Source organism: Aphelocoma coerulescens, chromosome 2 (genome assembly GCF_041296385.1).
Source record: "Aphelocoma coerulescens isolate FSJ_1873_10779 chromosome 2, UR_Acoe_1.0, whole genome shotgun sequence".
In the NCBI taxonomy this organism is placed as follows: domain Eukaryota; kingdom Metazoa; phylum Chordata; class Aves; order Passeriformes; family Corvidae; genus Aphelocoma; species Aphelocoma coerulescens.
In genome coordinates, this window is record NC_091015.1 from 3,110,001 (window position 1) to 3,177,500 (window position 67,500).

The window sequence follows — 67,500 nt, forward strand, 5'->3', positions numbered from 1 at the left end:
CTATTACCTGAAAAATTAATGATTAGCAAAGTTTCTGAATTTAGAGTACCGTGACAGCCACAGAGTGGGGTTCATCTAAGAGGTGCAGAGCAGAAAAAGGAAATGGCAGGAAATAGAGGTAAGTGGCCAACAAGAACAGCTGAAGGAGGTGTTTTCCAGCAGGAAAAGCTGATGGAAACTAGTAACAGCAAGAGAGCTCCACAACTGAAGTTCTGAACATTCAACACGTTGCTGCAAATAGAAAACAATTTTCTGAGTTCAAAATGTGGGGGTTAGAAGCTGTATTTCAAATTGGAATCCAATCCCTAACAAAAAGGACCCATCTGGGACCACTGGACAAGGGCAGCATCTACATCTCCCTCAGAGCCTGCCTTTGCATCTGCAGAAGGAAGGGAAACTGAAAACCCAACCTGGCTGTGGTTTCCCAGCTCAGTGGGAAGCCCTGGCAGCAGCCCAAGATTAAATAAAATCCCTCCAGGTCCTTGCTGGAGTGACAAGCCCATAATGCAGGCTCTAGCCAGCAGTGAAAGGGATAATAATGTGTAGGCTGATAAAATCAGAGCTCTGCAAGGATTAAATTGGCCCCACAGCTTCATTCCCACACGCCATAGGAGAGAAGGATTCATTGTTGAGGAAGTGATGCTGTCTGTTCCCTGACATCCCCCACTCTGGCAATCTGGATTTAATGCCAAGCAATTTCCAAGTTTGTTTCCATCATGGGGGAGGTGGGAGAAATCAGGACGTGGCTTATCCCTATCGGGTGTTTTTCCTCTGCAGGTTGATTGTGCAGAAGAATGGAAAAGGCTCACTGGACACACTGCAGGCACAGGGCCCAAGGAGCCCAGAGCCCTGACATCCTCTCAGAGGGGTTCTTAAACCACTTTTCCCTCCAGTGGGCAGGTGAGTGGAGTGGCCACAGAACAAAACTTCATTCAGAGAGGAAAATAACCCCTGACTGGGATTCGCAGGGATGAGGTGTTTTGTTGCCTCAGGCTCTGGGAGGATTTCTGGGAGCTGGAGTTCATTACAGCTCACAGCCATTCGGCCACGCTGGCTTAGGCAGAGGGCTGGATTCCCTGGACTGTTTGGTGACATCTGATTTCCTTTTTCATCGGGGCCCTGGAGTGACAACCACTAAACCTAGCTGCCTGTCAGGGTTAGAGCACACATATGCCTTATAAGCAGCTGTGTTAAGTTTTTCAGATTTCCAGAACCCCTGTTCTATTCTTGATGCCATCAGCGAGGCACAAAACCTACCAGATTTTCTTTCTGCACATTTTCTTTCTGCTGTTATCACAACTTCTGTGGAAACTTTCTAGTCCCAGGTACTCAGAAATACATCATTATTAAGTTTCTAATGTCTTGTACTCATTTAAGAGCAGCAACTGCAATCAGATGATTTGCAACATCTTTCTCTGATCAGTAAAATTAGGCTGCAAGCTTGATAAGGAATAAGAAATGCCTTATATCCTCTCCCCCCTTGTCTTTCTTTTCCAAAATGCTGAATTATTGAAAATCAGATTTTTTTTTTTTTTTTGATTACGCAACATCTACTTGCTAATCACAGGGATTAATTTGGGGTTTTAGTTCGTTAATTGGCCTGTCATTGCCTGAGAAATAGGAATCCCAGAATATGATTGGAAGGGAGCCACAAGGATCATCACAGTCTGATTCCAAGCAATATTTCCAAAGGTTCTTAAGGAATGGATTTTTGCATCACCATCTGTCACATCTGTAGACATTACTTTGGCTTTACAGGGAAACATCTCTTCAGTGAGGAACTTTTTTGAGGCAAATTTAGGTGCACGAAGTAAGTGATGGAGAAGAGGCCACATGGAGCTTTCATTATTTCTTTAAATACGTAAAATACAACTATTAAATGAAAAACCCGTAGAAAAACCTTCAATTAAACAAACATTCAGCTCTCAATGAAGCCTGGCTGACTCAGTGTTGCTACATAAACATTGGTTTAAGCAGTAGCTGATGTAGGAAAGAATCAATTAACAGGCTAAATGGTCATGTCAATTTGCAAAGAGAATTAGGAATTAAATGGAGAAACACCAATTCGTGGTTACTCAAGGCTCTAAATTTCCTACAGAGCAAATATCAGCCAAACAAATACCAGCAGTGGTAACTCGGGGGGTTCTATTGCTCATTCATTATTTCTGTACTATAAAACAGTAAGCATCAGCTGCCTGACAGCCCAGAGTCTGAGAAACTTCCAGCACTGAAGCAAAATAAAACCCTTGAATGGAACAACTACAGAACTCTTTTCCCTACGGGTTCCAAAGATACACCAGGCTAATGCACAGATAAATACTCAGAATATCCCTATTGGAGCTTTATAAAAGCAATTACTGTGTAAGACAACCAGGGTCCCCCATGCCCTTCCCAGACATCTCTTTTGGTAAAGGCAGAATGATACAAAACTATTTTCACACCAAACAAATAGAGTTTTCAAGATGCAGGCTGAATTTTCTTCTCGAAAGCTCACCCTAGAGAATTGCTTCCAGCCTAATAATCATAGCATTCACTTGGGAAGCAAAACTGAAGTCAAATTCTGAGTGAAAAGGGCTGAAATTGTGTTCCCTTAAATCTGAGGGGGTTGAATCATCGTGTCCATGAACATGGATACAGCAGCATCATCCTTGTCTACATTTTTTTCATAGACATGAACAATTAAAAGGTAAATCTTTTGACTAAATGCAAATAAAGCTAATTTTTGACCCTGTGCTCCCTTCAAGGGAGATTGAATCAGCAGCTTCAGTGAAGTCTCTGGCACAATTCACTTGAACAGAACATCCAGAAGGCCACCATGAATCACCCTGGAAGTGCTCATTTTTTCCCCTGAGTTTCCCAGGGGGAACAGCTGAGCTACCAACTGCAGATCCCTAAAGCCAAATGAGAGGAATCTCACCAGCAACATTTAAATCAAATTTACTGCATCAAAGAGCTTTCCTCACTAGATCTACAAAGGATGAGCATTTATAGAGCAGGTTACAGTCTCCAACTATCACGTCCTAAAATGCCCAGACCTTTAATGTTGCCGGCAGGAATTAAGGAGTTCGTGAACTTTTACTGGGATTTGCTGAGAAAAATCTGTCCCAAGGAGAAGGGAGAACCTTAATTCTAACTCCACCTAGAGTGAACTTGGAGAAAAACAGAGCTTCCCTCACCCACACCTGGAATTATCTTGCACTGATGGATCCTAGGAAGCAAACAGAGTTACCGTGAGCCAATTGCCAACACAGATTTATAAACTACCTGTGCCAGAGAGGTGGGCTATAAATTACCCAGTTTTACTTGAAATGGCCCTTTTTGGCCCATTCAAGTCATGTGCAATTTCCTATCTTATATCAGTGACTATGTTATTTGAATCTTGCATTTATGATCTGCAAACATTGTCAGATAAATTGGGAAAATGAAATGATTTCCCTGCGGGTCCAGTTTTCTGTGGATGCAGGTTTGTGGAAAATATTGGACAACCCAGATCTGTTTATCTCCTCTATAATAAATATGTCTGTGGGGAAAAAAAATCCTTTTTACTTTGTTTCTTCTCATTCTTTCTTTGTGATGTCTTGTCTTCCAGAACTCCAACAGAAGCCTGTGCACGAGCATCAGGAGAGAGGATGTGCATCACTGGTGATGGGATTTAGTGGACAATCCAGCCCAAACATCCTCCCTTTATGGGTGTCCCCAGAGATCAGAAGTGTGTGTGCTTATATGATTAAAGACACGTCTTCTTCTGCCTTAATTAAACTTTGCCAGCTTTTTATCCCAATCCACAGCAGGGTGGGACCTTTATAAAGTTTGCAGGATAATTTTTTGTGCAGATGGTGTCCCTGGTAAGGTGACAGAGGAGCTGAAGTGGTCTTTGAGTTAAGAGCCTTTCCTGATGAAGAAGGTTTAAAACCAGAAGGAAAACAGAGAATCAGGCTCACCAAGGCTGGTAATATGGCAAATGTCACAGGAAAAATTGCTGTAAGCCAAGAAAAAGTCATATGAAATATCTCAAGAGTCCTGGACTGTTACTTTTAGGATAGAAGTTTCTTTATTCACAGAAAGAGGACCAACAAATGTTGCTTTTTAGAAGCATCTGGCTTCTTGTTTGATTGACAGAATTTAAGATGAGTGTGATATTCAGCTTTTTCACAGATTTATCATGCTTTATCACTCCAAATATTAACTGCAAGTAGGAGCACTTCATTTTTGTACTTTTTTTTTTGGACCAAGGAGGAAAAATATGTAAAAATCACTGATTTTTTTATATCAGGAACCACTCTAACATTTCCAAACCAATATCAAAGCAGAGCTGTTCTCCTTTAACACCTTTAATGTTTTGAGGAGGTTTAAATGCTGTCATGGAGTCACAAAGCAGGTGTAAAAGCAAAGAGGAGGTACCTGATGGAGATGAGAAATTGTGCAATTGGAAGCATCATGAGAAGTTGCAGAGCTCTCACAGCAGTGGTTAGAAAAGATGCTAAGAAATTGGATTTTGGATTTAATATTTCTGCACTTAACAAGAATTTCAAAGGGAGCAACGTAAGGAAATTTTAGTTCTCAGTGAACTGAAAAGGGCACAGGAAAAATGCATTTGCATGGAGAGATGATGAATAACTGCAGTGTAAGGTTGTATCCAACAACAGCACATTTTGCAAGAATTTTTATTGGCTTTCCTAAGGATTTGTTGAAGAATTGTCTTCACTCTGGTGGCCTGGGGCCGAGTTCTGTGTATGTTTTATAGCAATTAGAGCTGCAGAAGGAATAAAATATCTTAGACTGTTTCTAAACTTAATGCAGAGCCTCAGAGATTCCCTTTAACAGTGGTGGGTGTGCTTACTTCTTCCAAATCCAAATTAATTGATTCTTTGAACGGAGCAGCTTTTGAAGAAATACCTTTCTAAAACACAACAGCTTCAATTCCAAGCAATTGGCAGCACCAGGAACAGTCACAATTCCCAAAGTTCCCTGTACTTCCCAAATGGTGCTGGAATCAAACTTTCTGGGTGTAATTGTGTCACACAAACAACTACAGACCCTTGGTGGGAAGTGTGAGACTTCACTGCAGCACCTCTGATGGGTCCCTTCCAACTCTTTTCTGAGCTATAGAACTTTTCACATGTTTTTTTCTCTCATCCTACTGTAGAAGTTCAAAACAAGTCAGCAAAGGATGAAAAATTGCCCTTTTCTCTCCATTCATTGAGGAGACACCTGTGACAGTCTGAAGGCAGCAGAGAGAAATCATCAATCCTAAAATTTCTTCTCTTCTCTTGAGGTCTCTGGAGTCTGTGTTGAGCTGCTGCATTTCAGACTTTGTGGCTCCATCTGTACTGTACCTAAAATAGGGCAGGGACCAATCTCTCCACAGGCATTGGGATAAATCCATCCCCTCCCTTTAGGGATTCATCCAAACTGGTTCTTGAAAATCACCAATGGCTTGTGCTAATTGATGAGAACAAATCCAGAATTGATTCAGAACTATGTTAAAAATGTAATAATTCACCTGCTTGGGCAATCAAATCTGCCCCGGTGCTGAAGAGTTTGCTAGGCTGAAACTGTGACATGTGATTTAAAAACTGATGGATATTTCTGATCCCAGACTCTCCTTCCCCCCACAAAAACCCCTCAAAAACACAAAGGAAGCCCAGTGAAATTAAAGGTATTGATTGGATTAAGCCCTGTGCATTTACACAGAATACTCAGAGTATGACACAGAATACATTTAGCTGGAATATTATCAGCTACAGAAATCCAAATGGGAAAACACAAAAGTTTGTTGGAAAAAAAATTAAGAAAAATTAAATAAATAAAAAAAAACAAAAGAAACACAAAACCAAAAGAACTAAGTCTGTTCAGAGTGGAAAAAAAAAAATTACAGCTTTCTGAAACTTTGTTTAATGCAGCAAACCCAAGAGTTAGAGACGTTAAGAGGCCTCTTTATCCCATTATGTTGCTTAATAAAAAAAGCTACAACGGTTCCAAACTGCAATTAAACACTGGTTTTTCTCCAAAAAGCACAACTTTCTAGAGAAATGTGACTGTTTCATCCATCATTGCAAATGACAACTCCTAGAGACGTGTCAAAAAAAGCAAAAGAAGCCGGGATGAATCCAGGCTCAGCATGTTCTGTAACAACATAACTGACACAACCCCAGAGGAAAAGGATTTGTCAGACACTGTCAGCTCCAGCAGCTGCAGAGGCTCAATTTTCTCAAAATTATAAGGTTCCCCCTAAGCAATTTTTGTAACAGAGTGAAAAAGAGTAATGTGTAGAAAAGTTTCTTATTAGGAATAAAAGACCCGATTAAAGCTCCACCATTAACCCCAAAATGCCGATGATTTGAAGGAGGCATTCAAACTTCATTTGTGATCCATTGTGCAGCTACTGCAGAGACACAGCAAGGAAGAGGAATTTGCAGGCTAAAAAACAGTAATTGGGGTGAGATATTAGAGGAAAAGAGCAGATCTAAATAGTTAAAAAAATAAACAGATCTAAACAGTTAAAATAAACAGATCTAAATAGTTAAGTACAGATAAATAAACAGATAACAGATCTAAATAGTTAAACAGATCTAAATAGTTAAAAAACCACTGCTCTGGTGAGGCAGGCACTGCTGTAAACCCTGTTTCTGTTTTATCAAGGACTGAACAGCCACAGCTGCACCTGGGTGAAACAGGCACAGAGGGGAGAGTTTGATGTCCACATTTCAAAACAGAAACCATAATGAAAGCTTCCTTCTCATCCATGTGTGTCACCTCGGTGCTGCTTTCCACAAAATGACAGTTTAGGAGAACGAGTCAAGGTAGATGCCTTTTTTTTCCTTAATTTGTTGGAAGCAGCCTAATAATTATTTCAGGTGTTCTGCTCATTTTGTTTAATTTTTGTGGAGCAGAAGTTGAAGTTTTCAAGTAATTACAGATATTATTCTGTGGAAATCAGTTAGGACTCGGTTCCGAGAGAATATGCAGTGCTTCCTTATGTAGTATTATAAAACCTGAGTAGTCAAAAGGATTAAACTCCATTTCCACAGTACACTTTTTAAAAAAACCCTAGGATTATAATCTTATTTCCAACAAATGCCATGTGTTTCACTACTGTATCTTTTAAAAATCCAGTTACCTTTATGAATCTGCTTCTTAATTGCCCCGTGGTCCCTAAATAGCTGAGTCAGAGCAACGCAGTATGTTCAACAGTCCTTAAAAGAAATTAATAAATCCAGACTTGATCTCATGGGTTTCAGCCAACTGTAAAAGAGAGATAACATTATGTCCTGATCTCTTAAAGAAGCTGTCAAGAAAAAAGAAAAAAAAGGCTGAAATGCTCAGATCTCTCAATAATGAGGTCATGTATGTGTCAGAATTAGATAAGAAGAACTGACAGTGCTGATAAACTACATGAAGACTGTATGGGTATTCCAGCAAGTCCCCATAGATTTGTCTCAGCTAGACAAATATTTTCCTAGTGTTACATGCACTTAACAGAAAAATCAATCTAGTAAGATCAAACTGAGTTTGGGTTAATTGAATGAATGCCAGTATCAGTAGCAATATTAAAAAGAAAGACCAAGTAGAATAGGAAAGCACGTGCAGCTTCTGACCTGTAACATTAAAAAGTTAGAACTGTGGGAACCCAGAATACAGAGAATATTTCTCTGCCTGTTCTGAAGGGTTTTTGACCTTAATCCATGGGGAAAATTGCCTGGCCTCTGGGAAGAATTAGAATCTACACTGGTGTGAATTAGGTGATAGAATACTATGTAAGATTGTCACAGGGTGAAAAATTTAGAGGTTTTGGGTTTATTAATATAGTAAATAGATAAAAGCAAGAAACATCAAAATGGAGGATTGTTGTTGTTCTCCAGACCTTCTTCTTCTTCTTCATCTACTCCATATTCTGCAGTAGAAGTGGTCTGGGATGATTGGATAAAGAATTCCGCAGTTCCTGCCTGGATGACTAGATAATTTATTAGACATTGGTAGAAAAGTGAAAATATCTTGCCTTTTAAGTTTTCATTGGTTAATTTACCTTTAAAAGGGCTGTGCAGTCTTGATAATTTGGCTTTTCCTGCATTCTCTACTTCACGCTATGTCTGGGTCACGTCAGTGGCTTGCACTTTCTAGGTAAGACTTAATAAACAACTACAGAAGAAAGAGAAGGCTAAAAGTCCTGTTCATCTCTGACTCCTGGCACAGACTCTAAAAAGCCTCCCCCATCAGGGGAGACACAATTAAGGCACGGATTGTGTCAAGAACTAAAGGAAAAAAACAACAAAGTTTTAAAAAAAGCCAGGCCTGAAGGTCTGGGTTTGGGTTGGAAGGGATTTTAAAGACCATCTCATTCCAACCCCCTCCTTCCCCTTCCACTATCCCAGGTTGCTTCAAGCCCCGTCCAACCTGGCCTTGGACACTTCCAGGGATGGGACAGCCACAGCTTCTCTGGGCAACATTAGTACTCCTCCCACATCACACCCCTGAAATTAATCATGGCTCTCTCCTCCATGACCACCAATGGTTTATGTTCCACTTGATTTCTGTCAGGATCGAAGTGGCTTTTCATACCTCTCATAGAAGAAAATGCTCAGTAACATTTTAATGGAGATGAGGATTAGTTTATTTATTTCACTATTTCTTTCCTTCTAAATCTCCCTTGGGTGACATCCCTCAGTCCCTCAGATATCAACCACATTCTTTCAAAACTGAAAGCTACTCTCAGTTCTTGATCAACCTACTGATTTTATACTTGAGGAGTTGCTCTTTGAAGTTTGCTGCGCCTCAGACCCAGAGAAACACAGGAGTGTCCAAACCCCTCATCTGTACTCTCCAAATATCTCAGATGATCTGATAAAACCCAGAAACTCTCCATCCAAACCTCTCCTGCCATGATATGGTGTAATGTTCCCCCTGTGAATGCGGCTGGGATGGCACTACTGGATTTTTTTCGAGGCAGGCAGCACAAGTTTCCAAAAGGCCCTTTGATATTTAGAGTTATCAATCAATCCTGTTGTCTTTGATTTGCATCAGTCAGGGCCTGAACTGGCTCCCTGGCTGAGATGCTCAGTTTTTGGCCATCTCCCTCCTGACAGGGGCAGGAAAACTGCACATCTGCAGGGGGCTCCTGGTGTTTTTCAGGAAGCACTAATTAGGGATGGCTGACTGGAGATAAATCACCAGAGGGACTAGAATTGTCTTAGAGACTCAGACAGCTGCTTCGAGGCAGACAGATCCAAAGGCCTGCTAATTGCTCATACCACACATTCTCTCACACAAGTAAGGTTTATTTTCCTCTTGCTTCACTTTTCAGGCCCAGTTTGCCTGACCATGTTTGAATCCCATCTTTGTGCCTTCACCAACACAAGAAATGAGACAGTTAATAAATATTTCTAATGAAATAATGAAATCGATGAGGCAACGAGGACTTGGATCAAATTCAGAGTCACTGTTCTTGCTGCATAACCCTTACAAACCTTCCTACATGGATTCAGGGGGAGAAGAGAGACCTCATGCAAAATTCCTGAGCTCATGGAGACTCCAGGGGTCTTCTGGGTCACAGCACATCAGTGTGGGGGCAAAAATGAACCTTGGTGTCCCTGCTCATAAGTTGATGCATAAAATGCTTCCCCAGCTGTAACTGTGCAGATGTCCCAGTCTGTCTTTGATCGTACAAGTCGGATAATTGGAATGGGATGGGATGGGATGGGATGGGATGGGATGGAATGGAATGGAATGGAATGGAATGGAATGGAATGGAATGGAGGAGAAGATGGAAGGGAAGGGAAGGGAAGGGAAGGGAAGGGAAGGGAAGGGAAGGGAAGGGAAGGGAAGGGAAGGGAAGGGAAGGGAAGGGAAGGGAAGGGAAGGGAAGGGAAGGGAAGGGAAGGGAAGGGAAGGGAAGGGAAGGGAAGGGAAGGGAAGGGAAGGGAAGGGAAGGGAAGGGAAGGGAAGGGAAGGGAAGGGAAGGGAAGGGAAGGGAAGGGAAGGGAAGGGAAGGGAAGGGAAGGGAAGGGAAGGGAAGGGAAGGGAAGGGAATAATATGATTAAGGTGAAGAGCTTTTTTTTTTATCAGAGCAAAGCATCCTGATTCCTGAAGACCTTCTCAGTTTTTACTTTTCATACTATTCAGACCAATAAACATCCTACCTAAAATAAACCCTCTACATACAAACCTTCTATTTCTCCTCTCTCTAAAACACCACAGCTACAAGATGGTGCCACTATGATTTCTAAGCATGTTTTCCATTTATTCTGTTCATTAAAAATGTGATTTTGAAGCTGCTCACCGAATCACAGACACTGATGAAACACATGGCATAATTCATAGAATCTTTAAGGTTGGAAAAGACTTCCAAGGTCGTCAAGTCCAACCTTCAGGTGATACCTCCATGATAAAACATATCATGAAGCGCCACATCTGCTTGTTTTTTGAACACTTGCAAGGAGAGTGATTCCACCCCTTCCTGGGCAGCCTCTTCCAACACTTGATCACTCTTACGATGAAGAAATTCTTTCTAATATCTAATCTAAACCTCCTCTGGTGGAACTGGAAGTCACTTCCCCTTAAAGTGTCAAATCACTTTATTCCTTAAGTGAAAACCACAGGAGAAGGACAAAGAAGGAGAAGTTCTGTGTTATAACGAGTGTGCTGAGCTTTCTTCATCTCCTTTCTCTTTTCTTCCATGCAACAGGCAGGGATGAAGAACTCTGCCCTTCCACTTGCTCACAATTTACATCTTGGGATGTTATCACAGAAAAAGTGCTCAGTTTTGTCATCAAACTTATAAAATCACAGAATGGTTTGGGTTGGAAGGGACCTTCAGGATCATCTCATTCCAACCCCCCTCCCACAGGCAAGGAACCTCCCACTAGACCAATATTAATACTGAAGATCAGTGATTAGGGGATTTTCTGCCAACATTTGTGTTTTGGTGTAGAGAAACAGCCCAGAAAGCTACAAGGATATTTAAGAATAATTTTCAACCTGTGGTCCACCTGTGAAAATCCCAAACTATTCCTAAAGGCTGCAGAAGAAGTCAAGTAGATTGCAGGCTTGCTCAAATTCACTAATTACAATCAATTCGAAAGGACAGCAAATTGGAAGAAAACCCAAAAAAATGCTGAACAGAGACTTGTGAGCCCTTTCCCAAGTAGCTCAGCAGAGGAAACAAAAGTGTAGAAGAAAATTCCGAGAAACAGGAAATGGCGGAAATTCAAAGAAAAAAATTCAATAAAACTTAAAGGATTGTTTTAGAGGCAAACCACAAGGACTTCCAGGCCAAGTGAGACCCTCACGTGGGGCCCAAGAGCAAGGAAGGATATTTAACGTGCCAATTTAATGGGAAATGTGCCTATCATTCCAGGGAATTTAATGCCAGCTCTATATCCCTTATTAATTGTTCTCAGCCTCAGAAAAGCTTCCTCCAGGCTTGGTTTCTCCCCAGAAGCTGGCAGTAAAACACCATTTGATGTAAACAGCACGTTGCTCAGTCTTTCTTCTGTGTGCCCTGTGACCCTGTGGCTGGAACAATTCAGCTGCAGGAGTTTTCATCATCAACATTTTAAATCCTGCAGTTACCTTTTTCTGTTGGTTTTTTTTTTTTTCCCAGAAAAATAAGTGTTTTTCTCCAAGAAGACACAAAATAATGGAAAAAAACAAGTTAACAATGAGCTGCAATCTTATCAGGGGGCTGGGCTGAGAAAAATCCTTTAAGAGAGATGTCAAAGTCAAGAACAAGCCCCAGATTGGTTCCTCTAAATTCTACCTGTCTAAGGTCAGAGTCCTGTGTATCCTTAGGGATCTTCCTGAGATTCATGCAGGGTTTTGCTCTCATATCCAGTGTTCATTATAGCAGATGCTCTGGGGGCTGGAAAGGCAAAGAATAACTAAGCAAACACTGAAAAACCTGACTGCAGCAAAGGTCTGCCTGTAAAGGAGTACCTTTGTTCAGGAGGTAAAGGGGAAAATAGAACAATTATTTCATTATTGGGACTGCAACATGCTAATTATCTATGAACCTTATCCAAACCTTGAAGGAAACAAGCACTACCTCTGGCTAAGGCAGAATATAAATGTTTGAGGAGGGCTGCAAGTGGGAGATCCCTGAGTCAGAGATGTAAATGCAACTTGAGGGGGGAAAAAACACTCATGAAGAGCTGGAAATGGAGCAAGTTAATAAGAAAAAAATATTAAAATTTAAGAAAAATAAAAGAAAATAGCAGATTTTAAGGCCCCTGGAGAGCAAAGACCACTTCTTTAGGTAAATGAACCAGCTAAGGGATCTAAATGTCAGAGTTGGATGTGGGGGCTGAGATTCAGCAATAAAGTGGTGGATGTTTGCTGAAGGCTGCTTGGTTTGAATCTACTGCATTAAACTGAGTGTCCACGCTGCAGTGGTGGGATGGAAATCACTGCTGTCCCTCCCTCAGCCCCACTGGGAGACAGACACCAACTACCAGGCCTAATAATTCCTTAATATCACAGAATTGTAGAATGGCTTGAGTTAGAAAGGACTTTAAAGATCATTTTGTTCCACCCCATGCCACGGGCAGGGTCACCTTTCACCATCCCAGGTTGCTCCAAGCCCTGTCCAGCCTGGCCTTGGACAGTTCCAGGGATGAAAATGATTATTCTGAAAATTCCCCAGGATTTCATTTGGGGAAAAAAAGTTGTGGCTAATCCTGGGAAGTTCCTGCAGCTCTCAGCGAAAGCCTGCTCTTGGTGCAGGATAGATACAATGCCCTTAACAAAAGTGGGGGTTTTATCCAAAGGAGGTAGAAATGAGAAAAAGCTGGGAGAAAGCCTTATCTGGGTCACAAAGCAAAAGGCACAGGAGCCCGAATTCTCTGAATGAGAGCAAAACAAAAGGGCAGAGCCATCAGCAGCAGCTCTAATGTTTCTTAACGAGTGGGGATGGCAGAGAAAAATCTGTAGTTGACTTATGTTGGTTTTAAAGCAACAGATGTTTAGGAGAACAACATTGTACTAAACAGAAACAGTGTAGGCTATTTATTGTCAGGGCATTAGTAATAAGAACCTCTCCTGTGGAGACAGAGCTGGCACTGCTCAGGCTGGGGAAGGGAAGGATCCAGGGAGAGCTCATTTTGGCCTTCCAGGACATAAAAATGGCTTACAAACAGCAGGAATGACTTTTTACATGGGCCGGTAATGACAGGACAAAGGGGAACGATTTTAAGCTGCCCAGTTTAACGTGTAGGGCACATCTGTGCTGTTTTAAAAGCACAACTGATGTTGCTTTCTGTCTTTCAGTGAGATTTATACTCCAGGACTGAAGAAATTCATACCTTGTTTCGTAACAGCAGCAAAGAGCTGCTTGGTGGCCGCTTCACATGAGGGACTCAAGGTCTGTCAACATCTGCCCCGTGTCTGGCTGGAGATAAATAATTGTCAGCACCTGTGAAAGAAGCATCAAAGCACTGAGAAAGACAAATACACTGCCTGGGGCTGAGGAGGACATCAGCCTCCTTCTCCGTCAGTAAGGGCTGACACATACATTAATTCTGCCTTTCCATTCTACTTCTCAAAATCAAAGCGTATTTAGGATTATTTGGGAAAAAAGAATGCAAGCAATCCCTAATTATGAGCAGCCTGGGATAGTGGAAGGTGTCCCTGCCCATGGGGTGGAACAAGATGAGCTTTAAGGTCCCTTCAACCCATAGAATTCTGTGATTCTATGATACACATTTAAAAAATGTTATAGCTCCATAAAAATATCAACTTGCTGAAAACATGAGGGAGATGTGAAAGGAGATAAAAAACCCAACAAATTTTCAAAATTGCTTTCACTTAGGAAAAAGTGGCGTTAAAATGATAATGGGTGAACAGAAACATCTCATAGCAAGTTCTACAAAATTAAAAGAAAAGAAAAAATCGAGACTTAAAGCCTGCTTTTAATCAGCTGTGCTGGTTTATGGATTCAGCTCATCAGCTTGAGCTCTGTTTCAGCACTGTCCTGTTGGCACAGGACTGCAAACATCCCTCCCCACAGGACTGCAAACATCCCTGCTCTCCCAGGGACCTGCTTGCAAGCAAAACCACTGCTTGTCACAGCATGGGATTCTTGTAATTAGGGCCTGAATTCTGCTCCCCCTGCCATCAGTGGTCACCCTGGATTAAAGCAAAAATCACTTTTTAATGCGAGGAAAGGCTCCTAACACAGGATATTTTCCTACTTCAGCAGTGAGCAGCTAAATGAAGGATATTCAAAGGTTCTGAAGGAAGGTTTAAAGGAGAGAGTCGGCTCACACAGCACTCAGGGCAGCAATGTGCCATCAGAGTTATAACAAACCAAGACATATTCCCTGATGCAGAACTCTTTTGATGGACCCTTCTCTCCACAGACTGCAGCAGCCTTGTATTCTGAGCGTGTCCTGGGTAAGCTTATTAAATTGTTCCTTTAATTAGCCTGATGAAATGAACTCGCTGCTGGACTGGCTGCTCAGAGTTGAGGGTTTGCTGTTAAATGTTCAGACAGTTCCAAGAAAAATGCTGCTCATGAGGAAATAAAGTTCCCTGATGTTTAAGGCAGCTCAAAGAGCCTCCAAATATTAGCCAAGATTATTAGGTTAAAGGCTTTGGTGAAGGGTCCCAAAGAGACAACATCCTCATCCACACACAAACAGAAAAAAACCCACAAAAAGGAGTCCCCTTCCCTTCCCTTCCCTTCCCTTCCCTTCCCTTCCCTTCCCTTCCCTTCCCTTCCCTTCCCTTCCCTTCCCTTCCCTTCCCTTCCCTTCCCTTCCCTTCCCTTCCCTTCCCTTCCCTTCCCTTCCCTTCCCTTCCCTTCCCTTCCCTTCCCTTCCCTTCCCTTCCCTTCCCTTCCCTTCCCTTCCCTTCCCTTCCCTTCCCTTCCCTTCCCTTCCCTTCCCTTCCCTTCCCTTCCCTTCCCTTCCCTTCCCTTCCCTTCCCTTCCCCTCCCCTCCCCTCCCCTCCCCTCCCCTCCCCTCCCCTCCCTTCCCCTTCCCTTTCCCCTTTTCCTACAGAAACTTTGTTTCTAGGACTCGTTGCTTCCTTGTCCAAAGGACTTTGCATCCCAGGAAGGTAAATTCCACTTGGATTGGGATGAATGACATCATGTGTCCCAAAGAGATAGCAAAAATAAAGGTTTTTTTGGGGAAATAAAATTAATTTATCAACAAGTGAATAAAGAAATATTTGCAAACTGAATAATGATTTTCCCCTTTTCCCAAGGTCTCTTTTATTTATGCTGTGGCCGATCAGCACAAATTAAACATGGAATAGTTGTCCCCAAGCTCAGTTTAGGTGGAACATTGTGGCTTCTGATTTTTCAGACTTGAAGAATGGAGTGGGCTTTGCTTTTTCCTGCTCCCTTTCCTGATGCCAGGAAGATTTTTTGCCTTTTCTTTTAGATCCCTGTTATACCTTTTTACAACTTCTGTATTCTCAGTGCTTTTTGCCTACATTCTTGGCCTTGTTTGTTCAGCTCGGAGACTCAACATTTTAGAGATTTTGTAGCCAGGGATCAGTGTGCTCCAGAGCCCAAGGTCCTCTCCAGAACACATTCTGTAAACTGAGATAGAACCATCCAGGGGAAGGCTCCTTGGGGAGGGGGGCTCACTCGAGCCTCTCATTGGGGAATCTTTGATAGATGTGCTAATTAGTAACACCTAGAATGTTATACCAGATCGTTTGGGGGTGGGTGCATTGTGGGGTGCATTTCGGTGCATTGCCCCTGGACATGTGCACCTAAGGATCCTTAAAATAAATCCCAAGGTAAAATCCCTTTTCCCTTTTAACCGTGTTTGACTCTTGATTTTAAGACCAGGAAAAGGCATCATTCCAGGCTTTGCTTCATTAAAGCTGGAAGTGATCCTGCTGCTGGACAAGGTCAGGTTTTCATGCTGCCATCAGCCACAATGCAGACCATAGACATGTTGCTCACAAATCTGCCCTTTTCAAAGCCAGACCTCCTGGATCTCATTAAGTCAGGCACCTGTTGCAGATGAACTCAGTGGGAAAAAAAATGGTCTGAGCACTACAAAAAGAGGATTCCTACACACTAATCCAAAAATTAAATTGAAATCACACTAAATAATGATCAAAAGAAAAACCAGGTTTCCCCCAAGAGCTGTCATATTTGTTTGGCTTTCTGAGCATGATAGACAGAACAGTACAGCCAATTAATTCTCTTAACTAATTAGTGACTGAATAGGCCGTAAACATGGCAGAGTTTATCTTCAAGGGAAGGCAAATATGAATAAATGTGTGTATAAAATTGGATAAAGGCACACAGAGACATATTTTATACAGCTTACATTCTAGATAATGATTTACATAAGGTGCATGGCTTGCTAGGGGCATTAAATCTAATCACACGCTCTTGTCATCTGATCAGGAGAAAGTGCATCTGCCTCATTTGCTTTGGAAATGGGAAATCTGCTTTTAAAATTGCTGTAGAATCCCCATTTTGGATGTTCTTGTCACCATGCAGGATGCCTTTAGGACAGTATGTGGCAGCTTTGGTCACCTTATGGTTCCCTTGTTGAAGCTGCTCCATCTCCCATCAAGTTCCCTTAACAACATGACCAGAAATCTAGAAATGATGAGCAGCCACGGTCAGCTAAACAGATTTTGTTTTGAAATGGGGCAGTTCTGGATGGTTCAGTATTTGGCTGGGAGAGCATCTGGAATTTCAGGAGACCGTGTGCACAGGTGAGGGAGCTGAGGGCGAGCGTTAGGCCACATGAGTTGGGCCTGGAATTTGCTGAAAAGTGAGGGAAAAGAGAGAATGGAATATCCGAGGCGTTGGGTTGGCATCTCAGGGCTGTCCCCACAGCCACACTGGTGGTGGTGGGAAGCACTGAGGAGGGATCCATCTGGCTCCTGTGCCTCTGCAACGATGCAGCTTTTCAACCTCCAGCTTCAGCCATCCTGCCTTTGCTGTCCCATCCTGCATTCCTAACCTCGGGAAAGCATCCCAAAGCCATGCTTAGCACGGGGTGCTGGGTCTGGCTGATACAGATTTCATCTTCCTTCACAGGAACTCCTACTGGGCTGTGTTTTGCAGCTGTGCTGGAAACAGGGCTGGTAGCACAGGGATGTTTTTGTTGTGGCTGAGTTGTGCTTGTACAGCATCAAGGCCTTTCCTGCTTCTCTCTGACCCGGTGAGGAGGCTGGGGGTGCACAAGGGGTTGGGAGGGGACACAGCTGGGATAGCTGATCCAAATGGACTCCAGGGATATCCACACCTTATAACATGCTCAGCATATAGACCTGGGGAGAAGGAGGAAGGGAATTTGGAGTGCTTGTTTTCAAGTCACTGTTACACCGGATGGATCCCTGCTTTCTTGGGAGTGGCTGAACACCTGCCTGCCCATGGGGAGCAGTGAATGGATTCCTTGTTTTGCTTTGCTTGTGTGTTTTGCTTTTCCTGTTTTTAAACCATCCTTTTTTATACCCATACATTTTCTCTCTTGTACTCTCCTGATTCTTCTTCCCCATCTCTGGGGAGGGAGGGAGTGAGCACCTGCCTGGTCCTTATTTACCTGCTTGGTTAAACCATGATACAGAAACATTCCCAAACTCTTTGCTGTGCGCCTTTGACTGTCCCATCTCTACCTACTTCCAAAAATTCGCATTGCTCAAAACCCAGTTAAAAAAAAAGTTCCCCCTTGAGACAATAATAAATCAGAGGGGCTGAATCAAACCCGCTGCCTGTCCCACGCCTCCAAATCCCGGACTAAACCTTGTCTTGGATGGGCTGGTGGGAGAGGAGAAGAGCTCGGGGTCCCTCTGCGGGCAGGAGGAGAGGGATGGAGCACGGAGCCTTCAGCAGGTCCGCAGCTCCATCTAGTGCCACACAGGCGGGAGAGAGGGGAGAGCTGGAAATACTGCAAGGCAAATCTTCGGGATGCGAAGCCCGTGTTAGCAAGGGCAGAAAAGGGTTTGGTCTTTTGGGAAGGGTTGTTTGTCAGCACATTGCAGCTACATGTATTTTTTTTTTTTTTTTTTTCCCAGAATTTTCAAAGGGATAATTGATGTCTCCAAGGACTAGAGATAGTCATAGGAATCATGAAATGGTTTAGGTTGGAATGAACCTTAAGGATCATGTAGTTCATCCCTCCCTGTCACGGGCAGGGACACCTTCCACTACCCCAGGTTGCTCCAAGCCCCATCCAACCTGGCCTTGGACACTTCCAGGGATCCAGGGGCAGCCACAGCTTCTCTGGGCACCCTGTGCCAGGGCCTCCCCACCTTCATTGTAAAAAACTTCATCCTTACACATCATCTAAATCAACTTTCTTTCTCTCTAAAGCCGTTCCCCCTTGTCCTGTCACAACAGGCCCTGCTGAAAACTTTGTTCCCATCTTTCTTATAGGTCCTCTTTAGGCACTGCAAGGGGCTCTGAGCTCTCCCTGGAGCCTTATCCTCTCCAGGCTCAGCACCCCCAGCTCTCCCAGCCTGGCTCCAGAGCAGAAGGGCTCCAGTTCTCCTTGTGACTTCTTCTGGACCTGCTCCAGTGGGTCCAACTCCTGATAATTGATGTCTCCAATTATCTCCAAAGGCTGGAGATACCCTGTTGCTCAGAGGAGCTCTGTCCTTGGGTGGAAATAACAACATGAGAATGGGAGCAAGACTGAATACTTGAGATCCCCTCCCCAGGGCAGAAGAGTTTTATGGATGTTCCACAGAATTGTATTTCAAGGAGAAAGTAAAAAAAAATTGAGCACCAAATAAATTACTGTTTACAGACAAAGCTTTATTTACTGACATACAACAGTGCTATGTGATCTTTTTCTGTGCCAGCAGGACATAAAAATCACCTTTTACTCAATGTTTAGATCTTTTAGATCCTGAATAACGTGATTAGTGGAAACACTGAAGAATTTTTTCCTTTTTTTTAAATGAAAATGGGTCAGAAAATTTGAACAATCGTGATTTCTGTGGTTTCTAAATGTTGGTCTCATGCACTGCTCACGCACAGTAAAAAGTGATGAAAAGTTCATGCTCCACTCTATAATACCTTATTTCCATTCTTTTGTCCAGACTGTCACTTTCTCAAGAGTGACTGAAGTGGGATATTGGATTTCAAAGATTTTTTTGGCAAAACCACTGGGAGCACACAGATATATAGAAATCACACATTTTATCCTCCATGAAACCACTGAAGTATTCACAGAAGGATTTCATTTTCAGATGCTTCATACCACTATTTGTAGCACTGTATTTTGCTCATGGATTTTGTCTTCCTGGAGCAGCAGCTGGAGACCAGGCAGAATATCCCCAAAAATCTCAAATGAGGCCAGATGTCCATCCTTAGGCACTTGAATTATTCTTTAAGTAGCTGCCTGGGGAAAAGAAGAAAAGATTATTTTATCAGATTCCCTGTAGGAATATTTCCTTTTTTGTTTTGACTTGGAAGGTTTCAGTAAAACATTTAAACTTTTTGTGTGAAATAAAGCCTCATAAAAATCACACACATAAAATCATGGTATTTTGGGGAGAAAAAAAAAAAAGTTGCAACTACTTGGAAAATTTCCGAGCTAATTTTAAAGCACAGGTTAGGGCTGTTTTGGAAGTGGGGTGAGAATGAAAGGGCACTTAATTTACAGGCTAATTACAGACTGCCTTCATCTGGTGGCATTCTGCTTCCAGGATTCGGGATTCCATGAGGAAATTACCAATTTCCATTGCCTTCAAGCCTAGGTTTGGATATTCCATGGGAATCACATTAATGCTTTGAGGGACAGTTCTGAGCAATGCAGAGATCACAGAGTGTCTCCCCAGCTATCACCTTGATGATCTGGTTGTAAATGTTGGATTCAAAGTGTGACTGAACACTTTTTGTGGATGTTCTACCCTTTCTCAGAAGCTCAGACAACAATAAAACCTGATTATAATTTTTGTTATTAGGTTAATTGGTTCTGCTCAAAAAAACCCCAACCCAAAATAAAAAAAAAAAGCCTGAACAAGAAGAAAAACTGCAACCAACAAAACCCAAACATTATTTAGAATTCTTTTATTTCTGACTTCATTTTGTCTGTTCTTTTTTCCTTTGTCATGGGATTCTCATTAAAATTTATGCACCAGCAGCCCTTTAAAAGAGTTGGCTTTGTACAAACATTTACCAAGTTTATAAATGTGCATTACACAGACACATTTCTGTATGGGTTCCATAATGAAGATTTAAATGAAGATTTAAAATCTGTCCATCTGATTTCTCTTAGCACCTGCATGCGAATAAACACTCGATTTTCTTGCCCCTTTCTTAGCTCTAAACACCTTTCCAAGGGCTTGCCTTGCCTCTGTTTTCACATAAATGTAGCATTTGTGTTCTAACACTTTTCAATATTTGGCCCTTCCTTTCTTGTTTTAACCTTGCAGAGAGATCAGGAGATAAACTTAGGTGACAAAGATATCACAGAGGGTTTTGGGATGGTTGTTCTTTTACAGTGTGGATATTTACCATGTTATCTTTGGCATTTTGGGATTTTCCATGAACTTTACTTAAAAAATAGAGATTTCATAAAACCTAAGCACACCTCTTTGAGGTTTGGGGTTTTTTGGTTTAGTGGTGTGTTGGAAGGGAAGAAACCAGGCCAGCCTGAATATCTTTTCCATTTATAAGAAATAGCAGCAAGATGGAAAACCAATTATTCCTGCTCCTCCACTTCAAAAATCTCAGGTCTGTAGTGCCTGGATTTCCACACTCTTATCCTCTTTATTCCCAACCAACAACACTGTCTCACTTCTAGAATGAAGAACCTCAGACCATGAAGTATTTTCACATTCAGCCAGCACACAAAAAGACAATCTCACTCTTGCTGCCTCGTGTTCCATGAAATGTCTTTTTAATTATGGTGATTCTAACTTTTCCTCTATAATAAGCGCTCCCCTCTCAGGAGGAGAAACAATAATAACAACAAGCCCTGCATTAGGAGGAAACATTTAAGCCCTCCATGCCAAGCTCGCTGCCATCTATTAATTAGCAGAGGCCACGGGAGCTGTTTTTGTCCCTCTTGGAAGAGAATTATATTTGCAGCTGATAGTTTATACCTCTTGTAATAGGAGCTGCAGAAATAACCCACTAATCACCTCGTTTCAACCTGAATTGAGGAGCTGAAGCTTCCAGGAAGAGCTCTGAGGATGTGTGCTCAGGCCAAGGATGTAATCATGGGTCTTTTCAGGATTCATCTCCCTGCCCCAAAAGCAATTCCAGGAATAAACCACCAATGTGGAAAACTCCACGTTGCCTTCTTCATTCATCCTTGCTCACCTTCTACCTCTGTGTAATTTGATTTGCTGGTAATATTTCCAGCCAGAATTAGATTCAGCAGCAAGTGTAAATAGGAGTGCTGGTTTTTTGTTATTCCCTTAATCATATCTCAGAGAAAAATTCAGGGTCTCTTAATGGCAAACATTACAATAAAACATTATCACTCCAAGAGCTTTTATTTAAATAGCAGAATCAACCTTCCAGTCCTGAAATGTTTAAAAGGAGGAAAGACATTGGTTTGTTGGTTGATGGTTGTGGTTTTTTTGTTTGTTTCCTAATTTTTAAAGCTTTAGAACATGAAAACCGCTCTGATAGTGGCTGTAGCAAAAAGGTAAAAAAAAAAGGTAAAAAAAAAGGTAAAAGGGCACAACAGACATGCAGTGATTCTTCCAGGAATGCCTGGCTGATTTCCAGCAAATCTGCAGCTCTGCAGCTCCTGAAAAGTATTCTGGGACAAATCTGGGAGTGCTTTCATGACCTTTTCCATTAGTCAGTTCCTTTCAGCACAATGGTTTAGGTTCAACTGGTCACATTTGGGTGCCTGTTGGCCCATTTGGCCCTAGAAACTGAGACTGACTGCTGCTAAGAGGAGGTATTTGTTAAGGATGGGGTCTGATTTCAGGTTTTTTTCATCTGTTTGCATCGTCATCATCCTCAATTTCTAATATTTCTGTTGGCCTGTTGTAAATCATGACTCTCCTCACAGATTCGAGGATTTTTTCACCACCACCCATTGTAGGGATTTTGTGAAGGAAGTGTTTTCTGACTTATTTTTCACAACTATTTTTCCTGGGAGAGAAGAAAATTCAGGGAAATAACCACTTTCATGATCTCACTACACACAAAACCCCCACAAATATTGAAATAATTACTATAATTTTTGCACCAGGAAAACAAAAACAGAAGCAAAGGTGCTGTCATCAGAGCATGTAAAAGTACCATGTGCCTGAAGCTTCAAGTCACAGTTATTTTGTCAGTATGCAAGAATTATTCACCAATTTTTCAAATAATTCATCTGGGACAATTAAAATCTCTGTCTGAAAAATTAAGTACCAGGAAAAGGAGATCAGTGAATGTTTAGAAATGATGAACTGCTCAGTACAGAAAACTCTGTTGAAAATATAAATGGAATTATCCCTTTTCAAGAGGAAATTTATGGGTTCATGCTTTCTGGGCTGACTACCATAACTCCAGAATTTTTCCTACCGTTTTTGAAATAGTGGTGGGAAAAGAAGAGCAAGGCAAACAAAACTGTCTTTAAATAAAAGGAATTTTTGACAAATACAGGGTTTTAACTCAATAGGATCTTCGAATAGGCAAAGGCTCTAAATCTCAAAGTTTCCCCTGTCGGTGCTTCATGGAACATTTATTTATTCCTGCTCTCCTGGGTGTAAATCAGTTGTAACACTGAGTTAGTTTTATGTACATTCTGCTCATGAGTTTTTCAGTCTAGATCAATCCTAAAGCTGACGTGGTTTTCACCCAGCTGTTTTTCATGGGGTTTTGCAATAAGAATTTTCTCACATTATTCAACACAAGATTGTGTTGCACTGTAGGAAAGAGTCTAATTATCTGATTATAATTGTGCAATACACTCACTATTGCACTGTTGTCTAAAAAACCCCCAAAACCACTTTGTGGTTGAATTACCTGATTTTGGTTTTGATTTTAATCCCAGAGACTGATGGACCTTCTGTTCTCCTGAGGTAATTACATTTCTGGGCAAATACCAGCGCTCTGATGACCACTGCTTGAGCTGGAAGACTCAAAAAAAAAGAAAGTTTCATCCCTGTAAGACCAGATTCTGTCTCATTTGAGGGTTCTGACTCAGAAATCTTTAGTTACAGCATTTTGCCCTCTCAGAAATTGCATCAGCTCTTTTTCCCCTACGTATAACTTGCAGTGCTTGGTCTTGAGCTCACAAAGTTTCCCTCATGGGAAAGATTTTGGTTCCTGTTATGATTTCCTTTTTCTTTGATTCTCCTTTTACAAAGTGCCAGCACTCAGAATAAGGAGTCTCCAGTGGGCAGATCACATAAAGGATTTATGTGTTGGATTCCTTTTTGAAGTAGAGTCAGTTGCACAAAGGATCTGGGTGGCCTAATGGTAAAATAAAAGTTGGCAAATGGTAACATAAAAATGCAAAAAGTTTCACGACAAAGAAATGCTTAAGTGTGTCCTGTTTTTTTCTTTCATTATAAATAAAAGTATGGCTTGAGAAGCTCAGCTGTACATATATGCAACATAAAAACTTGAAGAAGGAGAGAAGGACCTCATTCTTTCTGGGATCAGGGATGAATGAATGAATGAATGAATGAATGAATGAATGAATGAATGAACCAATGAGGAATGGTGGTTGAATATATATCAGACTTGTGTCTCTGTATCTACTTCTATTTACATATTTTGCATTGCATTTTAAATAACTGGTAATTTAAATAAATCTGTGTGTTTACATTCTTCGATCTTGCTCTGTGTGCAATCTTTAGCTAATCAAAAGGCAATTAATTCTTAGCTAATTGTCCTCTTAGAAGACTCTTTTTACACTGTCCCATGACTATTAAGAAATTGGCCCTTCCCAACAGTTTGGGTTTTGGGTTAAACTGAGCCAAGTGTGATATTTCCACAAAGCTGAGAGACTGGGGAGAATGCTAGCGAGGTTTTGTTGAATGACAGGAAGAACTGGAACACACCAAGAATTTTGTTGTTGATTTTAGAGAAAATGGTGGTGTAAAGAATCTTCAGTTATTGTTCAGAGAAAGGTTTGTCTCATCAATAACAGAGCTGAGCACATTTCCTTAAGTTTAAGGTGAAGAGTTACACAGGAAGGCACAGAAACAGCTGATCTCCCATAATTTTTGCCAGCACAGCACTCTGGTTTCCCACCGTCAGGAAAGTTCTGTAGATCCCACAGATCTCCTGAAACAGCTCTTGTCACAAATCTGCTCTTTTATCCCCTTCCCTCCCAGATGTGTTTCAAATCGTGCTTGTATCAGCATCCCTCTTTAAAAATCACCACAGAAATGGCATTCTCTGAGTAGTGGGTATTTTACCACACCCAGAAAGCTCAAGGATAAAATTTGTGACTCTTTACATGTTCTGAGCTCTTTAACGAGGGAGTCACAATGTACTTGTAAAGTCACGGACATAAATCCTTTCTTATTGTGAGTCCAACCGTAAATAATGCAAGATTTAGTTGTGTGGTTCATTGTAATAGGCAGAAATACAACAAGCAAGAAACAAAAATCTCATGAGATCTCCCCTCAGAAAAAAAACCATTTTTTTTTCTATGTGAAATTAAAGATTTACTTTAAATAGAGGAAGTGAAATCTCTGACCACATGACACAACCGTGCAAGAAGCTCAGTGCCCTGAGGAAAACTAGTCTGGGATGGTGTGGACAATAGGTTTATGTAAGGAGTTTAGGGAAAAAAGGAACATAGGTTTTGATAAAGGAAGCCAGGCTTTGTAATTCAGTTCATCTTTGAGAAACACCTGGCGAGGGATTCCTCTTACTGAAGATGAATGTGAAAAGTCAACCAAAATCAGATATCTGGTCTGGCTGGGATTTATCTTATTTGATTTCAGGGCTTGATTCATTTCTCCACACAAAGGAATCTGGTTCCCTTTGGTCAGGCAGCCTCGACCTGCCATGGCTTCAGTGTTCCTGTGTCATAGCTGGCTGCTCCTGGGAATGTTAAACCAGAGAATCACAGACTGGGGAAGGTTGGAAGGGAGACTGGAGCTGTCTGGTCCAATCTCCTGCTCCAGCAGGGCCCCCAGAGCACATTACTAAGGATTGTGTCCGGATTGCTTTTGAATATCTCCAGTGAGGGACACTCCACACCTTCTCTGGACAATCCAGTGCTTGGTCACTGCATAGAGAAGAAGTTCTTCCTCATGTCCAGGTGGAACTTCTTGGGCATCAGTTCCTGCCCATTCCTCTTGTCCCGTTGCTGGGGCCCACAGAACAGAGCCTGATCCAACTTCTGAGCCCTCCCTGCAGACACTTAAAACCACTGATATTTATATTATATTATATTATATTATATTATATTATATTATATTATATTATATTATATTATATTATGTATTATATTATGTTATGTTATGTTATGTTATATTATATTATATTATATTATATTATGCATTATGTTATGTTATGTTATATTATATTATATTATATTATATTATATTATATTATATTACATCTCAGTTGGCTCTGATTACCTTGATCACCTCTTATTGGGAAATACAACTGAGCCTTGAAGTGTGTGAATTTATGCAGGATCTTGGCCAATACAGTTGATGGACTCTAAAGAACCATTCAATGGACTAAACAGACTAAAAGGTTCCATTTTAGGTGATTATCAACCCCAAAGGAAGCTGAGACATCCTATTTGCACCTGGACACCGACATGTTGATATCTGAATTTCCCAATATCTTTAACAAACTCCACCTCATGATGCCTTGAGAGGCCACCTAAAAACAGAGACTAGACAGAAGTAAGGTGATGCCTTTTCCTGGTCTTAAAACCAGGAGTCAAACACAGTTAGAAGGGAAAAAGGGATTTTACCTTGGTATTTATTTTAAGGATCCTTAGGTGCACACGTCCAGGTCAAATGCACCAAAATTCACCCCACAATGCACCCGCCCCCGAAGATCGGGTATCACATTCTAGGTGTTACTAATTAGCAGATCTATCAAAAATTCCCCAATGAGGGACTTGAGTGAGCCCCCCTCCCCAAGGAGCCTTCCCCTGGATGGTTCTATCTGAGTTTACAGAATGTGTTCTGGAGAGGACCTTGGGGTCTGGGGCACACTTTCCTCCACCTACAAAGCTTCTAAAATGTTGAGTCTCTGAGCTGAACAAACAAGTCCAAGAATGTCAGCAAAAAGCACTGAGAATACAGAAGTTGTAAAAAGGTATAACAGGGGTATAAAAGAAAAGGCAAAAAATCTTCATGGCATCAAGGGAATAAGGCAGGTGTTTATTTGAAAGGCCTCCAAAGGTACCCCTGGGGGCCAGAGGCCACTGCCCAGATGGGCCCCAAGGTGGACCCCAGGGCACGAGTTCTTCACACTTTTATAGGTTGGGTTCATTTGCATGTCAGGGTTAATTCTCCAATTAAAGCTTCAGTTAATGATGTAATTCCCCTCAGCTTGCCCCCCTTAGAGGCTCTTTGGTTTACACCTTTTGGGCCTAGGATGGTCTGGGTGTCCTTGCAGAGCAGGCCCAGAGAGGCTTTGTTGTGTCTGCCCAGCACAGAGAGCAGAGGTTACCAGGCTACAAGGAACTTCAGAGTTCCACACCAGGCAGTGCAGGATCTGAAAAATAGAAAAGTTAAAACCTAAGGCACCACTCACACCTGCCTTTGAAGTCACTAAAAGAGACAGGATGGCTTGGGACTCTGGGCCTCCTACCACAACACAGCACAAAGGAGTTTCTCACAGGAACTGTAAGAGTAAACTGACTAATTAGTTCAGGCTGGCAATTAACCACAGTGGGAGCTCACTTTTCCAGCTTACCCAGCCTGCATTAGGTATTCATACCCTAATGTGTGAAGTGTGCGGAATTTCACCCCCCAACCAAACATCCATAGCTGAGCTCTCATCCGGCCCTCCGTTCAGAGATGGTGGTGGAGAGGAGCACGCCTTGAGGAAATGATTATCTTGTCCTCTGTAGACATCCAAATGATGTCAGGCAGATTGCATTCAGCGGCACCTGTGACTGTGAAAATAACCCGGAATAATCAGTTCACATTTACATTCTTAACGTCTGAAATTAGGTGAGACGAGTACTGCTGTAGGAGGGTGAGGTGAGCTGCTGGCTGAGCTCCCTCTGCAGTCAGGGGAGAAATTGGGATAATCAAAGGGAAAAGTCTGGAAAAAAGATGCCCTTTTGGTGATGAGGCCCTGGCTCAGGGTGCCCCTGGCTCAGGCTGCCCCTGGATCCCTGGAAGTGTCCAAGGCCAGGTTGGACGGGGCTTGCAGCATCCTGGGATAGTGGAAGGTGTCCCTGCCCATGGCAGGGGTTGGAATGAGATGGGCTTTAAGGTGCTTTCCAATCCAAACCATCCTGGAATTCCGGGATTCTCCCTTTTAAACATAAAAGAAGAAAAGACCAGTATACACCAGTAACTAAACTTCTGTGTTGTTAAAAAAAGGTTATTCCTGTTTACCCAAAATTCTATTTTATAGGCTCAATCTATACTTGGGAGAAATGTGAATCTTTTCTTGGCCCTTCTAAAGAGAAAAAGCTTAGTCTTAAACCTGCATTTTACTGAATAAAAATCAGGGTTGTTCTCCTCCTCTTGAAAAAGAAACAGAATTGAAATTGAGTTGAAGTGGCCAGAGGAAAGCAAGCAAACAAATGAATAATACAATGCATAAAACTATTTCTGAGGACAGGAACAGCTGGTCTGTCAACTCTTTAGAGACTATTAATAGGAATGAAGATTTCATTGTGTGTCACTGGGAAAAGTAACTTCCCTTAGGCTGGAAAAAAACTTGAATAAAGTACAATGGAAGTAGAGAAGGGATCGCTGGCAGATCTGTTTCAGGGTTTTTTTTAAGTAGAAATGCCGAAAAGATTAAAGGAGTTTATTTTTAAAAGAGTTAAATAATATGTTTGTGGAAGATGAGTACAAATCAGATATGTTTTTCAAATTCACACAGCATCTTAGATACTTGGGTGGAATCAAGTTTACAGATTAAAACAGGTAGGACAGAATCCACATAATCCAAGGGTCTGTGATTTCTGCCTTTATTTCAGAGGTGTCCCTGGAGTCAGGCCACGGAACAGTAACAGAATATGGGCACATATGGAGTCAGAGCCCCAGGACAGAGCAGGAGTCAATTTTATCCAAGAAAAACAGTGAGGAGATAACACAGGGAGGGTTTACAGAGAACATGAACTGGACAAATTATCCTTATGCAGCTCCAAGCACTTGTCTGATATTTAGTGCCTTCCCTGTTTAGTATCTCAAACCCAGCCTATTGCCTCCAGGTGTTTTATTTTCCTGCTCTCACCCCTTGGGCTCAAACACCCCACAGAGATCGCCCTCAGGAATAAAACCTCCAGCCTTTTTTTATACCCTCCTTTTTTAAATACTGTGAAGTTTTGCTGTTAATTACAGTCACAATATGTTTCTCAGTAACATCATGTTCTGCCTGAGCACTGAATTATGTACTTTCCTTAATTGCAGCCTCCTTCCCATAATCCCAGGGCTTTTTGTTTTGCATCTTTAGTCAGATTTATCAAAAGGTTTTTTAGAAATGTCAATAAATTCACCTTTATGCTCTGCTGATGGCTTGTCCTGCAGTGTGGGGCTGAGGAATTCCCTATTTTCCAGCCTGAGTGAGTGCTGGTGGGGGCACTCAGAGAAAATGCAGGTGCCCTTCAGGAAGATTTTTGCTTGAAAAAGCCACTTTCAGGTAACATATGGTATTCAAACTCCATTCTCCAGCTTCCACAAAGGTGCTCAGCAGCTCAGCAAATGTCAAGTAATTTTCATGAAATGGCACCAATTGATTCAGAATATCCATGAGGGGGATTAGGAGGAATCTCAGGTCTGTTGCCTCATTGATTAAGTTTCATACCAACACAATGGCTGGTTGTTGCTAACAAGAGGATGTTTTTATGCACATCTGCTGTATTCTGAGCCCAGGGTGATGTTGTGGAGCAGCAGGAAAACAAAGGTTGCTCTTACCTTTGATTAATTTTCCTGTAATTCTTGGAGGAAAAAAAAAAAAGCCTTAGTTATAGGCAGCTTATCAGGCAAGGACCTATTTTGTGACAAAAAGTAGCAAAATGCATCAGAGCGGACAAAAATATTTTGAGAAAGAAGTATGATTTCTTTTCTGCGTTATTTCATTATTGGATCTTCTTTGGGTACATTCAGAGAGAGTAAAATGAATCAAGCAAATTAATATGATGAACAGAAATTAGTTTTTAGGCTAACTAAGGTTTTAGCCTATAAAAGTATCTGTTTAAAGCAATGAAGGGATGTAAGAAGACTGAGGAACTCAGAGACTTTAATATAGGTGAGGTTTACAACACTAACCTCAGCAAGAAGTTACAAAAAACCCAATAAAAACAGGCTTGATTTCCTTATTAGGATGGAAAAATGGTCTTACAAGAGGAATTTCCAGTTAATTGATTTAAATCTCAAGGATGGGAACGTGGCCTGCTGTTTTGATCAGCTGGACATGAGACAGGAAAAGCAGATGGAGAAAAGAAAATGTATGAGAAATTAAACAATGAGAGACCAGGTCTGCTCCATGAAGCAACACCTTCTCCTTAAAACAGCTTACAAATACTCACGTCAAAAAACTACACAAAAACTACCCAAGAAAGTGGTTCACACTTGGTTTTGCTCCAAACTGGTTGTGACGACCTAAAAAACTTCATTTAAGTGACTTTTGAGGCACTTGGGATGTTTGATAGGTCTCTACTTTGCATTTTTCTTTGCATTAGAAGTAGGAAGTGCCCGATACCATGTGGAGCCTGCCTTGGAGTGGGATCCTAAACATTATTCCAGTGTGACAGAAACCACCTTGCTGAGTAGTGAAAGTGGCCACAGCTTTAACTTATCCATTGCAGATAGGGAAAAAAACTCAAAATCAGACTTCAAATTATTTTTTTAAAAATTTAATCTCTTTATTTTCTCACAAATTTGATTCTTGGAGCAGCATTTGAGGCTCACCTATGCAGGTCAGGGTTCAAGTGCCATTTTGCACAAATGAAAGGCAAATGTATAGAAAAGAGAACGTTAAGTGAGAATTTGGTTACAAATGTTATCTACTGTATATCTGAAATATTTGGATGGAGCTGGAAAACCAGACACAGGACTTGTAGGAGAGCTGCATGCTTATGGACAAAGCTGCATAAATAAATATTTCTTCTAATGGCATTGGATGCCTATTTTGGGATAACTTAAGCAAGCCTTGAATCTCCTCTGTGCAGAACTTCTGTGCTTAACACCACTGGGAAATAATGAATGATAAACAGGATAGGAAACAGGACTTCAGTCTCATCAAGGGAAAATGCTTTTGTCATGTCCATAGTTTTGGTTCTCCCAGGTCCTGAAAACAGCTCAGTGCAATATTTAATGGGGCAAAAGCCAGAGCTGCTGCCCAGGTCCTATGAACCCTGACACTAAAAAAAATTTTTTCCTTATTTTTTCTTCCCTGAAAAGTCTAAGCTGTAGGCAAGAAAAGCTTTAACTTTCTCAGCACCAAGAAATAAACCTGAGCTCAAGGCACCTTTATGACACAAGGGCCAAAAAGATCTTGTTCAAGCCGTGGAGGGAATTCTGTGATTGCACAACATTTTCCATCTGAGAGGAGGGGGATGCTGAAACTCGAAAACTCCATCTCTAAGAGTCCCAAAGGGAATCCCTCGCTGTCAGACCCACTCATACCCCACACCCCTGGAAAACCTGCAGCCACTCTCCTGGCCCCATCAGCAGGAGGAGTGAACGCAGCCTCTCTGCTTGCACAGAGAATTTCTGCTTCCAAAAACACCCTAAAACACGCGTTGGTGTCCCAGCTCCCTGTTTTGCAGGTGGGCGACCAGACAGGTGCATGGAGGTGAATCCAATATCCCCGGGGGATCCTGGAGAATCTCTGTCCATCTTCTCCCATCCTGCGGGGGGATGCCGGGGGTCTCCGGGAGGTTCGAGGCTCTCGGGGCGGGTCTTGGGCAGGTGGGGGCGGGCAGAGCCTCGGCTTTTGGCAGCATCACAGCAGGCAGAGGCAGCGGCAGGACCCGGCGGCTGCTGCGGAGGATGCGAACTTTGTGCTGGCTGCTGCTCCCGCTGGTGAGTGAGTGCCTGCGGGGGAACCGCTGGGGCGGGGGGACCGCACATCTGGCTCCCGACACTGCCCGCCACAGCTGGATGGCTCTGCAGCTGCCCCACTGCAGCCGGGGTGGGGGAAAGTCGGCAGAAGCTGCGTAACTTTTCTCCTGACAGGGAGCAGGGAGAAAGAAGGAAAAACAAGGGAAGGATTAAGAAGAAAAATATAAAATGAGACAGAAACGTTAGAGGGGAGGAAAGAAAAAATATCCCTGAGTTAGTGTGTTGACCTAGCTCCTTTCATTAAAATTTTCCAGCCTCAAGATGCTGTTAGTAAATGTCTTTTCATTTCAATCTGTTAGAACTGCAGTCTCCAAAGGACAGAAGAGTACCCCTAAATCAAAATGGCTGTAGCAGGGCTTTAGAGGGACAGAAGGGGACAGGTTCCTGTCCCAGCTGTCCTGAGAAAGGCAACTTTGCAGAAGGAGGAGGACTAGAAAGGAATAGTTCCTCCTGATGGATGGGGGACATTTACCTCTTTGAGAGGGCACAGATGTGTTCAGAGCTGAAGGTTTAGGATACCACCAAGCAGGAGCATGAACTGCCTCATGTCTGCTGTGCACTGAGGGCAGCAGGTGAGGTTGTGCCACTGGACATCAGGGAAGATGGATGAGCACAGGAACACAATCCAGGCATGGCCATCCCTCCCTGATCTCCACGCTCCACCACTGGCATTGCCTGGGCTGCTTAACAAAAACTAGTGCAAATCCAAGCACAGTCGTTTCTCTTCTTTGCCCTCAATCCTCAGCCTCGGGGAAGTGTTTGGAACCCTTCCTCGGGGTGTGATTACCAGGGACTCGTTAATGCAAACTTTAGCCATTTCCCAGTGAAATGTGCAGTGTGGGCAGGCATTCAGGCTCCTGCTGTAGTCAAGAGGGAGAGAATCACCTTCCCGGGAAATATTCCATCTTGTCCTGAGAAAGCCAGATGAAGTGGGTGCTTCTCTAGGGCCTGCTTTCTCCTGTTGATAATTGTGAGAGCTTAAATGGCTGCAGACTGGTCTTGACCTTTCATTTTGAGAAGGTGAGAGATGGGATGTAAGTTTTCACACCTGCACCACCTCTGGATCTTACACAGATTTATGTACAAGGGATAGGTTGTGGGTCCTTGCCATGCAAACCTCGCCTGTGTAGTTTTCCTCATTGTAATACTGTCCTTTCAGACAAAACCAGTCAGCCTAAGGGTTAGACTGCTACAGGTAAAGTGATTTTGGCATCTGGGCCAGCCTTTTTACACCTAATAGAGGCACAGCTCCTTCTTGCAGCTGTTAGCAGAGTGGAGCTGATCCAAAGTGATGTATCGTGCACATCCGTGGGCTGCCATACATCAGGTTAATATTGCAGCATATTGCAGCAGGCTGTGCCCATAATCAAAGAAATTCTATCAGCTGTGTGATCTACACAGATTTTGGCCTCAAATTGCTGCTCAAATGTGCACATCAACTGCATGTCTGGTGAGAGGCAAGGCTCTGAATGTCAGTGGGGTTTAAAGTGTCTCAATCTAGGTCTCTTTGCATGCTCAGTTAAACAGGCAGGGAAGGCCTGAGACCCATAGGATGTACTAAGGAAATAATCCTTTCCTGTTTCAAAGGATCATGTCTGAGCAGAGAAATAATTCCTGTGTGAATTCTGCAAATAAGTCATTAATCAATATGAAAATAAACTAGAGGGCTAATCCTGAACACTTCCTCTGTGGAACTGGGTACTGTTACCTCCTGTCAGCTCCACAGGGATGTTGCAGGATACAATTTGTGCCTTGCAGAATAGAGTCCTTGACACTAAAAAAAAAATACCCTTCACTAGTAATTGACAAGGAACAGAGAGCAGCAGAGGCTGAAATGCCTAAAAATGACTTTTCCTGTCTTAAAGAGTTCAGAGTCTCAGGAAGCAGAGGACAAGGAGCAGAAAAGACTCTGCCTTCACTGCTCTCCCTGCTGTGCTGAACTGCTTTCCTCTCCAAACACCTGCATTTCCCATTTCTGAGAAGGGCTTCAGTCTGATCTAATGAATGGAGGTGAGAATGGCCACTCAGATGGGTCATCACTGGGCTGTACATTCCCTTCAGCAAAGCATTTCTTGTGGTAATGGACATATGGATCCAATCCCATGGCAAGGTGCTGAGCTCCCACTTAAACAAAGCTGGGCATCTAAATTTCCTTGTTTAGCTAATATTGGCTAATTTGTGCTTCTTCTACCAAGCTGGTCCCTGCAGACTGTAATTCCTCTCCATAGGGAGCTGGATGTGTGGAATAATCTGAGTTTGGGTGTTTCTTTAGCCTGGAGGGAGCTAATGGAGAGAGACAGGCTCCTGTACAGGCAGTCACTGTCCTCAAGCAGGTGTCCGAGCAAAGTAGGAAGAATCCTTCCCTGGAACTGCTTGTCTGCTTTCACTGATCATTAAGGGAGGCTTGATGGGCGAATTTAGATTAATCATCTACAGTTAACTGTCTAAAATTAGGAATCTGGTTGATGCCGTGAAGATTTTTGCCTTTTCTTTTATACCCCTGTTATACCTTTTTACAACTCCTGTATTCCTAGTGCTTTTTGCCTGCATTCTTGGACTTGTTTGTCAAGCTGAGAGACTCAACATTTTAGAAGCTTTGTAGCCAGGGATCAGTGTGCCCCAGAGCCCAAGGTCCTCTCCAGAACACATTCTGTAAACTGAGATAGAACCATCCAGGGGAAGGCTCCTTGGGGAGGGGGGGCTCACTTGAGCCTCTCATTGGGGAATCTTTGATAGATCTGCTAATTAGTAACACCTAGAATGTGATACCCACTGTTGGGATGCATCTCGATGCATTTGACCTGGACATGTGCACCTAAGGATCCTTAAAATAAATCCCAAGGTAAAATCCCTTTTCCCCTTCTAATCGTGTGTGACTCTTGATTTTAAGACCAGGAAAAGGCATCATGGTCTAAAACTACTCCTTGAGCCTTCTTCAGTATTACTGGGAAGAGATGGAAACACTCCAAGAATACAGATCAATTAAATGAACTTGCTAAAGGACTTTGATTTCCAGGTTTCAGGACTTTGGGATGAGATGACATGAATCCCACCTGTAGGCAAAAAATGATACCGAAAGAGAAATTCCTCTTTAGTTTACAGGAATACTTGCAATAGCAGAAAATGGGGATCCTCAGTTATTAGTGTTCTGTTATTCATCAAGCATTAGTAATAATTAAATGCTCTACCCAGTTTAGCATAGCGCTGATAAATTAATTTTTCCCAAGGTAATACTAATTACACAGGGTTTATAAACAAAATAAATTAGTATGGCTGTGTTGTCTCATAAAGAATACCTATGAGTGGATAAATATAATGATATACATGGATAAATATGTATGGCAAGGGCTGTTCTGTATAAGGTCATGCAGTTAAACACAGTCATATAAATACAGTCCAATCCACAGAGGAGCATTCAATGTCTTGAAAACAATATTGAAAATATGTTCCTCTAAATGACTGTGAGGCAATCAGTGTCTCAGCTTCCCCTCTTCCATAGGTAATCGAGATAGAGAGAGAAAACAAACATGGAAAATATCCTCTAGGTAGTCATTTCCAGCCAAAAAGACTCCTGAAATAATCTATTTAACTGACTAAAGAGAAAGATTGGAAATGAGGCTTTAGCTTTGGGGTTGGAAGCTTCTGGGGTCAGGATTGTGTCAGAGCTGGAAGCCGAGGGCAGGACTTTGTGTGAGAGCTGAATGCACGGCCGGGACTGGAGTTCTGTCACCACTGGGGTGACCTGGTGCTTTTCAGAGTCCAGAGTGATAAACACAGCTTGAGATGGTGGAAAAAACCTAAATGGATGCAACTGAGCTTATAAGATCTGAGCTGACTTTTTTTACTGCGCAAGAAATCTTTATTTTTTATAGTTTCTTGTCGTTTTCTGACAGAACACAGTTCTACACATATTACCTTATAAATATCCCAGAATTACTTCTAGGCCAGGGCTTGGACAGGAAGGTTTTTTACTGCAGGGACTGGGAATGTAGCAATGAAATGGACAGGAGCTTATGGAGCTTGGGGTGGGCCCCAGATCCCTCCAAACACATGAAAAAATTGGCTTCAGTGTCATGCACTCCCCAATCTCAAAGATTTTTAATTAGCACTTCGCTTTTTTGGGAAGGACTTAAGCAGATGGGAGGGTTTGATGAGATACATTCAACAGACTGGGAAGTTTATGAAAAAGGCTGAGGTTTTCTTTGTCTATTATTCAACCTGTCTCCCACTTTTTATTTTTTCCATGAGCCTTCCTCCATCCTAAAAGCCTTTCCTGAACATCAAAATTTCACTTGAAAAAATGAGTCTATTTCAAAACATATCCTGATTCTCTGCCCCTTGCCTTCAGCATCCCTGGCAAACTTTCAGGCCTAAATGAACACTTCATTCCACGCTTAAATGGGGATGCAGGAGTAGTCTTTGCTGTGCTTTTCTGTATTCTAAAATACCAGGTGAGTTTTAATCCTCCAAGGTGGGAGTCAGTGTGTGACATGAATGGCAGACGACTTTGTGTGAGGGACAGCTAAAATATTCAGGTGTCAGAGTCATATCAGAAGAGCAGGGGAAGCACAGACAGTGGGAACTGGGAGTACAGGATTGATTTCAGAGCATATCTGAGTTGGGATCTGAGACATGAATGCGAGCTGAGGAGACAGAGGCAAAAAGAAGAGTGATGAATATTCTCAGTCAATGATTTATGTACTTGACGCAAAACCTGTTTGTGAGGCTTTAGGATTGCAGGGCACTGGAAGCTAAAACACATCACTGGAAAGAGCCTCCCAGTTCTTGAAGCCTTCTCATCTTGTCAATGAATTCAGCCAATTCTTCGAGCTTTGATTAATTTTCAAAAAAGACTGAGTGTTACTGCTGGCTCTTTGATCCCATGGAATTGCTTTTTCAAAGGTGAATAATATATTCAGTGCCCAGCTTTGAAGCACTTCCCTTGTTTGCAGAGAGCATAGAAAATGTCCCTGCTTTTCCCCAAGTGTGCTAATGGACATCTTAATGAGTGAAGATCTGCCTTCTGTGTGACATCTAAATTACAGTTTTTCTACCCCCACAGCAGCTTGGGGGCACCATTTTTGGGTGGACCCTCAAGAAAGATTGCTTTAAATTAAATTGCACTAAGCATGACGTGAGGATGTCACTAGAAATACTCCTCCCAGTGCTTGCTAAATTCCATGTTGTCCGACATAAGTAAATCAAAGCCCAAAGTGCCATTACTTTGATTTTTCTGTTCAGATTTGGGGAAATAAACAAACTATCATGAAACAGAGGAAATAGAAAACAATGCTATACTTACTCTCAGTGAATAAGCCACTTAAGGTTTCTGTGCAATAACCTTACAGATGTGAAGAAAATGAAGTCTAAAAGTCAGTGCAAGCCCAGGTTTTTAGCATGCTCATGGTTGTCATAGGTAATTTTTTAGTGTTCACTGTGTTCCAGGAAAGATTGTTTTAGTGGTAGGGACTAGGAGTCAAAACACCCCTGTGAATTTTGGCTGATCAATAACACTCAGTGCAGTAAAAAGATCTTTTCGTTATGGTGCTCAGGAATGCAAAGCTCAATTCCTTGAGGACTGTCTACACCACTTCCTGAAACCTCTAAGTTTTACGTGTAAATCTTGTGGTGGAGGCATCCCACTGTGATTTCCAGTGAGAGTCAGGCCAGGTTACCGCCAAGGTACTGGGAAATATTGATCCAAGGAATGACATTTTAAATCAGCCTCTTACTCTTCTCTCTGCAGCAGGGAACGCTCTGCCAGACTGGACATGCCTGCCTCAGAAAGCTCTGCTCTGCTTTCCTTTTTTATGTTGAGCAGGAGCTACTCTTTCCCTACAAAAACCATCTTTTGGGCAGATGCCTCCCAAATTGCCACAAAATGTCCCTGCACTGAATGCAGAGCTGCTGCTTTCTAGAAGGCCCCATCACCCAACCCTCGTAGGCAGATCAGAGCAAAAACTTTTCACTCAAGGCACTGTGAGTCCAATAGCAGAAAATAAGCCATGGACAACAAATCACAAGTAGTGCTCTGCCCACAAGGCTTTTCTTTATGCAATAGTTTAATGCTTTTCTTTTTCTTAATGCCTGAGGAGAGCCATCAAATTGAAGCATTGTCACTACTCTCAATTTCTTGTATATGTGTCATTTTTTCGGGTTTTTTTGTCCAACAGTAGGATTACTTTGAGTGAGGCTGCATGATTATAAATTAATAACACCAGCCTCGTTTTTTCTTCTGATGGGATAGTCTGTAGGCTACATCTCAAATAGGATTTGATGTTGATTTTCAAACACTGAAATGTCAGAGATATTTAATATCTGTACTGGCCCATAATAAAAATGTCTGGGTTCCTGTGGTTGTAGCCCTGCCCACCCCAAACCCAGTAACCCAGAAGGAAACAAACTGTGAGCCACTGGTTAATTGCTCTGCTCTGAGTGTCAGTGGGATCGACTGCAGTACCACCATGGGTATCAAAGAACCTGGGCTGGGTTGGAAAGGACCTTAAAGATCATCCAGTTCCAACCTCGACACCTTCCACTATCCCAGGGTGCTCCAACCTGGCCTTGGACACTTCCAGGGATCCAGGGGCAGCTACAGCTTCTCTGGGCACCCTGTGCCAGGACCTCCCCACCCTCTGAGTATCACTACCAGTTGATCAGGATTTCCAAAAGAAATCATCAAATCATGTTTTCTGGTGAGTTATCACCATTTTCAGAGGCAGGAGGCAGGACTGCATGGGCCTGTTTCAGCAATTCCTCTGTTGTGTGTGAAACCAAGGCAGTACCACCTCCCCAGGGGTAGGGTATGAGCTTCCCCAGCCATTGTAAATGAAGAACCCCCCCTGTAGATACAAAAATGCTGCTAGCAAGGATTTTCTTGCTAGTTTCTAAGTCCGTGAGAGACTTTTCTCTCTCACAGAAGAGGTGGCAGGGAATGTAAACAACCCAGACACCTGCAACCTTGAAAAGTCTTGTTTATGGTACAGTAGGAAAATATTTTGACAATGGATGTTTTAGGATTTTAGCCAATCACCCCCAAGGGGTGGCTGGTCCTTTGTCCAATTAGACTATGAAGAAAAAAGTCTATAAAAGAGTTTGTAAAATAATTAAATAAATCAATCTTGCTGCACAATTCCTGCCTGCTGGATCTTCTCTCCTCCTCCTCCCTATGGCTGCGGGACACGGTGATGTACAGTAGGAACCAGGCCTGAGGTAATACCCCCCCATTTTTCCAACAACTCTGATGAATAATGGTGATTGAGGGTCTGGTTCAGCAGGTGTGGATTTACCAAAGGAGAGAAGACAGGAGATGCAGCCTACTTTGAGCAGCAGGAGTCTGGCACACTCACTCAGTGCCCCTCATTCCACCTGTATCAGCTGCGTGTGTCTCTCAGATTAACTTCTGGAGAAAAGATAACTCTTCCTCCTCTGAAATTTTTCAGAACTAATTCTGTGTGTTTCTAGGATTCCCAACTTTTCTGCCACGAGGTGGGAGTTAATTTAACCCGCTTCTCCTCAGTGCTTTTTTTCTAAGACATTTCAAATTTCGTGGTTTGTTTGCATTTTGGGTTATGAGTGGCTGCTGCTTTCAAGTCTTTCAGCAGAGGACTCAGTGTAGATGGTAGAGCATCATCTCAAATTGTCATGACTTTTAAACATCAAGCCTCCGAATATTCCAAACACAAAATTATCAGCTGTAACAGAACCCAGGAATTCCAGAAAGTAGAGGGATGGCTTTTTCTCTGTCCAGCTGAATCCACCTTTATGAACCGAAATAGTGAGAGATTTATGGAGCAATTATTTTGTTACTTCTACTCAGAGAATTCATTTGTTATGTGGGCAAACTGCAAAGTGAAATAAATGTCTGTTTAAATGTAAAGTGATGAGCAGGGATTCTATTAATACCTGAAAAATTTCATTTCAGAATTGAGTTACTATAGTTGAAGAGCAAAAAATACTATCTTAAGAGTAATTCATTCTGATTTATAAAATGTAGTTTGAATTACCCACTGGAGTAATAAAATGCATGAAAAAGCACCATGTCTTAACTTTCTTTTCAAACAGTGCCCCTAATCCTCCTTCTGTTCTAATATTAGCATGGATGAACCCTCTCTGGGGCCTCATAATTAAGACAAGTCTGTCTATGCTACTTTAAAACCCAAATGTTGGCAGAATTTTTAAAGGTTTTTAAAGATAAAGTTGTGCTCTAATTTTTGCCCCTTAGCAGATATTATTGCTAAGATGGAATAGAACTGCATAACTTCCAGTAGAGTTTCTGTGGAGGCTAAAAGAAATCCTGGTTACTCTGCTCACTGAGAACATTTTGAAGGCCAATAAATCACTTTTCTGAGATTTAAAAGGCAGTATAGAAGCGATGTTTACATCTGCACTGACTTTTCAAAGTCAGAAGAGGTTAGAACAGCCTACAGTCTTCCTCAAAAACATCTTGGAAAGTCTTCAATCCATCATTTTCCATTAAAATCACTGCTAACTGAGCCCCTGGCTTTGTCTTGAATAGCATAGGTTAGAGAGAAGCAAAAACTCTGCTCTATTCCAGATAAGTCTCCCTCTGTCCTGAAGATCCCAATATCCCAAAAGAGGCTTTGGTCCAGTATCCAGTCTCTGAATACACTTCAGTGGCTTTCTTAACTCGAATATGTGTTTAATTCAGTTTCCTAAAGATGGGTGTGCAGAAGATTTAAGACATCAAATAATTCATCTGAGACTTCAAATAATGCTTTTGAGACTGCCAGATGGGGCTGACAAAGTTAATGCAGAGACTACACAGGAGGGCTGAGGTACCTTTCAACATCCCAAACAGCACCAACCATTTCTGGGTGACTGAGACCTCCTTGAAATTCCCAAGGGATGCAAAAGAGGCTGAGACAACAAAATCACGTGTAGGCACTGACATTGTCATTTCTTTCTCAGAATTTATTTGCCTTTGCAGAGGAAATTATTTTGGGATTGTGGAGGATGCAGGACTACAGGGGACATGAAACTTTCTGCAGTGGGAGATGGAGGTCAAGCAAAATGCATGACAATAAATGGGACTAAATATCTGTGGCTAAGAGGATGAATTCAGACCCTATTCAACAACTGCTGCCCAGAAATCCATTTAGCTGTTTAAATGTACCTTAATCTGTGAGATAAATAAATTCCTTAAGCTTCCCAATCAAGTAATGAATTTTTTCTCTTTTCTTCAGCTGTTAAAATGGAAGCAGCTCCTCTGCCTAAGGTGTGTGCAACATCCTCAGATAATATATTCATAGAATTTTTTGATCATTTGGATTAAACTATGGCCAAGACTATAATTCTTTAAATAAATTTATTTATTTTTAGTTGGTTTATGGAGAAGAAATATTTATGCAGTCAGACAGTATGCAAGTTTGGAGAATTTCATGTGAATATCCCCATAGCTGGTGGATTCATCCAATTTTGGCCACATAATTGGTAAATATGTGAAAATCCAAAAAACTGTGAATGTCATTTAAGTTTTCTGTAAATCATAACTGCAAAGGAAAGGGAATAAGAATGCCCAGACTGGAGAAGAGGTGCTGCATGAGCTGACTATTGTGGTACACTGAGGAATCCATCTGGAATGTACACCCAGAAATGTATACAAATTAATAATTGTTTGGGATCACAGACTCCTCCTGCCATTCACATGTTCTATTTGCAAGGGGAAAACAAAACAAACACAATTTTAGCTGGAGTTTTCACATTCTTAGACCTCGAAGTACAACCACGAGGTACAAACTGACTTTTCACATTCTGATAATCACAGAAGTTCTTGGGGTTCTTTTTTGTCTTTCTCTCACCAAGGTTACGGGCATCCATCCAGAATGCAAAATATTCCAGCAGGTGGTCAAAGAGGAGGCTCTCTGCTTGGAACACAATGAATCTGCCTCACCTGATCTTAAAGGTAATGGTCCTGATGGTCATTCCCTGGCCTGGAATGTCTCACGTTACTGAAGTGTTTGGTGTGGTCTTGACTTATATCCAAAACTCCAAGGAAACTCCCTCAGAAGGCACTGAAGACCCTGTTGAGATTATATCGTGCTGGGAGTCATTCCAATCTGGTGAAAATGTTCTTTGGGGGGAAATAAAAATTAAAGAAAATCCCAAGTTCTTAAAAATATTACATTTTTACAATTTAAGACATTATTTGTTTGCGTGTAAAGATTTATTGTGGTGGTTTTCAGAAGTGTATTACATGCTCAGGTATAAATTTTGAAAACTAAAATGAATGTGGAACAGAGCCTGTAAAATATATTTAGAATGCTGTGTAGGGTGTTCGCTCCTGGGGTTTTGGCATTGTGGAAATATGCTTAGAAATAACTCAACAGGAAATTTCAAAATGCTCAAATAATAAAATCAGTCATTTTTTTGCTGGTCAACTTTGCTTAGAAAAATTTGAATCCCCCTCAGTGAGATTTTTCAGTGCTGTGAATTTTAAGACGTTTATTTTCTGCAGAGGAATTATGAGACAAAGACACCTCATGCATTTGGTTGGGATAAAATTATTTGGACCACTTGGAATTTTGCCTTTAGCAGCCTGGTGAAAATCAGAGTCTAATCCCCAAAATATTTCCTCTGTCTTTTGTACTGTTCTGCAGTATTCCCAATCACTCTAGTGTTTCATATTCCTCTTCCAGTTTCCTATTTTATTTTGGTGCTATTCCCTCACACACACTTTAACGAAATCCAAAATACCTCTGGGACACATTTTGCACTTAGAACACACAGTAACCCACCCCAAAAAAGTTCTGGTATAAATCAGGCATTTTCAAAAATGATTTGTCACCTGCATTACAGGATGTCATTCCAGGAATCTTCAACACAAAAATAATTACATGGTTTTAGAATCCTCATTGTAGCAAAAGAAATAAAAATCCCTGAGAGTTCTGTTAAACTATTTTAAAAACTACAACCTTGTCAACTTTGGGCTTCTCAAAGCTCCCCTTTCCAACTTTTATTCTCTAGATATGGAAAGACTTTAATGAAAGTCTGTTTTAATATTTACAGCCTTTCTCAATATATTTTGAAATCAAACATTAGATCAGGAAATTTATCCCAAATATTTTATCTGGAGGATAAAATTAGACTAAGACAGGTAAAAGTCCATTGCTTGTGTTTCAGTTTCCAGGAACTCAATGAGACAAAGAGAAGGACCACAATTTGTAGAGTTAAACCTCAGCAGTCACAGAGAATCTGTGCTGGAATCAATCTGTGTCACAGTTCTTAATCCAAAGTAGTTCCACATTATTCTTGTTGTACAGAGCAGTGTCCAGTGAGTGTCACCAGCAGAGCCCAGGTGCAATTCCTCTCATTTTGGAGCAGATCTATAAAATAGGTCAAATGAATCAAGTTCTAAACCCCATTTTTTTTTTCCTTCACTGTCTAAAAATTCCTGGATTACTGAACAAGACTTAAATATCTATGGTGTCAATATTCATAGATACAACTCCTACTGCACTTGTCTTTATGGAGTCTTAGGTGACTTGGACACCACCAGTCTCTTGAAAACCTTGGCATGAAAAATTCCCTTTTCAGCCTCTGCCCTCAGGAATTTCTTTAATATAAATTGTAGAAGTCACTGGAAATAAACCACATCTAAGACTTGAGACATACAGGTTCTGTTCCTACACAAGGTCACACAAATATCATTTTTAACTCCACATTGCCAAATAAAATAGGATTTTAGACCCAGCTCCTCAAATCTACTGCAGCCTCTCTAAGAAGGACCACTTCAGTTGCTGAGTGTAAGTGTGGGGGCCACTGCATCTCCAAGGGGGACTGGAATTACCTGACTTCCTTAATTTGGCAATTAGCGGCCGAGTTTAGGCTGTAATCATCAGTGAGAGCCAGATATTTGCAGGGTGTGATTCATCCTGTCCTCAGGAAGAAGCCGCCAATATTTGGGATGAATCAGCACTGGAAGTCACTGTCTCTTCCTGCTGATCACAAAGGGAACGTAGCTAAGATTAGCTGAAATATTTGAGACAATTAAAATTACAGCTAATGAATCAGGGCCTCTATTTTCCCTGGAAAATTGGGTATGCCAGGAATTTCATCCTCACAAGGGTGGTGTGAGGATAATGCTGTGGGAGAATCTCAGGGCTATCATTTTAAAAGCCAAAGTGTAACTTTGCTCAGCTGCCGGCAAGTATTGCTTCCACATTTCAGCTCTTGACAACTTTAGTTTTGCCTTGTCATCCATCACAGAGGCAGTAGAAAAGAATCATGAAAGAAAATAACATCTCCCAACCCAAACCTGTGCTTTATACCTGCCTTATGACTCCCTAGAGTTTAGTTCTGGTTACAGCATGATGCTTTTTTTTATTGTTTCAGGCATATTTACATGCTAGCAATTTTTCTGTGCTGCCCCCACACCCTCTTGCCAACAGCTTGAAGTCTCAGTGTGATGCAGCTGTGACAAAGCTGTGATTCACTGAAACTTCTGAAAACCCTTTTTGGGGGACTCAGAGCCAGTAGCATGCCCCATGTCATCAGCCAGCACTCTGCTTTGGGGAACCTCATGAGTTGCAACCACTTCCAGTGATGGTCATTTTTATAATGCTGAGATCTTCTCCTAGTCAGGGATGAATCTAATCCCTTTGGAAATCCATTGGAAAAATGCCATCAATTGCCTAAAATGGGGACTTTAGCCCTTCTTTCCCTTAAGCCAGGTGAAATTGGTAGATTTTCAAACATGAAATAAAGAGGTTAAGGATGAATTTAAAGTCTGATGTATTTCAGAAGACTGTAATGAGGAATCTCGAGTAATGAGAAAGGAGTAATGAGAAATCTCAAGTGCTGATCGTTATTCAGTATTTTTATTTTGGTGGCTTTTGTTCTGACAATAGAAAAGATCTCCAATTGATTTGACTTTTGGATTGTGTCTGCTTGAATTTCAGGTACCTTCTCTCATGAGATAAGGAGGGGGAAGGTCCAGCTGGAATACCAAGTCTGAGCAAGGATGCATGCAAGGAGAAAAGGAAACCATTCCACTCCTTCATTTGCAGAGCTGCTGCGGCTCTTGCATGTGAACGAGTGGGAAAGCCACAGATAATCTCATTATGGAAGATCAAATGTGTGATGTTCTCCGTGTTTTTCTCTATTTAGATGCACTTTTTTTTACAGGATGTGCCAGAGATTGGGATGGTTTAACCTGTTGGCCTAGAGCCACTTTTGGAGAAGTGGTTAAAATTCCCTGTCCACGATTTTTTGAAGAATTCACCAGTACCCAGGGCAAGATGTTTTTCCTATTCTTTTTCTCCATGTTATTTTTTTTTTATTTTAAATGAATTCTAGTAGTTGAGGATTCCTTCACATTTTCCTGGTTCACAATGCTATTATGTCAGTCAGCATTCAGTAACTATCCAGATAATATCTCAGCTTGGGGTCAATGTTGGCACTCTTTTTTTTGGTGTTAAGCTGTACTGAATTGTTTAATCCCTTTGCTGATCTAAATATGATGGACAAGTGCACCATGCTGCTAAATTTATAAAGGAATATGTCATAGAACCACAGATTTATAAAAATGTACGTTAATTAATATTACAAAGAACCTCCTGAGGTCATCCAGTCCAATCCTCCAGTCAGAGCAGGACCAAGATCCAAACTTGTCTGGAGCTTCCAGTCTGGAACAGGCAGCTCAGGGCTTTGCCCAAAATCCCCAAATGTGCTGCAAATGTATAATTTGATTTCCTCTGTGGACGGATTGAATTTGCAGAGTTGATTTCCCCTATGAAATGTGCAAGTCCCACTGCATCTCGAAATGATTGGGAACATCTCCCTCAATTTTTTAAAGGATAGATATATAGAATATTGTAACTCTTATAGCTAATCATAGATATATAGAATATTGTAACTCTTATAGTGAATCTTGCTGAACATGACTTAAGCTGTGAGTCTCTAACTTAGGAATCAAAGGGGAAATAAAAAATTGTTGCTACTCATCAAAACTTAAAGAACAGCAGCACCACCCTCCCATAATCAATTCTGTGTTTCACCTTTGGAGGTTTCCTTCAGAGGAACTGTACACAGGAGGAATATTGGTCAGAGCCTTTCCCACCATACACCATTGCCTGTGGGTTTGATGAAGGTTCCAGCAAAGGACCTGAGGATCAGGTGGGTGCTTGATTTCCTGCTCCTGAACATCTCCAGAGCGTCCTCTCCTGACTAGCTGGATGCTCCACACATCTGAGTCCTGTCAGGACCCAGTAATTACCAACTTTCAGGGCTAAACTCAAAACTTTTAGGTATATTTAGAGCTCGTTTAACAAATTAGGCTTAACATAAAGCAAATGAGCAGCAGTCAGCACTTTCATCTCCATCCAAATATCTCCTCTTGGTGTTAAACTCATGATTAGTTCACTTGTCCAAACTAACAAAGACTTTAGGTCTCTGACAGAGGTGATGTGAATCCTCATCACGCACCCATCTCTCAGGGAAGCCCCACCCACCTGTCCTCAGGGATTTTTTCAGGGAGAATTCCTTTGGATCCCTCCTATTGATTTTTTTTTTCCCAGATTTTCTTCGAGTCATAGAAAAATATTTCTTAATTTTATAGCCTGGTGGTCAACACACATCCTTGGGAGGGAACTTTTGGATGCCATTTAGTATTTCCACACTTTATCTCAGGTGTTCAGTGGAGCAGGAGGTGAATATTTTTCCTATCTGATGATCATCATTGGTGCTCAATTAAGCTCCAGCAGCATTTCTGTCACATCCACATCTTGATATGATTTAAATTTCCACATTCCTCCTCATTATACTGGAGTCCATACCTGGAGCTTGATCCACCTCCTATAAATAAGAATATTTGTACTTTGCACTTTGGGGAAGCTAGAAAGATAAATGCTTAAAAAGCTTAAATAAATGCTTAGAAAACTTAAACAGCTGTTAAAAAGCCTTCTGGAAAGAGGCTGGAAATGATCTGAGCAGTTCAGGAGGGATGCAAAATTCATAAAAGGATGTGTGTTCTGGAGCACACATCTCCAGCCCCCATGCAGTTCTCCCACAGGGCTAAGCTCACTCTCCAGGTGGTTTTCTCCAAGCACTCCCTGGATTATGCTAAACCAGGCTTAATTTCAGGCTGGCCTAGGATAAAATCAAGCAAGGAGCTATATTTATATTTCACCACGATAGCAGATTTCAGCACAGAACTGCTCTCTGTGCTCTGGCTGTGTTTAGTTTGTTATTCCAGTCAAATCCACAAGGTTGGACTACAAAAGGAAGATAAATCAGCAATCTCTGCTGCCCTGCAAACACAGGGAAATGAGTAAAAGTCCCAATTGTATCCTAACAGAACCACTTACTGTGTACTTTGTATGTGCAGTGAGCACCAATGATGTCTTCTGTATTTAGTTTTTTCACCTCTCCTACAAAAACAGATAAAATGAACTGAAACACTTCATTATTCAGTTGAATAACCTGTTTCCTAATTTTCATCTGTGTTTGGAAAACACTGTACAAAAGATCAGGACTCTTTCAGAAACACCACGATGATTCCTATAATGTCAGGGTTACAAGATCTATTTATGGATCTACTTAAAATTGCTAATCTGCTGCCTCAACCTAGAATTGCAGCCTCTTGGATAAACAGATTTGGGATCAATTAGAGAACAAAGTGTCCACTGGGTTTTTAAGGAGGAAATTTGCCTAGGTTCAGAGAATTTAGTTTCTTGGGATTTTAAATAATTAGGTGATCTTGTAGTGAACCAGAATAAAATTTGCATAGTTAAAGCCAAGAAAACAAGCTTTATTTTTCTTAGGACATAGGATTAGGATTTCTAAGGATATAGGTCTAAATTGAAAACAAATGAATTATAGAGAATTTACAGTGCTACAATATACAGCAAGGAATGAACTCTTTGTCCAGAGAATTAAGGACTGTGAGGTGATTTTCTTGGCTTTAACTTTAACCTCCACAACATGATGTAAGTCTTTGTCAATTTTTCAGCATCCTCACCTGCAAATTGAGAGTTTTATTTCTCTTTCAGCCATAACTGTTTATGAAAATCAATAATTATCAAATCTGGCCCAGGCCTAAAGTGACAGATTCACAAATCTCCCACCAGAAGGTTTCAGTGCTCCAGAGTTTTTATGTACTGACATGAGAAAAGGTAGTTACATATCAAAGTTAATATTTTCCTGTTGAACGAGCTCAGAGGGGTCAGAGAGCCTGTGGGCTGTGAAACTTCTCTCCTGTGCAGGGTTAAACGGGATTCAAAGGAAAACCTTTGTTAGCAGTGGAGGGGAAATCCTGAAGCAGATCTCGAGCATGCAAGCAGCACTGAGATTGTGGGACTGACCAGTGAGGGAAAGGTGTCCCTGTGGAATGAGCACCCCAGGGTGCATCCTGCAGAACCACCTGCATTGGGCTGTGTCTCCTTTCCCCACAGAAATCCTATTATTCTGCATTTTGGTGTGTCTACACCGCCGGCTATGCAGCATCCGTGACTTCGCTCATTACAGCTTTAATTGTCTTTGCTGCCTTCAGGTAAATATAAATGGGCCCTTTCTCAGGATGCTTTAAGACATTTTCTCTCCGATCCTCTGTGATTTTGTTTTGTGGGATTTTTTATGGTTATTTTCTAATCATTCTAAGACATAACATCTTTGATGGTGATGAGTCCTTCTCTACTCGTGCCGTGGTGTTTCCCTGCAGATGTTAAAACAATCAAGCTGGGCGGTCTGTTTTAATGTCCTCAATGACACCATCAAGAGGAAATACCCTGACCCTATATCATTATTAACATAAGATAATTATTCCTCTACAAAAATGTGAACTCTTTTCGCAGGACAGACTCTGCAGATGCGTCCCATGCCCCTAAACCACAGCTTCCTAAATTGTCCATTCCCTCTGTGAAAGGCCATTGATTCCATAACTGAGAGCTATTAGAAGAGATTTGATTAAATTTAAATGCCTCCTTTGATGATGTTGGGTATTAAGAAGTGGATCTGGGGTTTGATTGGAGCAGAGCACAGGACAGCTCCCTACCTGGAGTGGGTTGGCACTCACAAAGGTCATGGCCCTTACAGAGGGACCCAGGAGCACGAGGCTGATGTGTCCAAACCTTGAGGGAGATTCCTTCAGCTCAAGGTAGAATGTGCACAGGGCAGTCTAGGGAAAGGGAATCACAGAAATGTTGGGCTGGAAAGGACATTTAAGATCATCGAGTCCAACCAGCCCTTAACCCAGCACTGCCAAGTCCATGTTTAACCCACAGCCCCAAGCACCACAGCTACGTGTGTTTTAAATACCCACAGGGATGGGGACTCAACCACTTCCCTGGGCAGCCTGGGCCACTACTTGACAGCCCTTTCCATAAAGAAATTTGCCCTAATATCCAATGTAAACCTCCTCTGGCACAACCTGGGGCCTTTTCCTCTTGTCCTGTCCTTGTTACTTGCGGGAAGAGCCCAGCTCCATCCAGCTGCCCCCTCCTGTCAGGGAGTTGTGCAGAGCCACAAGGTCCCCCCTGAGCCTCCTTTGCTCCAGGCTGAGCCCCTTTCCCAGCTCCCTCAGCTGCTCCTCATCAGATTAATGCACTTTAGGGTAACTGCTCTGGCAGCCATCTCATAACATGTGACTGACACCAATTCAATCTCTCTGTGACCCAAAAAGGGCTGAAAAGCCTGTTGCAAGCTTGTTCAATTTTAAAAAAAAGTTATTTAAAATAATTAAAAGGTATTTCATAATCCAGCCCTAGAGTCCCACAGTTACTCTCTGCTTCTGGCATCTCCTTTAAACGTGTGGTGATCCAAGGACAATTATCCTGGAGCTTTTTTTAGCTTTAACAGGTACAACTGCTCTTCTCCCTCCTGTCTCACTGCCTCTCAAATAGTGACAGATCATTTATTGCTTTGCAAGGTATCTCCAGTCTCGTGTGCTCCTGCTTGACTTTTCACGAGACCATGAGAAATTTTTCTCAAAGAACTATTTTTATTTTCTCTTTCCACGCCAGAAAATTCCACTGTACACGGAATTACATCCACATGCACCTGTTTGTCTCCTTTATCCTGAGAGCAGTTGCTGTTTTCACCAAAGATGCTGTTCTGTTTGCAGATGAAACGATGGACCACTGCCTCATGTCAACGGTACTGGACTTCCCCTCTCTCTCACCCTTGGCTGAACATTTAATTCTTTACCTGAAGGCAACATGGAGATCTTTTCATCCTATTTCTCCTATTGCTAAAATGGAAATCTTTAAACAAACTACATTATGTAAACCCAAAGACCAAGTGCTAAGGCCGCACTCAGCTTTGATATTTAAGGTCTGTTGACTCTAATGAAACTCTTAACGATTTCTACCAGTAAAGAATCCAACCTGTAAGAAAAACCCAATATTTCCCTTTCAAAAATCTGAAGTCAGTTCAAATTATGGAAGCCCAAACCTACAGAAATTTTGTTATTTCTTCATTCTTGCATGGTAATATTGAATTTTGCATACATTTCTAAAGAAACCAGACATAACGAGAGTAGACCTAAAAGGCTTTTCTTCCTCTGCACTTCCAGGTTGCTTGTAAGGCTGCTGTGGCATTCTTCCAATTCAGTATTTTAGCCAATTTCTTCTGGCTTCTTATCGAAGGGATCTACCTGCAAACCCTGCTGCTGCTGACCTTTGTTTCCAACAAGAAGTTTGTGTGGTGGTTCATATTTACTGGCTGGGGTTAGTACTCCCTTCCTCTTTGTGCCATTCAGTATTTTTGGTTGCTTGCAGAACTGGATCAAATCTGTGTTTTGAGGTAAAAGGAGCCTTCAAAGGTGCCACTTTTCTGAGGGAAGTTGCCCATTCATCCAGTAATGCTACATCAAAGCCACACCAATTTATTGCCTTTTATATCTTAGTTATTTACACCATGGTGGTGATTTATCCAGGCCTCAAGAGGATGAGGGACATGGTCAGATAATATCCTAGAATTATGTTTAATTCCTCCACTGACTAAAGAAGTTTGGGTGATTAAGTTGGCAGAATTTGACAAATTAATCTTAAATCATGTGAGTCCAAGCCTTGGAATCAAGCAATTCTATTTTTCTTTTATTTTCAGAGATCTCCTGGTTTTAAGGAATCTTTTGATGTTACACAGCAATCGAAATTATCTCTAATAAAATTATCTCTCTTCATAATGGGAATGTGAAACCCACAAGATTTCTTTCACTGTTCAGCACTGTTTATTGTGACTCTCAGATACTCCCCTGCCTCATCTTGGCTGGTATAAAATACAGGCACCCAAACTGAGCAGTTACAATGACATTTTTCGACTTAGAAGTGAAATCCAAATTATCCTGAAGAAATATGAATTTATCCTTCACATTCGGATTTTTAGACTTTATTTAATGTAATTAAATTTTCTTGGAGCTATTCCAAATAGGATTGTCTGAAAGTAGACTCTCAGCCCTTGATTAATCATGGACAATTTGAGATAAGAAGGCAAACAACTCAATTAATAATGTGGTAATCCTCATCTCCTTCTGTAATCAATGGAAGGTGAGAGACACCTCAGGGGTAACTCAGATCTCAGGTGATGTGGAGGTAAATATTTCTTTTCATTAATTAAAAAGCCAACTTGAATTTAACACGGTCCCACCTTAAAGGACTTGAGCAAAGGGCTAAAATTTGGAAGGACAAATTCTGCACCCTTCCTACAGAACTCAAATGATACTTAGAAAGAAATTACCTATATTTCTATAGATTCCTCAGTGAAAATGTCACCTGTTTCAGATTAGAGTGCCTTTTGTGGCAGCTTTGAAAGTCACTCAGTCTTTGGAGATTCAATTCCACAGGAGGAGAGAAAAAGCAATTTCTAGTTTATGGGCCTTCTTAAAAAAACACATGAATGTAGAAGGATAGAACGATAAGCAGTGATAAAATGAGGCTGGAAATCACTGGATCCTGGATTCAGTTAAATTTTCATGGAATTCTTATCCACTGGTTGGTCTAGGGTGATTAGAAGAGTCCTTAGGACAAAAGTGTGAACTCTTCCAGCTGCTGTACAAAGAGAGTTTGTTGGCCACAATTCATAAGATGAAAGAGCCCCAGCTAAATAAATGCTTACTCCAGCTTTACAAGTGCTTTCAATTCCTATCCAAACCTCCAACTAATTCTTAGCTTTTTATTTCTGAAAATGTAGTTTCACAGCATCCCCTGTTCTCCTTTGTTATGATTTCATTCTCCTGTCCATTTATTCCTTTCTTTTTTGCCTTTCCCCGAACTGCAAATTACATTCTTTCATAAAGTTATTGAAAATTGTCTGACCCATAATTTGACCTTTAATCCAACTGTGAACCTGTTGGAATAAAGATTCCATGGGACATGATTTTCAAACCAGCTATTGTGTTCCCGTTGGTTTGCTCAGGAGCTCCCACTGCTGTGATGTTTGCTTGGGTCCTCACACGAATCCATCAACAAAACACTGGGTAAGTCAGAGCTTGGATAAGGAAGACAAGAGCATCCCATTTTTTATGGTGTTCTGTTTTTCTGAGGGGGGAAAAAAGATGTATAGAAAAGAAAGAAAGGAAAAACCCCTCAGGCTCCAAAGTCGCACTGTAATTTTTACAGCTTGTACATAAGTAAGGGAGAAAATACTTTAAGTCTTGTGATTTTTATGCCCATACATGGGTTAATAAACTCTGGAAATATCACATAAACTACTGAAATTTCATTTAAGTTCCCTAATGCCCAGTCCTTGGAATAATTATATTTCAAGAAAATTGCTGCTTCTGTATAAAGTCAACCATAAATTACTAACCCTAATCTCTTCAAATAAGAACTTCCCAAACAACCAGCATTAAGTCTTAGGTAGTTTCTTCTTTTGTTTGCATTCAGTTATTTGATTTTGATTTTATTTTATTTTAATCTTTTTAAGTGAGATTCAGACACAAAGATTGCTTGGTAAAAGCTGTCCTGTAGGCTTTCAGATCATTTCACATCAGCTGGAAAAGGCACTATTTTATACCTACCTGCTCAGAACTCAGGAGAGTTGAGAAAGAAGTTGAGTTGAGAATGGTAAGAAGAGCAGGAAAGAAGCCTGAAAATGCAAATGTGCATTTCTTGACTTTCTTTTGCTTCTTCAATCTGTGCTTCTTGCTGATTAAATTTTCTTTAGATTGGACTACACAGAAACCAGGGACATTTAGACAGCGATTTAAAACTTTGTGTCCACCACTTTCCTTTCCTGTGGCAGAAGTGCTTTTGTGTGTTGTGGGAAGCTCTCATGGGACAGATAAAAAACTGGTTTTATTTGTTGTTTCAGATGTTGGGATGATGATGAAAATGGAGTGGTGTTATGGATCATCAAAGGCCCCATCCTGCTAACTGTATTAGTGAGTATTTTAATTTCCCCTTCAGTTTCTCTGTACAGATAATTTTATCTAGTTTTTTTTTTTTTTTTTTTTTTTTTTTTTAATGAGTTCTTATGATCATAAGACAAAAAAATCTCCCTTATCCACGACTTTATACCACCTGAATTTAGGGAGGGAGCAGTCTGGTTTTCAGGTCTGTATCTTGTATAATCCCTGTCATCAACAATGAAGAGAACGGGAGGCACTTTTTAGACCATTTAAAATCTGCAAAGTTCTAACCAGAAGTACAAGGCAATAATGTAAGACATCAAATGATCAAGGCATAAATGTAAGATATCAAATGATATTAAGATATGTGGGTCTACATTAATTCAACAGAACTTTCATCATATTTTATACTACTGTATATTGGTGGGAAAGATGATTATTATTTCTAAAGCTATTGATATGAGCTGAGAAAAAATGAGCACTGGTTTACAGCAGTGCAATTCCTAAAAGTGGGGATTTTCAGTTATTTGTATAAACTAAAGGTAAGTCCTTGTTTGTAGTAAATTTACAGATTTTGTCTTGTCTTCACAGATTAACTTTATTATATTCATTAATGTGATCAGGATTCTAGTCCATAAATTGAAATCCCAAGAGGGAGGAGGGAGACATTCAAGCCACTTTGTGTAAGTATTTCTGTGTCTCTTGGTATTCACCTGTTCTATCTCCTAGAAGACATTTTTTATGGGTAGGAGAACAGAAAGTTCTACTCCTCCTCTAATAGAAAGAGAAGAAATGACAACGTGAACTTTCTTTTTCATCCCAAATATCACATCTTACTTTTTCTTCAGGGCAAAATGGGTGGGGTCCATATACTGGGGACAAAGAGCAAAGTAAAATATAAAGCATGAAACTTCAAAAGCTTGAAAGTGTAAAAACTAAGTGCCAGGTGATGAATCCATCTCACTCCCAGTCCTTTCTGCACAAATGGCCACACAGAGAAAGATGCAGATAATTTCCTTTAAATTCTTTGCAGTAACAGGATACAATCTGTAACCAAACCTAGTCCTGGCTGCTTACAAACCCCTTCACAGACATTGGGGATCCCACCAGTGCAGTCAGAGGACTTTTCCATAACTTCTCTGGATGCAGCTGCCTCCATTTCAAGCTGTTATCTGTGGATACTAGGAAGGGCTGGCAGAGGAATTTTCCTGTGAAACTTTTCTTTCTCATGAGAGGGCAGTTAGAGAAATGCAGCTTCTCACAGCTTCTCTGTGAAAGCTTTCGTTCTCATGAGAACTGGATGGACAACAGTTTGAGAGAATGTAAACCATTTTTACACCTGCAGGTTGTTGTGAGAACTGGGAAAATTATTTTCCTTCTTGAAGAGTAGTATTTGGAAATGGGTGTCTTACTGCTCAACCTATCACCTTGAGAGATGGTGGGTCAATAGGTCAATCATGTAATTTCTCTTTTGGGAACCATGCTGTGAAAGGTATGGGTGATTAAACGAGGTCGCTTCGGCCACGTCATCTGACCTGGACTTACATCCTGATTTTCGCTGTCTCTCTGGGGATAACAGCGACAGTTCTCTGAATGAAAAAACGTTCCACCATATAATTGCTGTCACTCACTCCATATCCCTAACACTGTTCTTTAATTCCTGCTTTCCCAGGCGACTTGCAAAATCCACATTGCTTTTGATCCCCCTCTTTGGGGTGCACTACATTGTGTTTGCATTTTTCCCGGAGAGCACTGGTCTGGAAGCTCGGCTTTATATTGAGCTGGGCCTGGGCTCATTTCAGGTAAGATGAACAAAATATTTCACAGCCCTGAGATGTTTGGTCTGTAACACCACACTTCAGGCTGGTTGTTAGAGCAGGATTTATTAATGTGTCCAGTTTCAATGCACACATCCCATCTCCCTCCTTCACAAGCTCCTCTGTTGCTTGCTCTTTTATTATTTGAAATCTCTGAGTCAGACTTCATATTAACAATCACCAAATAAGTATAATATCTACCTTTACTGAATAGCAATGACAGAATGCCATGAAGACCGGTCTGTGGATTAAGGTGAACTGATTGAAAATGATTTCACATGTAATAATGATAAGAGGGATGGTAAATAAGAGCTTATAACAACCTGCTCTGCCCTCACCCTTTAGGGGTAGTGAACCATATCAATATTTCATTGTTTATTTTGCTGTATCACTACTCAGAACAACATCTTGGATTTGAGGTGGTCAGGACCTGTGTATAGTACATTTTGTACTGAACAGCTGAGATCTTTTCCCTTCCCCTTTCCTCTGTACCCCACCACAACTTGTCCACATTGATAGGTGTTGCAAATGACCCCTCTTCCATGCTTACCTTATCTGAGGGAGAATTAGTTTGTGGGATACAGTAAACAGCAAATTAATCCTTGTTGTCTCTGTACAAGGGCAGTAATAAACATAAAATGTCACCAGTCCATTGAGAAATTTAATTCTATTATGAAAACTCAATAAATAGTGTCACATTGCCTGAACTCCAACAGAAAAATGGAAAATATGCATTCTTTGTCTTACACAAACTGTGACTGAAACCTGATGTCTGTCATTGATTCTGTATTTTAAATCCTTATGTTTTTTCTCCCTCTACCCCCTATCCTCCTGTCCTAGGGTTTTGTTGTTGCTCTCCTATATTGCTTCTCAAATGCAGAGGTGAGTAGCCAGTACATGAGATTATCAATCTGTTGAGTTTAAAACTCAACAGTCCCCTCTCGTTTTTTAATTTCTTTTCCTATTTTCAGAACAGATCTGTCTTTGATCTGCTCCTGAAACCATGACATCCCCATATCTTTTTTGTCCCTTGTTACCTTTGTTGACTTTATTTGTATTCATGCAGTTCTGACAGGAGGACACAAAACAAACTTTGAAGCAATGACCCTTTAGAAATATTTGCTGAGTTTCCTGTCAGAGGACTTCTCTCCTGGTTTATTTTTGATAGCTATCATGATGATAACTCAATGGAAATCTTGTAGAGCTCTTCACTTTCTCTATGTTTATTTTCTCCTAGTGATTTTCTTCATTTCCCACTTCCCGTTCTTTTCCCCTTCCCCCTTTCCTTTCTCCTTTCCTCTTTCTTTTTCCCCATTTACTTTTTCTCCTTTCCCTTTCCCCTTTTCCTTCCCTCTTTCCCCCTTTCTGTTTCTTCTTTCCCCTCCCTTTTTCCCTTTCATTTTCCCTTTCCCTTTTCCAGGGCATCTTGTACAATCAGGAGTTTTGTTCAAACCCTTTCTTCCCTGGTTTTATAACACCGGTAGAATTTGGATAAATTCCCTGCAGTAGAGTGTAGTGAGCTTATCATTCAAAAACCTCACTAAATTTGCTGGAGCTTTCTCCAAAAGAGCAGAACAAATAAAAACTGATGAGAAAATGTAAAACCACATCTCAACCTCAGAAAAGTGAGTGTGTTAGTTGAGAATTACACATTAATGGTGCCTCAGTCTCTGCAGTGGCTTAAACTTGGACAATTCTCCTAGAACATGGAATTATTAATGTTGGAAAAGCCCTCCAAGACCATCGAGTCCAAGCTGTGCCCAAACCCCACCTTGTCACCAGCCCAGAGCACTGAGTGCCACATCCAGGCTTTCCTTGGACACCTCCAGAGATGGGGACTCCAAACCTTCCTGGGCAGCCCCTTCCAATGTTTGACAACCCTTCCCATGAGGAAATCTTCCTGATGTCCACCTTGAGCCTCCCCTGGCCCAGCCTGAGGCCGTTCCCTCTCCTCCTGTCCCTGTTCCCTGGGAGCAGAGCCCGACCCCCCCCAGCTGCCCCCTCCTGTCAGGGACTTGTGCAGAGCCACAAGGTCCCCCCTGAGCCTCCTTTGCTCCAGCCTGAGCCCCTTTCCCAGCTCCCTCAGCTGCTCCTCACAGGATTTACTCTCCAATCCCTTCACCAGCTCCATTGCCCTTCACTGGACACACTCCAGCACCTCACAGGAAAGGCTAAATGGAGGTGCAAGCAATCCTACCCAAAGACGAATAATTCCTAAAATATGTTTGTTACTTAGGGAAACAATTGATATTGGCCATTCCGAGAGAGTGCCTTCAAGACTCAGCTGTAAATACAGAATGTGCTACTTCCAACCTGCCTTCTGTATCACAGACTCCTTGCCAGCAGCCTTTTAATTGCTTCAGCAGCCTTTTAATAGCTTGCATAATGTACCTCACAACACAGAAATCCAGTAGGTGTTGAAAGCAGGACAGGCAGAGCCTGATCTCTGGCCCCAAAACGAAGCTGGGCTGGCTTCTGTCCATGTTTCTTAGGGATAACTGCTCCTGGAGCAGCTTGGCCACTCATTACCACTTGGCAGTGCATCTGTTGTGGTTCCCTGCAATCATAAAAATTAATTATTATTTTCTCTGCGTGTGTGTTTCTTCACAGTTTTGAGTATCTGTGACAATGTGAGAGACTGTGCCGCTGCCAGGCAAAGTGTTATCAGTATGGATGAAACTGAGGAGTGCTGGAGGGCCTTGATTTTGCTGGGATAGGGCTGGAACACTGAATTGGTGGAGGAAATCTCTCTTTTATTTTTTAGATTCTTGGAAGATCCAGAGACCCATCCATGAAGTTGTACACAAGGGTTGTCCGTGTGTCTGTGTGGTTAACAGGGAAAATTAAGGCAGAATAGGGGCCACCAAAATGATAAATATTGCCAGTGACTTTCCCTGATGTCCAAATGTACTTCTGCATGCCATCCTCTGAATTTTTGAAATTAAATCGATTTATTTTCAAAAGGAGTAAGGACAGAGTTCAAATTCTTCTAAAAATGTGTTAAGGTTTAATCCTGACTTATCTGGGCTAAGTACTCAGGCAGACCTTTGGGCATATTTTACCTTCAGCGTTCAGTGGTTTTCTCTTTGTTTGTAACTTCCGACAGGTTCAGACTGAGCTGAAGAAACAACTGTGCAAGTGGCAGTACCAGGAATACCTGACCTTCACCCACAAACACGGGACCTTGTCCAGAGAAACCAGCCCAGTCAACCACGTCACTCAGTTATCCCTGCTGGACAAAATCAGCCCCAAACGGAGAACCTCTGTGTTCCAGGACGGTGTCACCACTGTCTGAGCAGGGCAAATTGCTGTGACATTGTGCCATTGTGAAGTGCTATCCAGAGGTGGCCAACTGGATCCTTTGTGGCTTTCCATAGTGTCAGGAGTCTCCTGTAAATTCCTTGTCCTGAACAGGAGTTGCTTTTCTCACCTGGTACAGATCTGCATCACAGCTCTGATTCTTTCTCTCCTGAAGCATAAAATCCCCTTTGTTTTGCTGTGAAAAGCCAGGATTTGAGCTGGAGTGAATCAACAGGTTAGCATACAAAGCCCCCTACACTAACTCCTCCCAGGCCCAGCATGTTTGTCATATCTTTGTTAGCATTTCCCAAAATTTCCAGTTTTTGAGACCATGACTCCTAACCATCATTTGAAAGGGTTATTTGGTGGCCAGGCTTTGCCATAATGATTTCTGGTGTTTTACTACTTGTTTTGAGGTGTCTTGAGAGAATTTAATGGAGATGAGGCACAGAAACCTGCCAGGCACTTACCTACAGCAAAGCAATCTGCTTTAAAAGGAATCTCAAAATGTCTTCAGTGACACAAACAAGTGACACAAAATATCTGCTTGATTTTTTTTTTCTTCTAAGCCTGTTGAACAGAGACTAAATTAGGCCAGAGGATCCCAAACCCTTTCTTGTCCAAAGGAAAATATGGAGCAGAGGAATATTAGGCAGATGGTGTGTGAAGGAATAAATTAGAGCAAACCCAATGCCAGGTGCTAGCTGGGCTACCTTGTGCTCAGAATGACTTACAGACCTAATCTTAGCGCCCAGATGTCGGGTTCTGTGGGACAGACGTTCAAAACCTTGAAGATCAATCAGTGAAACACCCAATTAAACTGTACCTTTGTGCTTTTTGAGGACCTGCCTTTAAGAACTAAAGTCTCAGTCCCTCCCAGCGTTTCTCAGCTCATTATCACCGCACTCAGGGCAGTTTCAGGGATCAGGATGCACAGCCCGGCAGTGACGTCTGGTGAAGCAAAATCTGGTCTGGTGAAGCAGATTGAACCAGAGCCATGCTTGCACCATTCTTTGGGTGACCTTCCTCTTCTTCAGGACTGAGCTGAACTCGACCTTGTAATAAATGGTTAAAAGTTTGGGGTTTTTTAGTTAAAAAGAAGTTAATAGTTACTTGTTATATACAGTTAATAAGTTGATGATTATTGCGACTGTGCGGGTGTAATGCTGCTATGTGATCGCTAGAAGGTGACACCAAGGGGGAAGAGCGGTGGGTCCATAGAAAAGAAGGGAACGTTCTGGAATGTTCTTAAGATGACTTAATGATCTATGAGGTAAACATCTTGAGGAATTATTGGTTAGGGGGCAAACCAATCACTCGACGCCCCAGAGACTGACGGAGCAGACCACCAATGAGGACCCTGGCAACGAGCCATCGGAGGGAGGATTCCAGCTGCACCAATCACAACATCAGAGGGACTATAAAACCGCCCCGGGGCTCAGCCCCCAGGGTCTTCCTGAGGAACCTGAGTCCAAAGGAATGGTCTGTGCATTGCACTGTTGGTTTTTTCTGGGTTGCCGAGTGGGACTCGGGCTTATCTCGAGTCTCTGCTCCTGGTTTTTTTTTTTGAAATAAACGAGCAGACTTTTACCCCACCCAAAAAGTCCACGCCTCGTTTATAACAGACCTCAACCTTTCCAGAAGCAAAGAAAAGACACTCAAGGTACACAAGATGGGTCAAGCATTCCCAGGAGAACCTGCATCAGGCTTGGAAGCACTGCTGGAGGCCACAGCCATTCACTCACGCTCTGAGCTCTCAGTTTGCTCTGCTCTTGGTTAATTATTTAGGTCAACAGACGTTTGACTCCTGGAAACCTCTTTGCTGATTTAGGTGCTTCATCTCTAGTTCTGTTAGAGCAGAGATGAACAGTCCAGGTTCTGTAAATTCGATTCAAATAAGTTCTTCACTAATTAGGCATTTAAACCATCTGTCCACAATCTCATTTGTTCGTTATAAGGAGTAATTTTGTCTATTCTGACTTTCTTATCAGCATTATTTGTAAAAGTAACCACTGTTCCTGTGTTCTGTTGCTGAGCATAGTAATGAGAATTTGGATACAAAATATATTATGTCCATTCATAAAATGCAAGTGGAAATTACAGCTGCTGTGAGTTTGTACATTTAGCTTATGTCAGTTTGGATATTTCATTTGAGTTTGCACATTTAGTTTGTGTCCGTTTGGATATTTCATTTGAGACTTTATAAAATAAAAGGTTAATAATCCTGAGGAGCGCTAACATTTCTTGGATAAAGATTTGATTTGGGCTGTGAAAAGAATCCTGATCCCTTTTTTGGTGACCCACCTGAGTTCGTGTGGGTGTGTTTATGAGTCGGGAACGCTTCAGGCAGGGATGTTTTGTTTCCCAGAAGGCGGGGGAAGACAGAAAAACGTCATCCTAAGCCGCGTTGAGTGCTGTGTGTTCGTGTGGAGCCACTGCCACCTCCTGGAGCTGGATGTGTGCAGCCCACAAAGCCAGGCAGGGCTCCCAAACCTCTCCTGGATGAGTTTTAAACGACTCCCAAAGGGCAGCTGCAACAGATCTTTAAAGGACATGGCTGCTTTCTCCTCTGATCCCCTCGCGTCTTTTGCAGAGTTTAACTCTCCAAGAATTCTTTTAAAATCCCTTTACAAACTACGTGACACCGTGGCAAGATCAAAACCTACTTTTTCAGCTTTTTTTTTGGTGGCATTGCAGCAAAGACAGGTTGTCAAGGTAACTGAAATTTCTGGAGCAGAGAGTAGATTTCTAAATCTGACAATGTCAGCATGTTTTTTTCAGAAAATTTGATTGATTGGGCTCCAAATTAAAATAAATCTTTCCAGCAGGCAGTTTTGCACATTCAGAACTTCCCTGAGGCTGCCTGATGCACCCAGAGTAAGAATTATTTGAGTATCTGAGTAAGATTTGTCCAGTTGCAGAAAATACAACTGAGTTCAAGGTCGTTGCTCCTTGGTGTGTTGACAGACCTATTAATGAGGTTTTCCTCGTTTAAATCAGGTGTCTGGGATTTGGAGCAAATGTGCTCTAGTGTGGTATTTTGTCTTTAAAATAGTGGATATTTACATAGGGCTTTTAGAGTGGCTGAAATACTTTTGGAGGTGCCTTTTCTTTCTCTGCCTCTTAGTTATAAAAGGAGCCTAAAAAATCACTTGGGCTGGATGTAACCTTAAGAAATTAGGCCTTCTGCAGATTTCCTGTTCTACATTTGCTGATCTCCACGATTAGGGAGACACTGACTGGTGCAGCCATTCTGCACATGGTGGGAAGGGGACATCCTGTGCCCCATCATCCAGCCCTCAAAAAAAAGGGCTGAGGCTGCCTCAGGTCACATGGAAATCCACTTGAAGGGTATTTACGGTGACTTGAAATGCAGCAAAAGTGAAAATATATCGATCTGCCCTGTCCCTCCCAATTCCCCACCTGCCCATGGCCCCCCTTGATCCCAGGTGCTGCCTCAGCAATGCTGTGGGATGGGGATCTCCAGCCCCCAGCCCTGCTGCTCCCTGACACATCTCTGACCTCACTGTCACTAAATGTGTGCCCACTTTTCCATCAAAGGACAGGGCTCCAAACACCTGAACTTTGGCTTAACAATGAGGGAGGATAACATTCAAAAGATGCAGCGTTTTGAGGATTCATGGATCCACGAGGGACAGGCAAAGACTCATGGTAGCTGAAACAAAGGATAAAGAGGGGGGAAAACATCAGAAATAATTCATCTTCTGTGGAATCCTCTGTTTCAGTAGCGTGAATTTACTTGATACTTGAAGAATTACCCTGATGATAAAACTCTTCAGGTTTGTTTTGACTATGAAAGAAACCAAGCCTTGAAGCACATCAGGTGTTACAGAGACCAATCTTTTCCCACCTTTGCCAGCTGGCAACGTCTTTGTTTGAGGACAACAGAGTTTCTTCTCCTGTTTATACCCTGCAGCAATAGTATTTAGTCCCCAGAGGACCTGTGGATCAAACCCAGAGCCACAGGGGTTTTTAGAGAGTGTGTTACATTTGATTTGGTGATTTTAGCCCACAGGGCTGTCTGATACTGACACAGGGACATAAACACTGGTTTATGGAGAAGGAACCCTGTGCATGGCAGAGAGTTCACCCCTGCTTGGTTCAGGACTGACTTTGCCCAGCAGAATCCAGCGTGTCCTTCCCATGAAGAAGCCAGAGAACCCTTTTAGCCCAAAGAAGAATACACTGCCCTGTAAGTTCACAGACAAAAAGTTCTCTTTGGTGCAATTTTATATCAGAACAGACTTTTACAAAATGATAATACATTTATTGTGTCATCTACAGCAGTATACATGTTAAAAACAATTTCTCAAAACACAAAAAAGGTTAGAAAGCAGCAGTTGATATCTGTGTTTCCACCTCATAACAAAGCTGAATAACCCCAGATCCTGTTACCAATTAAACCAATTTTGACCAAAAAAGGTCAGTATTAGACCCACCAGGCCAGTAACTTTGTACCTTGACACAGTCAAAAGCCAAAATACAGCTTTCCATCCGATAACTTGGTTCTTCTCAGAGCTACAGCAGGTTGCATTGCCACTAAATTGACAAGTAGAAGGGAAAGAGAATGAACACACCAAATAATTTGTATTTTACAGATTATACTGATACACAAAGGCCTCTTGAGACTTCTCTGCAAGCACAAAGTCCATTGGGAAAGGCATATGCAGAAGCCTAAGTAATTTCAGACACTGAAGAGTGTCATATCACACAGTGTCATATCACACAGTAATTCTTCACATGGATGAATTCCCCAAAAGAAAGCCAATGGGAAATTGCAATTTGAATCATAAGAAGGTGAAAGACCATGAGGTTCAAAACATTGTTCAAGCTCTGCTGGTGTGTTTTCATACACAAAGTACAATGTGTATTTAGCTGAACTTAGCTCTTTAGTACAGATATACACGGAGCATCATTAACACCGGAGCATCCTTAGCTGCTACTGCATCCTCCATATCTTCCTAATTTGTTCTTAAATGCAATTCTGAACTGGTTGCATGTGCCTGACTGCTAAAATCAGAGGGTAAAATCCTGGGTTTTTTCTTTTTCTCACTGCATGGGCACTATATACTATGGTTTGCTCCTGGACACAGAAGTGCTGGTTGTGTGGACACAATCTGACAGGGAGAACAAAGCGTCCTGAAAACTCTCCATGAGAGCTCCTACCTCTTTACCAGGCATCCACCTCCCCCAGATCTTCTTGGTAACACCCAACAGGAGCCAGCCCAAAGCTTTTCAAGACCATCATTTCTCAGCATGCCTGAGACAGAGCAGTAGTGACTGGGCAAAGTTAACAGGGAAAATTCATTTATATCTAGGCCTCCCCAGGCTCAGCATCTGTCTCCAGTCTGGTCAGGGAGATGTCCTGGTGGAGAGAAACAGCCACTGGCAAAGTGTGAATCATCTGGCCCTGGAGGAGACATCAAAAATATGTGTGATGCTTGTACTCTGAAATCGCTCATTTCTCTCTTGTGACCAAAAAGGCAAAGTGGAGAAAACAGATTAAAGGAAGAAATCTTCACTTTTGGTGATGTGGGTGTGCTCTTAGCTGTCTCCTCAGGAACACAAGATCTCTTCCAGAGGTTTAATACCTAATGCCAGAAGTGCCAGATGTTCAAAGGGGACACATCTCTAATATAGCCCTTGATATTTAACCCCTAAGGAAGAAAAATAGTTAAAACCAGATATTTGGTTGTATTTTTGCATTATGTACATTTTTACAGCTGCAGAAACGGGAGCCCAAGGAACACTGCCCTCACTGAGATTATAAAGTCTGAGTTTGGACTGAATCCCACTCTGTGAGTTTATCTGTTTCCTAGATATCCATAGATATGACTAAGGAGACACTAATCCTGCCTGGCAGCTGGATGCCAAGCAGGATCCCATGTGGCATCCATATATCCTGTTCTTACCACCGATCTTGCTTCCCTTTGGACCTTCCATGCTCTGACAGCTCTGCTGAGGTCACAATCACTGCCCTGCAGTGTCACAGAGCACAGGAGGAGAAGCACAATATTAATAATACAAGCACACCTTGCTCTTGAAGCCTTGCCCACATGAGAGAGATCTCAGAACTAAAGGGAAAGTGTGGTATCATGGAGTCCCATAATCTTATGGGGAAAATCTTAATTTATTGAACTTTCTCAGTTTTTGATCTGTGGGAGCCTTTGCATAAATACAAGTAAGACTAAAGCTCTTCATGAGCCTTAAAGAATCGATTGTTATACAAAGAATGAGCTTATTTTCCTTAATAATCTTCCATGGACACTTCAGAAACCATCTCTGAAGCCTCCACAGGCTACAGGTTGAAAACTTCTGACATGGGCAATTGTTCCTGAAACACTACTGAAACCCAAGTTTAAATGCCAAGGCAAATAAGCCAATTAAATTAATGGGGTTTGCATTGCTTTTGTCGCTACTGTTTGCTAAAGTCACCCTGGACATATACTTTTTTGCTATAAATTTGAAATTTCTAGTTTCTGTCAGGGCTGGACTGGAAAAAATAATGTGAAGTTGGATATTTGTATGGTTCACAGGCCAGATTTAGTAGAGATTTAGTAACAGTGTCAGACAAAAGCACTGAAACCTCCCAAACTGACACCATCAGTGTATTTTAACCTATTTGAATGATGATTTCCTGCAGTTTTTTGACTGAATGAGTGTCCCATCCATTTGATTGGAAAAGTTCCCTTGCAAGATTATAACTGAAAACAGAAAAGCAAAATATTGGAATTCTTTTCCTTTTACGTTTGGCTGAGTGAAAATTGTTCAACCCCCAAATCTCATTTATGCACTTTCAAGAACTGGAAATCTTTCTCTTAATTTTTATTGTTTCTTTTTTATTTCTTTCCTTTTTTTTTTTCCCCTCAGGATGCTTGGCTGCTGCTTCCAGGTAATTTTCCTGCTGTTCTTAATGGATCCATGCCTGTCTGTATTTGATTCTTTGCATTGGTTTTGCTGCCCAAATTTGGATTAGAACTGAAAGAAATTCATCTTAATAACAGGATTATTTTTAGTCTTATCTTTCAGCTGCATGATCAAAGACAAACTGTAGACTTCATCTGAAATAAAGCTGTTTATATCTCAGGAAAAGAGAAGAAAACTGGAGGCAAGATTAATATGACAAGGAATCCAAGTGAGGCAGGAGTTATTTCAACTCCAAGTTCAGATAAAGGTTTCTCACTGCCAGAAAAGTTTTACAATAACTTTCCAGTGGGAAGAGAAGGTGGACAAAAGGTGCTGAATTTTGAAGGGAGAGGTGATCAATTTAGGAGTGGGAGTAAAATAGTACAAAAATAATGGCAGTTACAGAGCTTCCTTCATATTGAGTGAATATGTTTTGGTCTTGATCCTTGTGGCTTTGCCTATTTTTAGTTACTGGTTTCTTTTGTCCATGGGGCTTTTGAAAAAAAACTGAATTTTTGAGCTGACCAGAGGTTCCTTCATATCCAAGCACTCGATCTATTCTGCTATTCAGAAGCAGAATTTCATTCACCTTTGATACGAAAATATTATGAAAAAGCCAAAATTTTACATTACATGGGCGAGGCAAATGATGGCAACTAATCCTTCTGTCACTGCTGAGGAGGATCAGAGTCTCGTGGTCAGGTTTTCAGCAGGAGTCCAAGAAACTCTATCTTGTGTCCCATTCTGGTCCTCAAAATCCAAGAAAGACATGGCCAGACTGGAGAGGGTCGAAAGGAGGACCATGAAGATCATTAAAGGGATGGACAATGGGGGCAGAGAAGAAAAACTGAACTAATTTCTGAAGAAACCTCAGTGGGGACCTCATCAAACTATTCTGGTACTAAGTGAGTGGTGAGAAAGAGGATGAAGGTTCTTTTTTCACAAGGATCCACATGGAGAATGCAAGGGTGACAAGCTGCACCAGGAGAGGGATCATCTCGATATAAGAAAGAAATTTTTTTAGAGTGAGAACAGCCATTCCTGGGAACAACCTCCCCAGAGATGTGGCGTGGTCCCTATCAGTGGAAATCTTGAAGATGTGACTGGACAGGTTTGTTGGAGAAACTCATCTGGTCTCCCTTTCTCATGGAAGGTTGGACCAGATGGGCCGTTTGAGGTCACCTCCAGCCTCGGGGGCTGTGGATTCTATGAACTGCTCTGCATTCCCTTCTGGAAGGTATCTCACACTTGCTGTGATGATGGAGAGAGTCCAGGGAGAGTCATCTTTGCAAAGGTAATCTCAGATTATCAGCACAAAGGTAATCCTTTGCAAAGGTAATCTCAGATTATCAGCACAAAGGTAATCCTTTGCAAAGGTAATCTCAAATTATCAGTTCATGCCCACTTCTGGTTGTTGTTTAGCTTTGCAGCTGCAGGGCACTGTCTTTAGGCACAATGAGAGACAGATGCTGAGGAGGAGGAGCCAAACACCCAATAAAGTGTCTGGATTTAACTTCCAAACTACATTTTCCACTGGACTCACCTACCTTCATCCCATCTCCCGCCACTCCATTTCAACACCTGGTTTTCAAATGCAAATGCTTAAATGATGCAGAGGAACTTGGGTATTTTTCCTCTAGGATACAAAGCTTCCCAGAACTAAACATTGCATGTTCTTTCCCTGGGCTCTGAGTTCCAGAAATGCTAAAAGTGAAGGTAAAAGGAGGTGACATCACCATGCAGCAACAAAACAGCCTTGTCCTTTCCAATCTAGGTTGTAGTTTTCATTTTTGGGATGTGAATTGTCCTGCAGTACCAGCACTCCACACTGACAAGTCAATAATCAAACAGTGGTTAGATACAGTAAATAGTCACAAAACCTGCAGCACAAAAAGTTTTTGTACATTTATAAAAGCAAAATAAGAAAATTTAGACAGGAAATACATCATGGACATGGTAGAAAAAATGGCTCAAGGAGCACTGCACACTTGGGTTTTGTTTTAATTGTGTACTGTTTTTAATAACACAGCCTTTCTAGCTCCAAAATATATTTCACAGTGAAAAATCAAACAAAGCACTGTTACACTCAGTTGATATTTACACACACATAGAAGCAAACTGCCTGTTGGATCCTTCCTTCCCGAAACAAATGGGAAAACAGCCACTGTGGGGTGGCCAAGCCTGGCCAGAACCTGCAGCTTACATTCAACAGAGAGATTTGTGGAGAGCTCGTTTGTGCGATGGCATCAGAGTCTGGATTCCATAACTGTGAACACCTCGAGTGTGACCTTTCCAGGGACACTGGGAAAGTTCCAGTGACTCAGGAAAAGCCCCATCTGCCAGTGCATCAACACTTTTATTCAGAGAAATAATATCTTTATAGAAGGGTTGGTTTGGGGTTTTTCTTGTATAATATATTTTATATTTAATATGTTGAGAGATCCCATTTCTTCTGGTAAATCAGTGAACAGATTCAATTTTTCTACTCAACAAGAAACACAATGTCTGCAACAGCAGAAATTTCTCCTCCACTGCTCTCCAAACTCCTGAGCGTTGGCTCGAGGAATTAAGTAGCAAATTTTCACAACTTTCCATCCTTGGACTCTCTAGCTGGGACCACCAAAAGTTAATGGTAATAGCAATGTGCTGAGGCCAAATCCCAATTCCAGGTTAGAATAAAGTGGGTTTATTCTAACAACAATTAACAGCAGTTTTCTGTACTGGATTTAATTTAGCTGAGGACCTGGTCTCCAGTGTGCAGGGTTGGAGGGTGGTTTTGGTGATGTGGACATTTGCCCACAAGGCACTGGACTGAGATCCACCAACTCAAATTGCAGAGCACTGTAGGATGGCCAGGAAAACAACAGAACCCAGAAGTAAGCTCAGAAGTATTTCAACAACAGCAATAAAAATAAATTAAAAGATCCAAACACCTTCTAGTTCTGGACTGAAACAAGAAAAAGGTCTCCAGCTAGAGGCAGTTATTTGATATCTTTTTCTCAATAATTCTATTTTATTGATGATTGAAAACTGTCTAGTAG

The 67,500-nt window shown here is 41.6% G+C and overlaps 1 protein-coding gene across 1 annotated transcript; it reads left to right on the forward strand.

The window, feature by feature from the left end:
- The first annotated feature begins 31,033 nt into the window (after positions 1 to 31,033).
- Positions 31,034 to 57,541, forward strand: LOC138105577 (vasoactive intestinal polypeptide receptor 1-like). The gene is made up of 13 exons (XM_069005716.1): positions 31,034 to 31,072; positions 40,937 to 41,036; positions 44,258 to 44,365; positions 45,138 to 45,247; positions 47,524 to 47,621; positions 49,090 to 49,222; positions 49,641 to 49,794; positions 51,482 to 51,542; positions 52,379 to 52,448; positions 53,007 to 53,098; positions 54,088 to 54,217; positions 55,073 to 55,114; positions 57,339 to 57,541. The coding sequence occupies exons 1-13, from the start codon at positions 31,040 to 31,042 to the stop codon at positions 57,525 to 57,527; spliced, it is 1,320 nt and encodes a 439-aa protein (XP_068861817.1). The 5' UTR covers positions 31,034 to 31,039; the 3' UTR covers positions 57,528 to 57,541.
- Positions 57,542 to 67,500: the final 9,959 nt, after the last annotated feature.

Excerpts from the sequence above, each read along its gene's own strand:
- LOC138105577 (XM_069005716.1), top strand. The coding sequence starts at position 31,040 with ATGCGAACTTTGTGCTGGCTGCTGCTCCCGCTG. Across the intron at positions 47,622-49,089 it reads ATTGTCTTTGCTGCCTTCAG|AAAATTCCACTGTACACGGA; the intron begins GTAAATATAAAT and ends TTTCCACGCCAG. Across the intron at positions 49,223-49,640 it reads ACCACTGCCTCATGTCAACG|GTTGCTTGTAAGGCTGCTGT; the intron begins GTACTGGACTTC and ends CTGCACTTCCAG.